The sequence below is a fragment of the Helianthus annuus genome, chromosome 17 (genome assembly GCF_002127325.2).
Source record: "Helianthus annuus cultivar XRQ/B chromosome 17, HanXRQr2.0-SUNRISE, whole genome shotgun sequence".
In the NCBI taxonomy this organism is placed as follows: domain Eukaryota; kingdom Viridiplantae; phylum Streptophyta; class Magnoliopsida; order Asterales; family Asteraceae; genus Helianthus; species Helianthus annuus.
Genome location: NC_035449.2, coordinates 17,145,707 through 17,216,360, shown reverse-complemented (window position 1 = coordinate 17,216,360; position 70,654 = coordinate 17,145,707). Strand labels below are relative to the sequence as shown.

At 34.8% G+C, this 70,654-nt stretch overlaps 10 protein-coding genes across 10 annotated transcripts; 5 read left to right on the top strand and 5 right to left on the bottom strand.

Annotated features, from left to right (window-relative positions):
- Window positions 1-5,126: 5,126 nt before the first annotated feature.
- Window positions 5,127-7,996, top strand: LOC110939561 (tRNA-uridine aminocarboxypropyltransferase 2). Its single transcript, XM_022181117.2, has 2 exons — window positions 5,127-5,445; window positions 7,463-7,996. Exons 1-2 carry the CDS (start codon window positions 5,154-5,156, stop codon window positions 7,912-7,914), a joined length of 744 nt encoding a protein of 247 aa, XP_022036809.1. The 5' UTR covers window positions 5,127-5,153; the 3' UTR covers window positions 7,915-7,996.
- A 5,077-nt stretch (window positions 7,997-13,073) lies between these two features.
- Window positions 13,074-17,029, top strand: LOC110939560. The gene is made up of 14 exons (XM_022181116.2): window positions 13,074-13,285; window positions 13,740-13,813; window positions 13,930-14,007; window positions 14,076-14,154; window positions 14,257-14,318; window positions 14,433-14,534; window positions 14,642-14,731; window positions 14,822-14,896; window positions 14,991-15,023; window positions 15,116-15,196; window positions 15,344-15,391; window positions 16,100-16,162; window positions 16,353-16,400; window positions 16,487-17,029. The coding sequence occupies exons 1-14, from the start codon at window positions 13,243-13,245 to the stop codon at window positions 16,646-16,648; spliced, it is 1,038 nt and encodes a 345-aa protein (XP_022036808.1). The 5' UTR covers window positions 13,074-13,242; the 3' UTR covers window positions 16,649-17,029.
- A 1,173-nt stretch (window positions 17,030-18,202) lies between these two features.
- LOC110939516 (serine proteinase stubble-like) lies at window positions 18,203-19,279 on the top strand. Its single transcript, XM_022181078.2, has 3 exons — window positions 18,203-18,701; window positions 18,806-18,940; window positions 19,022-19,279. Exons 1-3 carry the CDS (start codon window positions 18,258-18,260, stop codon window positions 19,151-19,153), a joined length of 711 nt encoding a protein of 236 aa, XP_022036770.1. The 5' UTR covers window positions 18,203-18,257; the 3' UTR covers window positions 19,154-19,279.
- A 479-nt stretch (window positions 19,280-19,758) lies between these two features.
- On the bottom strand, window positions 19,759-20,803 carry LOC110938385 (AP2/ERF and B3 domain-containing transcription factor At1g50680). Its single transcript, XM_022180752.1, has one exon. The coding sequence runs from the start codon at window positions 20,770-20,772 to the stop codon at window positions 19,879-19,881; it is 894 nt and encodes a 297-aa protein (XP_022036444.1). The 5' UTR covers window positions 20,773-20,803; the 3' UTR covers window positions 19,759-19,878.
- Window positions 20,804-27,425: 6,622 nt separating this feature from the next.
- On the bottom strand, window positions 27,426-28,211 carry LOC110939558 (pre-mRNA-splicing factor syf2). The gene has a single exon (XM_022181114.2). It carries the CDS (start codon window positions 28,117-28,119, stop codon window positions 27,550-27,552), a length of 570 nt encoding a protein of 189 aa, XP_022036806.1. The 5' UTR covers window positions 28,120-28,211; the 3' UTR covers window positions 27,426-27,549.
- Window positions 28,212-40,917: 12,706 nt separating this feature from the next.
- Window positions 40,918-41,981, bottom strand: LOC110938384. The gene is made up of 2 exons (XM_022180751.2): window positions 41,473-41,981; window positions 40,918-41,239 (listed from the first exon to the last, which is right to left on the bottom strand). Exons 1-2 carry the CDS (start codon window positions 41,641-41,643, stop codon window positions 41,069-41,071), a joined length of 342 nt encoding a protein of 113 aa, XP_022036443.1. The 5' UTR covers window positions 41,644-41,981; the 3' UTR covers window positions 40,918-41,068.
- An 8,572-nt stretch (window positions 41,982-50,553) lies between these two features.
- LOC110939557 lies at window positions 50,554-52,396 on the top strand. The gene is made up of 2 exons (XM_022181113.2): window positions 50,554-51,151; window positions 51,990-52,396. Exons 1-2 carry the CDS (start codon window positions 50,791-50,793, stop codon window positions 52,004-52,006), a joined length of 378 nt encoding a protein of 125 aa, XP_022036805.1. The 5' UTR covers window positions 50,554-50,790; the 3' UTR covers window positions 52,007-52,396.
- A 1,404-nt stretch (window positions 52,397-53,800) lies between these two features.
- Window positions 53,801-55,670, bottom strand: LOC110939556 (nuclear transport factor 2B). The gene is made up of 2 exons (XM_022181112.2): window positions 55,302-55,670; window positions 53,801-54,074 (listed from the first exon to the last, which is right to left on the bottom strand). Exons 1-2 carry the CDS (start codon window positions 55,596-55,598, stop codon window positions 54,000-54,002), a joined length of 372 nt encoding a protein of 123 aa, XP_022036804.2. The 5' UTR covers window positions 55,599-55,670; the 3' UTR covers window positions 53,801-53,999.
- Window positions 55,671-57,206: 1,536 nt separating this feature from the next.
- LOC110939555 (probable stress-associated endoplasmic reticulum protein) lies at window positions 57,207-58,442 on the top strand. The gene is made up of 3 exons (XM_022181111.2): window positions 57,207-57,338; window positions 58,004-58,163; window positions 58,274-58,442. The coding sequence occupies exons 1-3, from the start codon at window positions 57,336-57,338 to the stop codon at window positions 58,318-58,320; spliced, it is 210 nt and encodes a 69-aa protein (XP_022036803.1). The 5' UTR covers window positions 57,207-57,335; the 3' UTR covers window positions 58,321-58,442.
- Window positions 58,443-58,903: 461 nt separating this feature from the next.
- On the bottom strand, window positions 58,904-62,639 carry LOC110939554 (F-box only protein 6). Its single transcript, XM_022181110.2, has 2 exons — window positions 62,241-62,639; window positions 58,904-60,243 (listed from the first exon to the last, which is right to left on the bottom strand). The coding sequence occupies exons 1-2, from the start codon at window positions 62,378-62,380 to the stop codon at window positions 59,061-59,063; spliced, it is 1,323 nt and encodes a 440-aa protein (XP_022036802.1). The 5' UTR covers window positions 62,381-62,639; the 3' UTR covers window positions 58,904-59,060.
- Window positions 62,640-70,654: the final 8,015 nt, after the last annotated feature.

The following is a 70,654-nucleotide window of genomic DNA, read 5'->3' as shown; positions in this document are numbered from 1 at the left end:
TGGGCGTTATAATGCAATTTTTTTTAAAAAAAACGCCCCACTACGGGCAGTCTTATATATATTAGCCTGATCAGTTGTAGTGGCATCATATATGGTGGCATAAAATAAAATAAAATATAATTTGTAGCTTCATGCATCTTCAATTATGTGTTGTTTTTTGTTATTTTGTTTTGAATAAGAAAAATAAAAATGATGAGATATGTATGGGTTTGGCTAATTTACAATGCTTCGTTAGTTTTATGCGTTGCACGTGTGAGAAACTAATACTTTCTCTTATTACCAAATGCTTTATGCTTTATTATTTAATTTAGGATGTTTATAGTGATATCTATTGAATTTTGTTTCTCATGGGACAAACACTTCTATTATAGAAAATAATTACTATAATTTCATCAACATCATAATCACCATTAGGGTCTGAGAAAATTAAAATGTAGAAAGTTTTGTTTCTACCTCGTAGAAATAGAGAGATTACTTCCAGTGAGACCACTCAACTTGATAGTAGTTTTGCAGAACATAAGGCACATATAACACTCAACAATTGAGACAAATGCCAATTAGTGTATGTACCCTTTGTCTTTCCGCTATCAATATCACCACATGATGCATGATTAATCCTCATCTCTTTCAACGTTATTTTCAAGAAATTAGTAAAATGCCGTTAAAATTAATGCACTTTCACTTTTGCCCTTCGAACGCCCATACGCGCATACCGTAAACGGTGCGGTCAAAATAATTACTATAATACATGTTAACATTTAGTTTAATTCGATGTCTAAAAAATTAAAGTACTCGTCTAAATTGTGAACAAATTTTAGAACAATTTAACATCTAGATATGTTAAAATATTAGAGACGCGTGAAGTCAATGGACTCGACTTATCGAACAATTTATTTTTGAGTTTTGACCAAATGAATTTTCTGAAAACACAATTCTTCTTAAAAAATAACCATATGAGATCATTTGGTGCGTCTTTACCCAACCCCTTTTTGTCTCATTGATTACCGATATGAATCATTGCAAAATCTGTAAGTAGTAAATAGGAGTTTGATAACTATAAAGGACTAAACATTGACCATATATACAACTCAAGCCTCGTCATGTTTAGTTGTTGATGGTGATGGAAATGTGCATTTATGTTTATTTTTCCTTATCTTCTTCGTAATAAATTCAGAAGAAAATAGAATTAGCTTTAGTTTTCAAAATTGTTAATAGATCCTCCAGGAAATAACCTACAAACTAGTCGACTGAAGTATTCAAGTTCGATTTTACTTACTTTTTATCTTCAACATTGTTGAAATATTCTATCTAAGCTTCTCATATTACAAAAATATACGTGTGCACAAACAAGGATAACCAGGAGAATATTCAACTGGTAGAATTATAATGAGCAATTGACCAAAAATAAAATCTTATGATTTACGTTAAAACATGGACGATAACCCATAAACAATCAACTAAAATAACTTTATGACATAATCATTGGCGGACCTATCCACAATCGTGAGTGGGCGGCACCCTTTGAAAAAAAAAGTTTTTAGTGCTAGTTTTCATTGAAAATCCCAACCGCACGTCTTGGATTTTTTCAACCGCACCCTTTGAAAATTTTCAACCGGCCCCTTTAGAAAAAAATATTATGAATTTATAAAAAAAATTAAACACTAATTATTATTAATATATGAGTATATAACACAATTTATGTAATTATTCCTTAATCACTTATTCACTTTACTTTAACCCAATCTACAATCTAATTTTATTAACCTAACTATCCAAGCCCAAACCCAACCCAGAGATTTTGAACTAAATAAAATAACCCAAATCAACCTAGCCATGACCTATTCGAATTCCAAATCCCACGCCAAAAAAAAAAAGACGCCCAACGACTACAGTCTTCAGCAATTCACGACTGGACGAGTTTTTTGGCCGGAAAATTCAAAATTCTGGTTGTTTCGAACATTATTACACCGGAATTCCAATTTAGAACGGGTATCCTTTCTTTATAGATTGTCATCTGTTGTTTTTATGTGGTGATTAGGAGAAAAATACAGATGTATAAGAGTTTGATCTTTTTTTATGTTTTTTTAGTTGTTTTAGACTTTTAGTTAATGATTTAGTTGTTTTATTTTAAGCTTTATTTGTTTAAATGATTACTAATCAACATTTAAAACTAGAGTTTGAATGTTTGAAAATTAAAATTGAAAATTATGGACTATGGTATTGGTTAAACAAGATTGTTTAGTTTGTTTAAGTGTTTAGTGTTGTTTTATAAACTTATAGAGCGATTTATATGTAATAATAACCATGAGTGGGAAGTTATGGCCCAATTTCACAAGAGGAAAAGGGTTGAACCATTTTTTTTGTCGGATTCTTTTAATTAAAGACCAAGCTATGTTTTAGATAAGTTTTTTTGTTGTTTTATTTAATGATTAGGAGAAATAGAAGTAGGGAGAGTTGGAACTTTGATAGTTTTTTGTTGTTACTTTACTTATGAGATTTTTTATGTTAATGTGATAGGAAGTTAGGAAAAATAGGGTTTGATTGTTTGAAAATTGAAATTGACCCAACCCAACCCACCCCGATCTGATCCAACCCGCTCCATGTTAAAATCTCTTTAATTATTAATCATAAGGTGCTTAAATAAGCAAATCCCCAACATTCCTTTAGGATGTCCTATGTAGGGATGAGCTCGATATTGACCGGTATCGAACCGATACCAAAACCGAAAGTACCGGTATCGAAAATCTCTAAAAGTAGGTATTGGTACCAAATATACCCGGTACGGTACCGGTATTTGAGGGTAAAAACCAGTAAATACAGGTACCGTACTGGACCGGTACCGAAAATGTCAAAAGTCGGTACCGAAAATGTACCTGGTTCGATAAATTCAATACTGGTACCAGTTCGATACCGGGTACCATTTGCTCATCCCTAGTCTTATGCATAGAAATATAGTTTGGGTCCCTTTCATTTTGTCTAATCTTGGACAAATTAACACATTCCCAAATTGTCGACTTTGCAGTAGGATGAGCTCGGTACCAACAGGTACCGGTACTGGATATACTGGTACCATAAATTCTCAAAAGTGGGTACCGATACCGAATATGTCTGGTATACGGTTCAATGCCGGTATTTGAGAGTAAAAACCAGTAAATACCGGTAGAAAATGTCAAAAGTTGATACCGAAAATGTACCCGATTCGACAAATTCAGTACCCGGTACCATTTGCTCATTCCTACCTCGCAGCATCACGTGAGTTTCCTACTAGTAAATATTATATGAATAAAAAACTAAAAAACGAGTATCGCAATATGATATGTGGCTCTTGTCGCATCGTGCCGGTATCTATACTATATAATAAAAGAAACCTGGTTTTGGACACATGTCATTCAACGAGACATTCATAATTTATAGATAAATTTTAAATTTCAAATTAAAAAGATTTAAATATTATATTAGAATTTTATCTTGATTGTAAATCTAAAGTCTAAAATTCTAATCAAATAACTAACAATTCTTTTAATTGAAACAAATTATGTGTTGTACAACTCTTAAAAACCAACTCTTACGAGTTTAAGGTGCATTTCTTTTTTTTATATATCCAAATTGAATAATTGTAATTATTGAATTAAAATTTGATGGAACCGAAACTTTAGAACAAATTGTAATCGTTGATCAACTTAATTGACAATATATATGTCAAACAAAATAATTGGAATAATTGTAATTTTGTTAAAGATAATGGAATGTGGTTTGGCAAATTTGCCATCTAGCATTCACATCCATTCCATCAAAATATGTGAGTGAAGTTTTTATAACATAAAAAGTATATAAAAAGTGGTTGTTAGTGGAGGAGAGAGAAAATGTTACTGTTCATCTGTATATTTGAGGGGACACTGTTCACCCCCTATAATTTTTTAATATATTTTGAAAGTGGTTGTGAGTAGAGGAGAGAGAAAACGTAATGATAAAGGTATAAAAATATTATTTAATTGAAAATGAGAGAGAAAATATAGTGATTTTTGGTGTAATATAGGGTAAAAATATAGTGGAATGGATGTGAATGCTCTAAGAACTTGGAAATTCAAACATGTTACTTCTTAAAGTTCAATTCCAACTCTAAAGAATTGTTGCAATACATTCTAGCATTAAAAGCGCTTTATGTGTCGTACGAAACCGATATGGTAAAACTTGATAAGTTTACCATGTCAAATAAGTAATAATTTATTCCCCTTTAATCAAATGAGAATTTTTTAAATTATTTTAAAAAATTCTAGATATATGTGTTTTAAAACAAGGTAAACTCTTAACATACATATTTTTTCTTACTGTAACTAAGATGTAGAGGTGTGTGAAAGGTATCTTTACATTCGGAATGTCATAACCTTTTTTTTTTTTTTTAATTTTAGATGTCGTATAAAGTCTCATGTCTTTTTTTTTCACTTATATATATGTTTCATTGGTTCAATTGTACATGTAAAGTATTACACTATACATAGTATTTTCTCAACTATAGTTAATTGGTTTTATTGATTCAATTTTTGTCTATTCATTTACATTACTTTTATCTGTCTAGAAGTTCCTTTTCAGACTTTTCAAATGGTATAAGACATATTACATTATCAATAGTTTTTATTGGTTTCCTTACTAATTGTGATAAAAGTAATTATTTCGTACAATTCATATTGGTTTATAGCTTTGAATACGAGCATACCTTATATTAACGTTGGTGATAGCAAAAGTGAGAAAACTATATTTAGATGGTAAAAAATATAATATTATGCCAACATTAATCCTTCTGAATAATATATTATCAGATAAAATCAGACGCATTACCTTTAAATAAGAAAATGTCACAACAAATATTAATAGTGGTACAAAATTTTAAGTTCCTGTGACAAATCCTAAAACAAATAACATATCATATTATTATGAATGACTATACAAACTCTAATATTTATTTCGTATTTCATCTGCATATTACTTTATATTATATATACTTAGATCGTATTATAAACATATTTTTTATATAATATTATAGTTATGATAACACACGGGTTATAACCTAGTAAACTAAATATGTAACGGGTTATAATCTACCAAGTAATAATAATAAAAAGTATACTTGTTCCGTTTTCTGATTTTGAGTTGTGATGGAGGAGGCAGAGAGAGGGAGGAGAATTTGCTTGGGGTGTGAGCGGCCGGCGAGCGTGTGCCTATGCGACTTTATCCCGGGTGAATCACTCTCCACCAGCACGCAGATCGTAATCCTGCAGCACCCACACGAACAACGCCACCCGCTTGCTACAGTGCCCCTCCTCAATAAATGCCTCACAAACTGCCAAACCCTAATTGGCCGTCGCTTGCGTCACGGTCATTCGCCTCTTCTTGACTCTCTCCATGACAACCATCCCAACCCTACCCATGCGGCCTTTCTCTTTCCTGGTATGCATCATTCATTCTTATCCTTGTGCTCATTACAGCTTCATTTTATTTAGGTTTTCCTTTACAATAGTAGATCCAATTAAACTGCATATCACAACTGTTGCTGTTATTTTCCAAACTACCAAGTGATTCAGAATGTGTTTGCCAGTTAGTCTCAGGGCTGTTTGTTTACCTTTTAATGGGGCTTTTAATGGTTCTTACTTGTTCAGCACTTAATGGTTCAAACTGTTTGTTTCGCCAGCAGATGTTTGAATGGTTCAGACATTTGCCTCTAAATGGTTAAGACCTCTAATCTAAATTGGTTAGACATTTGTCTCTGAATGGTTAACCATTATACATACTGGCTCTTAATGGTTCTGACCTCTTACTGGTTCAGCACTTAATAGTTCAGACCTCAACACTTAACCATTCATAAGTTGCCAAACAACCCCTCATCATAGTTAAAACTTTAACACATGGTCAATATAATGTAATATAAAAAATGTTAAGCGTTGTTTTAAATGAATTTTGTTGTTATATATGTGATAGGAACCATGAGTAGGGATGTTATGGAACGATTTCTCAAGACGAAAGAGGCCTAAAATCTTTAAAAATGTTCTTTTGTTTTACACGACCAAACCCGATCCAACCCTAATATAATTTTATTTTTTCATATAGCTAGGGGCGGCCTAAAATCTTTAGAAATGTTCCGCACCCCCAGGAAAAGGAAAAAGATCATTGGTCCGCGGTCCGCCACTGATAACATTATTAGCAGCATTTTCTCTATTACAAAACGTTTTGTTATGGTGTGTGGTTTAGTGTATGATGCCAGAATGAGTTCATTTGTTAATGACAAATGATGTTCCATTCTCAGTTGTATAGGTTTGCCACCTTTATTTTTCATCAATTTACAGATGAAAAAAAGTTAAACTATATTATGTATTAGGAAAAGAATATTATACTCTATGTTGTCAAAGACGCAAGGCGCAGGCGAGGCGCATCGGCCTCGCCCGGAGCCTAGGCGCAAGGCGCAAAAAAAGCGTGAGCTTTTTTAAGAAAAGCGCACATAGAGAAAAAAAAATATAAAAAATATGTTCTGCTTTGAAAATAAATAAGATTCCACATATAAAATTAAAAAAAAAAAAACTATTATATATGCCATTTAAGATCATGTAGCTAATAGTTAGTAGCAAAAGTTGTTTATAAGGTAAAGCCTTTACTACTCCATTGTAAAGTCTCAAAAGGTGGTAAATACTTTGGTTGAACTCGTGCGTGCCCACACGAATGCAGCTCTGAAAACCCGGGCCCCGCGTGAGGCCGTTTTTGCACGTGCTCGGTTTCTTTTTTTGTGCGTTGCCTTTTGTTTTCTGCTTATGCTGCGCCTCAGCACACCATTTTTGCGCCTAGGCGCACGCTTTTTGGCGCCTCAGCAGCGTTTTTTCAAAAAAAGCCCATTTTTGCGCCTAGGCTACCACCAAGCGCTATAGGTGCGCCTCGCTGCGCCCGGGCGCCTAGGCGCGCGCTTTTTGCGCTTTTGACAACATAGATTATACTTCAAATAAAATAAACAAAATCTATTATATAAAACTATATATCATCTATTTATAGAACCAAAAGTTCTAAAAATATTAGTGTATTAGTGTAGAAAAGTAGTTTTCCTTGGATAAAAGTAGAAATCTGGCTAGAATCTTGTCGGAATTTGGAGAATTTGGCCGGAAACTCTCCGGAATCTAGGAATCTCGCCGGAATGTGCGCCTGAACCATCACCTAAAGAATTAAAGCGCAATTTCTTTGACTTAAAGTGCAACTACCTCGCCTCGCCCGAAAAATGGGCCTAGGCGCAAGAGGCGATGGCTTTTAACAACTATGAGTTAACCGACCTGGTGTATGAGGTTAGTCTCTAGATATTGTAGCGAGTTCAGTTTTAACACTATTACATGATTTTTTAAAAGCTGATTGTGTTCTTGAAAACCTCTTGTTTTGCCGGACTTGGTAAAAATCAGATGACGATTTCAGGTATAAACTGTTGACTTTATAGGTACAGAGCAGACTCCTTCAGTGGACATCAATGAGTGGAAGTCTTGGTTTGCGGAGGGTGATGTGAACAAATTTGTTCTAATCGTTTTTGACGGGACATGGAAGCATGCAAAGGAAATGGTAGCCGCTAGCCTTCCATTCGTGTCAAAGTTTGCCACTCGGGTAAGTTTGACCTATGACATTCATGTTGACGGTGAAACAAAATTCAGCTCGGATTTAACACTTAGGAAGGAACCTTTTGGTGGGTGTATGAGTACAATGGAGGCCGTTGCACGCTGTTTACGGGTTCTTGAACCCAATGGGGTAGAGATCGAGTCTCGGTTGGTTCAAGTTGTAAGAATGATGGTCAGAATGCAGGCTTCCTTCTTGAAACCGACAAACCGAAGACCCAAGTTGTTGAAAAGGAGTAAAGATGATGAGAAAAAGATTAATTCCAAGTCTTTTTGTACTTGATTTTTGGTTTTGACTGTATAAATGGATTCAATTCATCAAGTTGTCTGTTATATGGACTATGCATTGCATGATGGTGGCTGTTGTTCAAATTGCTTCTTTGAACCCAAAGTGAGTTTGCTCAAGTAGGTCATGTAAAGATTAACCGTAGGTTAGTAACCGGTTAGGGATATTTAGTATAGTAACCGGTTATTAACCAATATTTATTAATGGGTAGACTGGTTAAACGATAAAAAAACCGAAAAATTAAAATAAAAGACAAAAAAACCGGTTAAAGTAATAATTGGTTAAAGCATTAACTGGTTAAAGTCAAAAGGTCAAATTAACTGGTTAACCGAACCGGTTATTAAAATTAACCGGTTTGTGCACAAATATGGCTGGAAATCAGACTATCTTTTCCTTACAAGACCGAAGGCAGAGCCCACCATACAAGCCCAGCCCACATCATGTTTCATTTTAGAGTAAAGTACAATTTTCGTCCTTGTGGTTTACACCCAATCACAAATTCAGCCCTCATTTGAATAGTCCGGTCTCTATGGTTATCAATTGGAATCAATAACGTCCCTTGTATCATTTTCTGTTAGTCAACCGTTAGTTAACCGGGGCAAGAGAATGACACCATAATCCGACTACATTCCCTCATCGCAACCGAGCTTCCTGGCCGAACCGACGACGAAAGTCGATTTTCAAGAATCTGCTCCTACTTCCTCCTCGGTGTCATCTTTATCCAAGAACGAGAGTTTTGATCTTGAAGATGATGAGTTTGAGTTTTCATGGTCAGACTTGTCACTGTTTTTGGAAGTAGAAGGTACAAGCACAATTAACAACGGTCTCGCCTCTTTTAAAAAAATTAACAACGGTCAAGAATATCTAAATTTGCTCAATCATTCACTTAGAGCATCCACAATAAGGGGATATTTTGGTGTTTTTAGGGAGAGAGAAAGTGATGTGGAGGAGAGAGGGTGTGAGGTGGAGGAGAGAGGGTGTGAAGATGTTTGTGAGGAAAAATGAGAAAAAATGAATGGATGTGAATTATGTGAGTGTAGAGAGGAGAGAGAGAAAAAATGTGTTTGTGAGAGGGGCAAGTGAGAGAAATGCTCTCATTGGTTAGGCAGGTGCCACATTAGCACCAAAAAACATCACCTAAAAACATCTCTATTGGTGATGCTCTTATGGATGTGGATGAGGATAAGTGATTAAATAATTACTGAGTTTTAACTTTTAACTCATGTTTTGGTTACGAAATTCGATATATCTTTCACACTAATGTATCAAGTCTCCACAACTGGTATGGGTTGTATGTTAATTTCTCTAATTACTATCGTATTGTCTCAATTGAAGCCATAGTTCATACTTCTTATGTTATATAGCGAATAGTGATAAATAACGGGCACTATTTTATAAATAGCGATACACTAGAAAAAAAATCATAAAAATTTTATATGTATATTATATCAAAATACCCTGGTATATATGCTATTTTACATGTATATTTAATAAAAATCTAAAATCCAGCTAATTTATAGCTATGTTTAATTGCTATTTATATTTAAAAAAAACAAAAAAAGGAGTCGCAATTTTCGCTATTAATCGGTACAACCCTAACGGCGACACTATACCTATACGCTACGTAGCGCGCTATAGCGATCGCTATGATCGCTATTGACAACTATGATTGAAGGTCTACTTTCCACTTTCTTCACTTTAATTCATCAGGTAATTCATCTTTTGCAGAGTAATTTCAAAGTTTATTGTTGTAGTTGCAGAATTGATAAGTTTATTAGTTAAACGCCGATTCTTCATTATAAGAGAGGTGGGGGCGGTCCGTTATTCCAGCGTGATACACAAAAACAACGCGTGATAAACAAACAATTCCCACCGCCACTCAAGAAGTTTAACGCGTGATTTCTTCAACGCGTGATGAATTTTATGTTGGTTGGGGGGAAATTGTTGGGTGTGGTGGTGAGTGATGACCATTGCCACTAAAAAAGGTTGTGAGTGATGGAAAAATGGTTGATGACATGACGGAACTTGATTGGGTGCTTGTGAGTGATGGAATTCTATCACTAGTGACCACCCCCACTCCCCTAAGAGGATAATTGATGAAGTTTGTTGTTGTAGTTGTAGAATTGTTGTAGTTGCAGAATTGAGAAGTTCATTTTGCAGCCATGGATATGGATAAGGAGGAGATCTAGTGAAAAAAGGAGTTGAACTTGAACCAATGTAGTCAGGATCAAATCTTTGATGATTAGGTGGTGAAATATTATCTTTAAAAGTGAAATTAGGGCGAAAGAATGAAAAAAAAGAGTCTCACTGGTTGTTTAATCATGATGAAAGAAGATGAAGTTTGATCATCAAGAATCTGGTTGTGTGTTGCAAAGAGTTATAAAAAGATGGACTTTCGCACTTTTGGTCCCTGGACGGTATTATAATCATTTAACCAGTTCTTTAACATTGAAGTAACAGACGTTTGCCCTAGGGACCTAATGGCAAGCAATCGACAACCACAGGACCAGACTGTTGATTTTTTCAAATGAGGGTTGAACCTGTGATTGGGTGTAAACACAGAAGAGACTCAAAATTGTACTTTACTCTTCATTTTATAACCTATTGTGAATGTAAATGTAAATAGGGCATGGAATTCAGGTATCTATTTTCTACTGCAGTTAAAGTGGTAGTTGTTTTCATTTTAATTGACGTATAATATTCTAACTAGATATATATTTTAAAAAGAACTATTTTATGTAGTTTTTTTTTCATGAAAACAAGAACTTTTTCCATTAATTTTTATAGATACACCCTCTAAAATGGGGTAAATTAGTCTTTTAATCAACAATTGTATTTTAGTCCCTTATCTTATTACACTTAAATCCCTAAGTTTTAACAAAATTTTGGATAAGTAGTTACATTTTCCCCCTCCACAACAAATGTCATATCTTGTAAACTATAATGGTTTACAAAATCTAGAGGTACCATGACGACCTACTCATTTTTGTCGACGTTTAAATAGTTGTATTGATCAGTATTGACTTGTGAATTAAAATGTACAAGTAGACGATGCATTAGTGTACAAGTGATTAAAGCAATGTGTCCTATCATATTTCAACATGCCCGAGACTCTCTATGTTGTTATCATTATTATTATTATCAATTTAATAATATTGTTTTTGTATTATTATTTATACTATATTATAAGACATGAGAGATGTGCATTTTAAGATACCTAAAAGGTGAGTTAGGATCCTGTAAAAAAGGCCCAAAGTGTAAGAAAGGTAAGAAAGAATCTCAGCCATTAGATTTTTTGATCTAATGGTTGAGATTAATAGAGACCAAATTGCAAAATATTTTTGTTAATTTGGACTGAATTGAAATATATAGGGGCAATTGTGTCTTTTTATCTTCATTTTGTAAATCAAATCCCTGTAATTTCGTTCTCTCTCTCTCTCTCATACGATCACAATTTCTCTCTCTCTTTTTTCTTCCATATTCAATCAATCGGAAGATCAAATACGACAGCGGCAGCGGCGGTGGTGGTGGTGATGCGAGCGGCAGTGGTGGTGGTGGTGCGAGCGGCAGCGGCAGTGGTGGTGGTTCGAGCGGCAGCGGCGGTGGTGGTGCTGGATCGGTGGTGGTGGTGCCGGAAGTGGCAGTGGTGGTGGTCGTGCGATCTCTCTCTCTACATCGAACGGTGCCGAAAGCGGAGAAGATGATACAGAGGTGTTATATTCTTTTACTGAATGGTATTATTTTCTTTTCTTTTCTGAATGGTGTTTTTTTTCTTTTCTGAAAGGTGTTATTTTTTTTCATTAATGGTGTTTTTTTTTTCATTAATGGTGTTTTCTGAATGGTGTTATTTTCTTTTCTGAATGGTGTTTTTTTTCTTTTCTGAATGGTGTTATTTTCTTTTCTGAATGGTGGGTTTTTATTTTCTTTTCTGAATGGTGTTATTTTTCTTTTCTGAATGGTGTTATTTTCTTTACTGAATGGTGTTATATTCTTTACTGAATGGTGTTATATACTCACTGAATGGTGTTATATACTGCTGAATGGTGTTATATAATTATTGAATGGTGTTATATATGTGCTGAATGGTGGTTGCAATGTTATTCGTAGTGTTTTTTAGAGATCTTTAAAAAAAAACCCGTTCCTATAATTAAGGTGGCGGTTATGGTAAGTTTTTAATTAATTGAATTAGTTATAAAATTACTTGTTTACCCTTTTGAATTAATTTTGGTGGAGGACACATGTCATCTCCATAATATTTCTCACATTTCTCACACTTTTAACCTTTTTTACAATAACCTTACCCCCTAAAAAGTAACATTTTTTTCTGTCTTTAATGCATAATGTAAAACCTAAAATGAAGGTAAATTAGTCTTTCACACACTAATTATACTTTAATCTTCTTATCTTAATTACACTTTAATTACCTAATCTTTAACAAAATTATAGATAATTAGTTACTAGTAGGGTGCCTGCGTGATGCGGCGGAGGCCACACTTTGCATTGTGGCACTCGTTTCTGGTAGTTTTTTAATTCGTATAATATTTATGATAGCATTATTGTGGTGGATATATGTCATAAGTGTTACACATGTCTAGTAATTGTTAAATTTAGAATTTAAATTATCAATTCCCTCAAGAAATCATTAATGCAATAAAGTAACACACGAATAAAAGAAATAAGGCTTAAACGTAAATAAAAGTTATATAAAAGTAGCACACGATTGAAAGTTATAAAAGTTACACATATCTGGGGTTATAACATGCGAACTTGCCATAGCCTACGCTTCGTATGTTAAGTCATTTTGTATACTACACTTTTTCTCTCTCTCTAAATATATAATTTTTATGTAATATTTTTTTGTCGACTAATAAATGCGAAAAAAAGCGAACTGGTTTGGAACGGAAACTGAAACCGAACCGAAATTGGGCAAAAAAACCGACTCTCAAACTGGTGTCGAACCGAAACCAACCCTCAAACTGGTTCAACCCCAAAATAACACGCAAAACCGGTTTGGAATCGGCTTGAAACCGAAAAGAAAGAAAACCCAATTCGGCTATGGTTAGAGAAAAATAGGTTTGGGCCTATGACGAGGTCCGAGTGGGCTTGTGTACAGGGTTGATGATTGATATACGCAATTCACTATTTTTCACCAAACAAAACGTGTAATAAAAAAATAATATATTTCGTCACTGTTGTTGGGGGATCAATCACGACACGAGCTAGGGTTTGTTTATGCTTCTTCTTTATTCTCCAAATCTACAGTCTCCAATAATATGATCACAGTTTTCGCATAACAATCCCATTCGCGTGATCGATTTGTACACCATGGCTCTTCCTCTTGGGAAGCTCACAATAATTATCGGAGCAGGTATCTTCATGTTAACTTTTTCATCATTAATTAGATTCATTGAATGTAATTGTGTCAGCGGAAGTTACAAAATTTGCGTTTTTTGCATTTTGTTTATTGCAGCTAGGGTTTGATTTGAATTAGGCTTTTTTACATTATGTGAAATTATGTCTTTAATGTGTTAATTTAATTAATTATGTGTTGTGTGAATTAAATGGGCTCAATGCAATGTTATAAGTGATATTGGCCTATTAATCTGCTAGTAGATACTTCACAGGCTGTAAATTGTTTGATTTGAATTAGTTGCCAACTGTGTGCGACTAATTTCTATAGAACCGCGGGGTCGAAAACGTATATACCCAAAAATTTCTATACGACAACTACATATATAACACTACTGAGCGAAAAGTCCCCCCCCCCCTTTCAAAGCTGCGCCATTGGTGTGCGTTATCTTAATGTTATATTTGCATTGCAGGCCTTGTTGGGTCGGTTCTTGCTAAAGAAGGTCGCATGCCCGGTGTTTCTGATTTGTTTTCTGGTGCTTCTAAAGTAAGCATTCTCTTTTCCAGTTAACTATTTGTTTAGTTGTTCTCTATGTTATGTCATATAATAAATTTATATGTATACAGCTTATTATAAGTCTTTTCTATTTTCTTTCTGTGTAGGTACTTAAACTAATTAGTCATGATGAGAAACCTGCGTCATCAAAAACAAAACCACTCAACGACTCGTTGTTAGCACAGGTTTGAATGCTCGTTTTACACGTATATGCTTAAATTACGGGATTGTTGTCTTATATTTCTTTAAACAGGTCAATAGCCTAAGGCAGGAGCTGCAACTTCTGGCGTCAAATAGACCTGTTACTATTGTCACCTCTAGTGGTTCAGGAGGTTTGTTTTTGCACTACACATTAGTTTTATCAACATTACAGTTTTTTGCTTTTGTATTACGGCTGCTCCTCCTTAATACTTGGTATATTTTTATTCTTGCAGGAAACAAATACGGTGTCGTTATCATTATTGCTGTTGTAGGATATGGTTATGTTTGGTGGAAGGTAATATTAAGAAGCTGATGTCAACTTTGAAATTTGCTTGTTAATTTCTATTTTTATATTTGAAGAGTGTGCTGAATTATATTTAAATACTATTTTGTCTTTTTTTGATATCAGGGCTGGAAACTTCCTGATATGATGTTTGCTACAAAGCGTAGTTTATCTGATGCAACAAATGCTGTGGCTAAACAACTAGAGACTGTCTACTCTTCACTAGCGGTATTCCGTTAATTTGTTTATTATTAGTTATTCAGCGAATACATAAACTGGATTTTATAAAACCTTTCGTGTTTGATCTAGTTAAGGTTCCTGTTTATGTTGTTTAGGCTACCAAGCGACATCTTTCTTCAAGAATCGACCGTGTTGATTGTAGTTTAGATGAGGTTGCAGAAATTACTGCTTCTACAAAAGACGAGGTAGTTAGAAAGAAAGGTTACATTAATTATTAAGATACTCAACATTACATTGATTTTTGGAATATTTCGTTGAAAAAAAAAAAATTGTAGGTTTCTGCAATACGTGGAAAAACAAAAGTGTTTTCCGAGGATGTTCAATCTATACATAACAAAGTTTACACTCTGGTATGTGGTTTTTATCCCTTATTTTTTGTGTCTCTTTAAAATTGCTTATTTATGTTTTTTTTTGTCATGTTTTAATAATTTACTGTTGTTACAGGAGAGTAAGCTGAGTATGTTTGAATTGAAGCAGGTAATTTTTTTTTGTAGCGTAAAATTTATATAGAAAGTGATGGCAAAGTTATTATATGCTTTGCTCAAACAGTTAAATTGACATGTGTGCAGGATGAAACAAACTTAGGAGTGAAGAGGTTGATACACACTGCCATATCAATGGAAAATCAGGCACCGAGTAATAGTCTTATGGTAAAATACTTATTCTTAATTACATGGCAAAGATCCATTTTTCTCTAACACTCTGATTACATTATTCTTAATTTCTTTTGTTTGTTCCAACTTAGTGAGAAATTTATTTGTACTTTCTTTTAATCCCTGTTTTTTCTTCTCTTGTAGGGAAGCCAATCCAGTTCATCGAAGCCAGCTCTTGAATTGCCACATAGGGTAAACTTCTATCTCGTTTATTTTTTTTATTTCTTTTACTCTTGCCTTATTTCAATGCAATCTGCATATAGAGGTGGCAGTGTCAGACGGTTTCCATTAGGGTTGAAAATGGTTGATTTCTAGTACGGGTCGTAAAAGACTGGGTTTGGGTTGGAGATTCTTATGCTCTGACAGATAGAGAGAGAGAGACTGTTGTTTTTATGAAACCTTATGTATGTAAGAAATAATTAATGTGTTAACTATGACCCCACAAAAAGATAGTATGATAATAATGTGACTTTTGGATAAAACCATTTACAAGGTTGTATGCTCTGCCTTGTTCTTGGTTTTGCTAAATTTGTTTGATCAGGGGCGGTTCTTAGAAGAGCTGTGGCAGGGCCACGGCCCGGGCAAGTTTTTCGGCCGTAGTGCTAATTTTCCGCATTTCGATCGAAATTTTTTATATATACTATGTTTGGCCCGGGCTTGACCAGGTTTTTTTTAGTGCCCGTGTCTTTCGGCCCTGGCATGTTCAACGGGCAAGATCCGCCACTATGTTTGATATGACCTGATTTAAAATTAATACAGTGCAAATCGAAGCATTCATTTGTCGAATAATCACATCTAACCGCGTATATTGGGTTGGGGTTATATATACGATGAACAAAAAACAATGATTAACTACAGTTATTGATGCCGGTTATCTTACTCATCTATTTCTCGTTGCAGGCTATGTCTCTGCCACCAGTTCAAATTGAGGAACTACAAGCATCACCCCCTTTGTCTCCCAAGGTACCTCTTTCTTTCTACTCTTGTATAATGGTAGACTTTAATATTTGCTCATTACTAGACGCGTTTTTAGTTCTAGCTAAAAGAAGAATCCTTATTCCTTAACACATAATGTTACGGTACTAGTATTTTTTTCGTAACCTTAGTTTAACACATTTTCTATAAAAAGGGACTAATGAGTTCCATCTTTCAGGCTAAGCGACCTTTGGAAACTGCTGTCTCTGCCGCCTCTGGCTTAAAGGTTATTCTTGGGCTTGTGAAATTTGGAGAATACATATTTCTTTTTTCTTTTTTATAATTTGGTATTACGGAAATTATGTGTTGCAGGTTCTTCACGACGTGCCTGAAGAAGCTAAAACCACTCCCCGAGCATCAAACAAGCTGAACATTACAGAAGAAGGAAGCTCGAACTCTAGTAGTGTGTTAGGTCGGACATTTTCTGGTATCAGTTCTGTTTTCTCACTTGGCCGTCCTCCAAATAGACAGTAACGAAGCTCGTCCATTTTTTTTACCGATCTGAACCGGAACTTGAACATATATTTTTGTAATTAATAGAAAGAAGGAAAAAGCCTTTGGTTAAGTGGGAGGGTAGTTCGGGCTTTGTTTAGTAAGGGGTTTGGCGGATGGGAAACTGGTTACATAATCTTAAACTAGAAATTCTGTGTAGTTTTGAGATTATGATGGAATCCAGTTTTTTTGGGGATTTTGTTGTTTCGAGTTTGAATTATCCAGTCGCATCTTCTGAAGGATGTCTATGGTTGGTTGGTCGGTCGGTCATTCATTAGTGTTACCCAACCATTGAAACATAAGGAACTGGTTTGATCACAAAACTTTAAGGTGTATAATTAATAAATGTTTCTTTTATCTTTACGGTTATTGATGTTTAATCTTATAGAACAAAGTGTGTGGTTGATTGTTAAAGATTGGACTGAACATTCTAGTTGGGATTATTTAGCAGTATAAGTTGGATTGTGGGATGTTTTTTTGTGAAATTGAATGTAGTAACTAAAATCGACCCTAATAAACAATAAATTTTATATTTGGTTATACTTTTTCTTTTTCTTTTGTATTTTTATATACAGTTTCCCATAATCAAACTGTAATTTAAAGAGTGTTGTTTACTAGTTTTCATGTTTTTAAGACATTTCTAGTATCTACCAATGTGGCTAGCTTCATTCAAACAAATTCTATATGATCACACTTTGATTGTTTTGGTCAGTTATGATTTACTTTTCTGTTGTCAAGATTGTTAACTATGGTTTTAGAAAACTAAACGGATAATTGGTTAAGTTGATCGGACTAGCCAAATGGTTTGTCGTTTGGAGCACTATTTACGGAATTAAGTTTTTTAACGGAGGTGCAAAAAAAAAAAAAATAAAAAAAAAAAAAAAAAAATAATAATAATAATAATAATAATAATAATAATAATAATATTTTAAAGGTGGGTCGTAGTATTCAAAAGTGGGTTTGATATTAGTCAACCACCTCTAAGTGGGATTATTAAAATCTAATTCACTTTTTTGAATATGTAATTATATTTAGGAATATTTTGCCGTTAGTTGTCAGCAGTCCCAACTTCAAAAATAACCACGGACAGTCTCAACTATTTACATATTGGCCTCCAATAGACCTTGACTAACAGAACCCTAACTCATGTATCTGTTTATACGGTGCAGTCTTCGGTTTTGAATTTAGTTCAATTTCGGTATCGGTACTATGCACTACTGGACTTTTATAGTACCGTACCATACATGTACTGACCGAACATATACAATACAATATTTGCTTTTAGTTTAAGCTAAAGTTCAGTATCGATACTGTGTAGTTCAGTACCAGTTTAATACGACAGAAGTATTGATCTCATCCCTAATTATAACTAGTTAATATGAAATGCCCGATTAACGCTTGTTCACATTTTTTCTTCCCCATTTAATTCTTTTACCTAATAAAAAATTATACATCACCCTATTTATAATGGACTGGATTTGTTAAATTCTATAAAGTCAAGGGCATGTATGTAATTCACTATCAAGTATAAGTATGCATTGAAACAAGAGTTTGTTAGACGCGCATAAACAAACACAAACCGTAATTCAAAATGAGCAACGATCACCAATACCCTCATCCACCCACCACCACCGGCGAACTCCACCGTCAGCCACCACCATCCACCGATGGAACCACCACAAAATCACTTCCCCACACCCACACCCACACCCCATCTCCATCCACCCCTGGATCACTGCTTGCCGCCGCTTTCGGGCGTGCAATCTTTAACATCCCACAAACTTCTTTCCAAGAAGCTGCAGCCACCACCACCACCACCACCACCACACCTCCCAATATCCCGACAAACAACCCGCTTCGCCGGACCCTTTCTGACCCCATTACTATAGATTATAAAGCAACCCAAGAACCCAAGAAGATCACACCACTTCGCAGATCACTTTCTGACACAAGTGAGTTTCAACTACCCAAGAAAGCCCCAAGAGTTTCCTCATCGCCGCAGTCATCATCCCGAAAACATAGTCCCCAATCCGAGGTTCGTATAGTTTTTAATATCTAAGGAAAATTACATCGAAACAGAAGGCCAACTGGCAAAAAGCAACTAACCATTTGTTGTTTAAATGTTTTATTTGTGAATAGAGATTGAGAAAGATTGGAGATATGGTTAAAGAGATTGAGCATAGGTGTTGGGAGATTATGAGGGAAGAAGAAGGTGTTGAAGAGGAGGATGCTAAGACCAATGTTAGATCTAATCCTACTGAGCCTCAGCCACAGGTATGGATTCTTGTTTCTTATAATAAGATGAAAAGAAAAGAAGAAGATGGAGTGATGAATGTTAATGTTGTTTGTTTGTAGGGTCAGGAGGAATGTGTAGCGGTTGAGCGGTTGAAGAATGGGGATTTGAAGTTTGAGTTGGGTTGCTCATGTGGTAAGAAGTTTGAAATGTTGATTGAGCACAATGGGTATTGTTTCTACAGATTGACTTAGTTTGATTGCAGTTGGTTTTGATGATACATAGATACAAGAATTGTAATTGTTGACTCTCTGTTTATGTTTGAAATGGATTGCAAGTCCTTTTAAGTCATGCTTTGAACCTAAGGTCAATGAGATATATTGTTTGGTTGGTTCTTACAAGGCTAATCACAGTTTGGCAACCGAACCGCTAGGGGATTGTTCGGGTTCCTGTTCAGTGCGGTTTGATCGGTTGGGTTGTAATCTGGCTTGATAGATAACAAATTCAAGCATTTTCAAATGCAACCTGTTGATACACAAAAAACTCGGAATCTAAAATATTTAGAATTATTTACATAAAAAATGTTAGCCTATAATGGCCCGTCTGTATATACGACCGTGGTCTTTATGCTCATGTATGTTTTGGACGCTTTTGAACATAATGTTGGCGGTCGGTACACAGTCGCACCATACCGCCCGTTCAGCTGCTAATGCCTTGGATCTTTTGAGACAATATATGCAAACTTCTGTCCATATGGTTTTGAATATAACTTATTTAATAACTTTTTTTTTTGAACGGTAAGATTCTATGATTAATAACTTATTTAATAACTAAGTATAACTTTATGTTGTAGATTGAATATTATCATAACCGCCAAAAAAGGCCCTAACATAGATTGATACACCAAAACATAGATATATAAATGCTGCTAAACAAACTCATATGTCCTCAAAATCAAAACAAGCATTAAAACATCTTGTCATTGAATTATCTGGACACCAAAAAGCTTCAATCCATGAACCTTTACATTGCTTGTTTCCATTATTTGATCATCCATCTTGCATTCATCCTTAAAACTCTCTTCTTCTTCTTCTTCTTCCGCACCAAGTTTCAAACTCGCTCCCTTATGGCTCGTAGACGTACACGTGTCAATCACCCAGAACCCCATATTAGGCATTTCAAGATTCTCTTGATAATAAAAAGTGATCTTGTCTTTTGGCATAAGTTTCTTATCTTTCACAAACTGATTCCACCCCCTTGTGAACACAAAACTTTGACTACTTTTCCAATAACAATACCTAAACTTCCACAACCTCTTTTTAGTATCATAAAAAGAAAGAGTCACCTCATCATTAGCAAACCCTTGTGCCACGTCATCCGGAACCGGCGGAAAATATCTGACAGCGTATTTCTTAGGTATCACCAACCTATTAAGCTTACCAACATCACTTGGTGTCAACTCCTTTTGAAAAAGAACCCTACAAGAAAACCCTAAATTCCCCTTTTCAACTATACTATCATTCTCTCTATCTTTTTTCAGCCTTTGGTAATCATCAAACTTTGCTTGATATGACCCATCTTTGATCATAGCTAGAATTGTTTCCATGCTATAATGACTTTGGAAACTTGCTTCTAGAAGAGTTGACTTGGTCAACGGGAAGTTTCTTGGAGCATCAGCACTTCTAAGCTTCATTGATGCCCTATCATATGCTATAGCAGCATCTATTTCAGACTTGAATGTTCCTAACCATATACGTTGGTTATTTGTGTATATTTGAGCACCCCAGTTTCCATTCTGTTGTGGAACCACCCCTTTGTATTTTTGTAAATAACCGACGTAATTCGCGTAACGCGATTCCATATACTTCTCCATTATATCACAAGTATTCAAACTCCTTCTCTTAATTTTTTTCCCTGTAAAGAATAATGGCATACTCATAAAACTAGTTAATTAGTGAAGCATAAAACATAATAAATGCATGTACATACATGCATGTAAATTCTAAATCAAAAGTTTATCTTTTAATCATGATTAAAATTCATGTTTTCTAGTATTTAACATCGTAAAACTCTTATTATCGATCGATAATCGATTATACTTCTATTAAATAGTTAATCATGATACAAGATTAGTTTTATATAGAGATAAGTAATTAGAATGTTTTAAAGCAAACAGAAGGAATACAACACATATAATGAAATCAATAATATTGTAACACAACATATAAGAAAAAAATAGATTATACTTTTATAAAAAAAATAAGAAACACTTAAACTCTTGAAGAACATAAATCTGTAAAATCTGGATTATTTGCAACTAACCTCTGCTGGTATCTGAATAAGCTGGGAAGAAGATGATATTGACTTTAGGGTGAAGAAATATATATATAAGGAGGGGAAAATTAAAGAATTCAAGAAAAGAAATTGGAGTAATTTATGGAATTAATCTGTAAAAAAGATTGCCAAAATTAGTTTCTAAAAACAATCGGACGCCATTTTTATAATAGATCTTTCAATCAAGAAATATGATTACACATAAATATTTTCCTGTGAATTTATGATGATTGGTATGGATTTTGTTTGTAAATTTTACATGAAATCTATTATTTTCTTGAAAAGATTTTTGTATTTATAACGGCTAGTTATGACTTACGAGTCTATTTTTGTACATAGATTCACTAATGATCCGACAGTTAAAAAAATTTTAATCAGTTACATATACGTATACATGTAAGTATCGTTGTATTAGCTTGTGAAAGAAGTATGAACCCCTGAAATTTTGTGTATTTGCCTTATTTGATTTATGTATTTATTTATTTAACAATCTCATTATTTTCAACAACTTTCTCTTAATAAACCTATTTGACTAACATGATTCTGCACCTTGATTTACGGAATTTTAAGAAATTTACCGTGTTCATAGATTAAATATTTTCGGGCCCAATCGAGTTTAGTCCCTGAATTGGTATAGCCATTAATGCGATCTAATTAATTGAGTATAGCCATTAATGCTATGTAATGTATTTAGGCTTTCAATTGACAAAACCCCTTTACTTTTGTTTGGGTATGCCATGGATTGCATTCTTTAGCACATTGAGTACCTGGCAAGGATGAAAACAGTGTATTTTACATTTATGTTTAATAAGTAATTTTTTTTGGTGGGTAATTGTTTTATAATTGTTGTACGTATTGTTTGTTTTTAAAAGTTATAAAGTTGTTGATATTAGTTGTAATTAAAAAATATAGAGTGTCTTTTGTAAACAAAAGTTGTATTAAAAATAAAGTATTTTTTTAATGTAAACTATGGAAAAACATTTTTTATCGAGTACCGGTACAATACCACCAATACCTTGTTGATACGGTACCGAACCAATACCGACAGAACAAAATTGGTACTATTATTGATATTTATTTTTATGGTTTTCGGTTTTGGTATTGCAGCTTGCATTTTTGTTGGTAACTAGTCAAATTACAACTTGAATTTGCGTTTACTTGGTAACGTGTCAGATTGAAGATTGTACGGTAACAAGCCAGATTGCAAATTGTGTTTCTTCCCGTGGGCAAACCTCCTAGCTAGAAATGTCACGTCTCTACTAATTTATTTGGGTGTAATAAATTAATATTAGGAATCTTCTCGGTGATGATCCTCGCCCTGTAAACCGCATGGAGCTTGAGTCGCTAGAAAGGCACCTAGATACACCTCCTAAGCTGAGTATCTTAACATTTTCGTCTATCTATTATCGATCAAGTTAAGTGAGCATGTTTACTGCAAATGCTGATAAATGTTACATATATACAAATGCTAAAGATTCTATTCATGTTGGATTTCATATCTCAAAAGATGTTATGAGGACATTTTTTTTAACGGCAAATGTTATTTTCCTACTTCACACCAATAAATTTAAGTTACTCCCTTGCTCAGGTTTGTGTTGGAAATCAGACCCTTGATCAAACACACAAACACGGTATTAACGAACTGTTCGACTCTTTTTAGTATTTATCAATGAGAGCACACTAATACAATAACCTTAACCCCTATTTATACTAAAGTTGTTCTAGTCCTAACCCGACTTAAACTCTATTTAATTAAATAAACTAATTAACATACTAGATAAACATATCTAATTCAAACCAATAATTAACTCTAAAACAATTCATCAAGAATTATATATAACCCTTTTTATCTTTATCTCCTAATTCAAGATTAAGTCTTCATTCTCCCCCTTATTCTTGAATTGGACTCGTTTCTTAACATCCGCATCATTATAGACAACTTCAATCCCTTGACCAAGTTTGATATCCCTCTTCCCGGGTCACAAGAACCTCGCTGTTCTTAACCACCGATCTAAGAAAAAAACAAGCCTCCTCGCCTCTACCGGTTTTATTCTTTCCTTGCTAGACGCGACAATATAGAAAGCCTCCTTGCTTTGATGAATCTTCTTCCGTCCGTCTGTCCGCAAATTCCGGTCGGATACTTCAACTAAAAAGAACAACCTACACCAGTTTTTCTGTTCTTATCGTTGGCAGGAAGAAAAGGGTCTTGATCTAATTTAGATTGAAAAATTGTTAATGCTATAAAGTTTTTCTGTTGATTGAATATTCTTTGTGATTTTGTTGTTTCATAAGCTTTTGTGCCACTTTCTACATCACTGCATGAAGCTATCACAAAAAGAATAATACCAATAGAAGAAATGGCAGGCATGGATGTTCTTTGTAGTGACAAAACTGGGACTTTGACACTGAACAAGCTTTCTGTTGACAAAGATCTTATAAAGGTTACTTGATCGGCATGATATGTATGTAAATATTAATCATGTTGATAAAACATACCACACAATGTGGTTTCTTTTTACATTTGTATAAACTTAATACAATTCTTTATCGGTATCCATATAAGATTTTAGGCGAACTATAATATCCTTAAAAAAAATCCTCTTACCCATCGTCCAGATGACACATGGCAATCATCTACACGTTTACAAAAGGGCCAACTACAACACCCTCATTTTTATGATTAACATGTACCATTAGAAGGGTAGATAGGATGATTTTTCGGAGAAAATATCATTTCTTATGCTTTGAGTTGAGATATCCCCTGTCATTTTATATTCCCCTTCAACAGATCAGATGGATAAGGTTAAAAGATTTAGATAGAATGAAAATGGGTCAAAAGTTGGCTCAAGTGTAAAATGCATGAACATGTTGATTCTTTGATTATAAAAAAAGATTTACACTGTAGTAGTATTCTTTAGAATACCATTTTAACACATTAGTTATAATTATGTAAATGGCTGAAATAGAAAGGACAAATGGTGCTACTGGTGGCCCAATCCAACCAATTCTATTAGACCGCCCGGTATGGGCCTCGTCTCCCCCCGTCGCCTCCATCCCAGGTCGTTGCGCACCGTCCCCGGTTGCTCCGTCGCGTCGCTGCCGGCCTCTCCAAGACGTTGGAGACGAGCCAATGTGGTGGGGCCCCACTGACTTCTCTCTCTCTCCCCCTTTATTATATATTATATTATATTGATTTTTATTGTGGGGTTGGGTAGTCTTCCACACCCTTGGGTAGTCCCCAAGGGGATGGTCCTCCACCCTTTGTGAGGTGGCGCCTATATGACGGGTGATCTCTTTGGGAACTAACCTTGCAAAAAGTTTACTTATAAGTTAGTTATAAGTTTAAAGCATTTATTTTATCTTTGTTCTTTTTTGTCCCAGTACAATGAGATGAGTTAGGGGCATTTACATACACAATTTACATTTTAATCGATGCCGCCCTTGAGGTAACCCACAGGAACGCTAAGGCTTTGATATCCCCCATTAGTTTAAAGACCTGATACACCTTGTTTTTGAAAATTGTATCATTTCGAGCCAACCATAGAGACCAACATACAGCGGCCACCACCGAATAAATTGCCTTCTTCTTGTTTTCTGTTATCCGGAGACTTCCAACGAATTCCAAAAGCTCCACCACGCTTAAAAGGAACCTCGGAAGAGGAATTTTTAGCCAAAGAGAAACCGCAGTCCACACTTGCTGAGCGAATTCACAAGTAATCAAAAGATGATCTGCGGATTCGAGGGCTCCACTGCACATGACACATCGATCAGAAGGTAGTTGCACCCTCCTCTTGATTAAGGCCTCCCTAGTAGGTATTCGGTCCAACACCACTCTCCATAAAAAACAATTTATTTTTTTTTGGGATCCAACTGATCCACTTCAGGTGTTTTGTTTCCTGAATTTTTTGGATGCTATCGAGTTCCCGCCTTAAGTCGCACACCTGAAACTCCACACTTAGTCCACCTGAATCCCATAACCAAGCGTCTGGTCTGTCTTCAATCTTTTGATTTTCCAACAGTTGGACGAGTGCAACCATTTCAGCGGTAGCAATTGAGTCGTTTGACGCCTCCACGCTGCCCAAATTCCATGAGATGCAGCCCATGACAATTGAGTATTTCTGTCGTACTGTGCAGTATTTGGCTCGCTCGAGGGTAAAGAGGCGCGGAAATAGTTCCCGTAATGGAATATTGCTAGCCCAATTATCCAACCAGAAGTATGTTTTCTCACCATTTCCTAGACAAATCTTCAGTCTATTTTTTATATTAATCAAGTTGTTCTCCGACTTTCGACCCATGTTTACAATACTTTTCCAAACCCCACCAATCGAGCTTTTTAGAGGGATAAAGGAAGGAAGTTTTGCACCTTGATGTATAGCTGATATGACTCGCGCCCAAAGTTGTGACGGCTCGTTTTTGAATCTAACATTCCACTTCACCATAAGTGCTTTGTTTGTAGAAGCGAAACTTCCAATGCCCAACCCCCCTTGTTCTATCGGCGCAACCACTTTGAACCAAGGCGCCCAACAAATTTTGTTGTTGTCAAGGCACCCGCCCCATAGAAATTTACGTCTAATTTTTTCCAGCCTTTTAAGTATTTCTACCGGGGCATTGAAAAGCGAGAAATAGTATGTGGGAAGATTACCTAGCACGGCTTTTATCAATGTCACCCTCCCGCCAAAAGATAGCGTTCTTCAGGGGCGGATTTAGAGGGGTTTACCGGGTTCCTAGGAACCCAGTCGATTTGGAAAAAAACGTTTTTTTGGTAGTGTAAACGTTGTATGATTTGGAAAAAAAACGTTTTTTTTTGTAGTGTAAACCTTGTATGATTTGGAAAAAGGAACCCAGTGAAAAAACTGGCTGGATCCGCCATTGGCGTTCTTGCTTTCCAAAGGGAGAGTTTGTTTTCGAAACGCTCCACAACGGGCCTCCAATTTTTTACTAGCCCCATGTTGGCTCCCACCGGGAGGCCAAGGTAGATAAACGGAAGAGTTCCCGCTTTGCACTCAAGAGTGGATGCCATGCGAGAAATTTCCACATTTTCAATACCTACACCGTACACCAAACTTTTCGAGAAGTTGACTTTTAAACCTGATGCTAAATGAAAGCATCTAAGTATCCGTGTGTGATTTTAGGTTGTAGTTGTGTTTCTTGTTATATTTTCCTCTTTTATCTTCTGTGTACTCTTTTTCATGTTTGAGCATCTTGCTTAAGCATGTTTTCCTTGTTTTATAAAATTGCCGCCTTTCAAAAAAAAACATACACAATTTACATGACTTAGGGGCATTTACATACTTTTAATTTTCCTCATTATAATCACTTGATCTAAAATACATCGAATGTTGATGAGATTTTTTTATCTTTATATTATTTATGGATGAATTATAATTACTTGACCTAGATAAGTAGATATATAAAGCCATCACCATTTTGGTGGGGTGGTATCTCTTCGGGAGAGAATAAGGTTCAATTCCTGGCATGGCGTATATTTGGTGTAATTTAAAAGTGGGGATTATGTAACCTTTGTCGTTCAAAAAAAAGTAGTTATATCGAATGTCGATGAGATTTATTTTAACTTTATATTACGGATGGATGATTGTGTATTTATGTTTTTATGTTTATTTTTTCATTTTTACTTAACCAAAATGATTTTTGTTACCAATATATTTTGAATATTGAAGTTCAAAATTTGAAAAAAAAATATGTTTGGGCTCCCCTAGGTTAGTAGGTGCACTTTGCTCCACTATCAAAACCGTGAATTTTGTCAAATCGAGACTACTCATATAAGTTTGTCTAATCTAATATATTTTTTTTATAGGTTCATTCATGTTGTTATGTTGTTAATTATAATAAATCAACGTAACCCTCCCACAGTATTAAACTAGTTGAAGTCAGTTGAGAGCTTCTGGTTTCAGCTTTTAAGCCAGCTGGTTCATTTTTAGCAGCCAATTTCTTGGCCTCAGCAATAAACTTGAAGCAAGATTCAGAACATTCATGGTACGGACGGATTCGACGAATTTCTGCAATCCGGATGTACTCCGGTTTTACCAGTCATCTTTTTCGGCTGTATATTCCTTGGAATATCGGAAGAAGAGTGCCGGAAACCCTCGCGATTAGATCCGTTTGTGTATTAGCTTCTGACCCAATAAGAAATTAACTAAATATACAAATTTTTTTAATACCAAAATACACAAGTTGCTATCATTGCTTAAAACTTATAATATCTGCTTACAATCCACTAACGAAAGGGCACACGACGAGCATTCAACTATTGTTACACATGAAAAGTATGAAAGAAACGCAAACAACTTGGAATCAATCAAGCAAAGCAGTTCCTCTCGAGATTGTTCTTGATCTCGAGCGTGTATTTACCAAACGCGCGTTCAATCTTCCTATTGAAATGCTCGTTACGGTCATTAATAGAGTCGATGTCCTTCTCTTCATGAAATCTTCTTCTCCTACTAAACGCTTTCCTCTTCTCATCTTTGTCCCTGAGCTCCTTCACCATCCTTTCAATCTTATCCTCTGAAACTTTAGGCGCCTTTCCATATTCCAGACTTGAAGCTTCTCTGTAAAATTCAGGAACTGCTTCCTTCATTCTGTTGTATTCATCAAGATCAACTTCAATCTTCTTTGTCCTTTTCTTGTGCGCATCATACAAGGTTTTCTGATTAAACACTTCCCAACCAGCTGGAGCAGGTTCCTTCTTCCGTTTTTTGTACTTTGTTTCTGCCATCTGCTGCGTATCTAACATATATGCTTCTTTCATATCCAACCTGTTTGCATCTAGAAGTTTCTTGATCTTCTTCTTCCTCTCATCCAACCACTTTTGTTTTGAAATTCCCCTCGACTCTTGTGGACCTTCCATTCTTTTCTTTTCTGCCACCATGGCACTTTGATTGGCTTTCCTTGCCTACGGCTCGGATGTCGGCTGGTTATTCTCCCCAGTCGATCTTGAGTCAACGAATTAACGGCTGGTTGACGCTCAATGAGACACAGTAATACAATAACCCTAACTCTCTATTTATACTAAACTTGTTCTAGTCCTAATCCAACTCAAACTCTATTTAATTAAATAAACTAATTAACCAACTAGATAGATAAACCTATTTAATTCAAACAAATAATTATCCCTGAAACAATTCATCAAGAATTATCTATAACCCTTTTTATCTTTATCTCTTAATTCAATATATTCAAAAATTGATATGACAAACCAACAACAAAATCAGCTCAACCCAGGCCCACTTTACATACCAGGTAAGCCCGATAAGATCCAAATGAAAGGAATACTTTGATGAAATTAATAATGCTTTTCTTTTTTATGAATCAGAAGACAATAAAACAGAATTGATATTGGATAAAAGAAAACCGTTATCATATGGCTAGATGGACAGAACGAGTTGGGAAACAGGTCTAGAATTTATGCGTTAACTAGGTTAGAGCCCACGTGTACACGTGGTTTAACAAATAAAAATACTTTGAATTTGTTTGGTTTTAATTAAAATAATAAAAATAATTTTAATATAAATAAAATAAACTTAAAAACCCATATGATAGGTAAAAAAAATACAACGAATAATTCAGGTTTCACTAAAAAAATTTAGTACACCACATTGGTTGTCTTATTTGTAATATTCTCATTGTTATCTAATTTGAATGTTTAATGGTCTTGATTGAAACTAAAATTAAACGTGCATAAAAGAAAGTTGCATATACATACATAAGTCTAATGACAAAGTGGAAGTATCTCAGCTCGTTTGTCGCTCGGTTGTCGCATCCCCTTACCATATGGAAGTATACGATATCGCCTATAAAAGCAACCAATTAAAAATGATTAATTTGTAAAAATAACTAACAATAAAAAAATTCTAAACAAAATAATCTCATATGGATTACGCCTACCAACTTTAGTCCTTATATATTTATTTTATTATTACTTATATTTTATTGATATTTTTACATTAAAAGTCTAAAACGTTAGTAAAGCCATTAGTTATTTACATGTTTATTTTATTATAACTGAATTTTATTAATCTCTACTATAAAGCAAAGACATGATAAATATAAATAGAAAACAAAATGGTAAAAGATAAAGCTTATGGATTAAAATAATATATTTTTTATTTGAGATATAATCTATATCTATTTATTTAGGGTAAAGGATAAAAAGATAAAATTCATGTATTAAAATAATATTTCTTTTATTTAAATCTTATTAAAAAAATATTAACTATATCTTTAGGAGGGAAAAAATAATTGAGATCAACTCATAAAATGCCATGTGTCCTCATGTGATTTACTTTATTATATGTATAGATATTGGACAATTTGTCATGTTTTATTGGTTTGACCCGCTATTACTTTTTTTAATCCAAGTTTTAAAATGTTTTGTTCATAATTATAATTAGTGTGCTAATTATGATTACAAAATTTATGAAAAAAAAATAATGGTGTTATATTTTTTGAATAAAACGATATAAGATTTATGCATTAACAATAACTAGCTTATAACCCCGTGTATTACACGGGTTAAATGACGAAAACATATAAATTATAAACTTGTATATAATCCTTATTAATAAATGACTTATTTAGATAAAATAGTAAAACAAAAGAACCAGAGGCGGACTTATAGTATTATTAGGGATAGCACGGGCTACCCCTCAAACTCGTCTCCGTAGTGTAAAAATACCCCTTAACTCCATTTCTGTAGTGTAAAAATACTCCTCAACTCCGTTTTCGTTATATAAAGGATACCCCTGATCCTAAAAAAATTTAGGATACCCCTAGCTTTTTGGGCTAGTTCCGCTTATATTTTCGCTATTCAAAATAATTTTCTAAGTTTTCACTTCTCTTTTAAGATACTACAATCCATTTTATTATGTCTTCAAAAGAAGTAACGCTAAAAAATAAAAAATAATGATCATAAAATTGTAAGTATTTTTAAAAATAATTATAAGTTATGAGGTTAAATGAATTGTAATTAAATTCTACTATGTATATTAATGATATAATAAATACTTTGATATAAATACTACTTTTAGATATATGGATCATGAGACAAAATACGAATATCATCATAATGAGCGGTTAGAGACTCATGACGTTAAACTTTTTGATTTTGGATTCAAATGGTTAAAACCACTAAAACATAGGGACTCAAAAAGTAATTTACTATTAATTAAATTTGAAACTATACGTTTGATCTCTAAATATATTAAATAATATTATACTTATTATATTATTTGATACATTTATATTTGTTATAGATAATTATTAATTAAATTTGAATTTATACGTTTATCTCTAACTATATTAATTAATATTATATTATATTTGTATATAAAAATTAATATGTAACACTATTATTAAAAGGGAGGAGGCACCAGAGAGTGACACGTGTACAAAACGATTTTTGTTTATTAGTATAGGAAGATTAAGGTATAGAATTTGAGTTCGGAAAAAATAAAGCATGAACAAAACACAGAATGCTTGGTTTTAATCAAAACCTTTGATCGTTTTTTATTAATAAACATAAAGCACACCATTACAATGATTATGGTATAGAATTTGAGTTTAGAAAAAAATGTGATTGATCGGAAGTGTAGTGATAGTGTGATGAGTGTCTCATCCACGCTAGATTACCAAGGGCCTCCTGGTTTAATGGCATGGGTGTGATAGTTAATGCTTGAGATCTCAAGAGGTCTCAAGTTTGAGACCTGACTCAATAGAATTTTTCTACAACGGTTGATATTCCGTCTTAGGAAGTCCAATATGTTGTTGAAAAAAAGTTAACCACTTGATTATTAGCCCAACAATAATCTTAGGCAAGTTTAGCATCTATGACCCACTTCGGATATGTTTGACAAAAGTAGGTGGTGGCTGGTAATTGGAAGCTGGTGGCTGAAAGATAGTTGCTGTAGCTTTTTAGATATATTTAGGTGTTTGGCAGAGTAGCTGGAGCTTTTAATAAGAGTTAACTGTCATTTTCGTCCCTGTGGTTTGGTCACTTTGGCCATTTCAGTCCATTTTTCAAAAATGCATCATTTTCCTCCCCGACGTTCTAGAAAGGTGCCATTTCAGTCCAAAAATCATAACCCAGTTAAGTCGGTTTGTAAATAAGGACTGATTGTGTAAATTTGTAACATAAAGGACCATTTAAGTAAAATGTATAAATATTAATATAATTATATAATATATAATATAAAAACACCACCACCACTAGCCCTGCCACCACCACCACTCCGCTGCCACCACCACCACCACCGCCACCACAGCCGTTGCTACCACCACCACCACCACCACCGTCACCACCATCGCCGCCACCGCCACCACCGCCACCACAGCCACTGCCACCACTCTCTCTCTACTCCCCCTCTATCTATGCTCTGCAATCACCACCACCATCACCTTTACCTCTCTACTCCGGTGACCAGAGTAAATCCGGTCATCTGACACCCCACACCCCCACGAACCAAACTAACCACACACCCCTCCACATCTCACAGATCAGACGAGAGAGGGAGAAAGTCGGAGAGAGAGAGAGAGATAACGACGAGAGAGAGAGAGAAGGAGGCGGGAGAGAGAACCGGCGACGGTGGGGGTGCCGTTTTTCCGGTGAGTTGCAGGCGGCGGCAGTGGTGATGAAGGTCTAATGATGATGATGAAGATCGCGATGATGATGATGATGATGATGATGAAGGTCGATGATGATCGATGATGATGATAACAGATGATGACGATGATGACGTTGATGGTGGTGGCAGTGGCTGTGGTGGCGGTGGTGGCAGTGGCTGTGATGGCGGTGGTGGCTGTGGTGGCGGTGGTGGTGGTGGCGGTGGTGGTGGTGGCAGCGGCTGTGGTGGCGGTGGTGGTGGCGGTGGCAGCGGCAGCGGAGTGGTGGTGGTGGCAGGGCTAGTGGTGGTGGTGTTTTTATATTATATATTTTATAATTATATTAATATTTATACATTTTACTTAAATGGTCCTTTATGTTACAAATTTACACAATCAGTCCTTATTTACAAACCGACTTAACTGGGTTATGATTTTTGGACTGAAATGGCACCTTTCTAGAACGTCGGGGAGGAAAATGACGCATTTTTGAAAAATGGACTGAAATGGCCAAAGTGACCAAACCACAGGGATGAAAATGGCAGTTAACTCTTTTAATAAAATGACCAAATTGGACATAACTAAAAAACATAATACGAAACGTAATTACACACACACATATATATAAGTTCTTTCTCAAATAAATAAAACATGGTCGTTTTCAATTAAATAAAAACATAGTCATTGATAAATAGTTGAGGCTATCTTTGTTTAAAAGATAAATAAGAAATTGATTTTTCGTTATCTTTAGAAAAAAATTTAAAAAGTTGGTGTATTAAAAAAAGTTCATGATTTTTAAAGGTTAAAGTAGTCATTTTTCTCTAATAGGTTGTAGCTCCTTCTAAACGCTATTAGTGTAAGCGTTCAATCAAAAGCTTCAAGCTTTTAACCTAAAAATTTTAAGCTATTTCAACCAAACAAGTCTTTTTATTAACTATAAATTTTTTTTAAAGCTTAAACATGAAAGTTAATAAAAGCTCCTAAAAGCTCTATGCAAAATACTCCTCATCATAGATGATTGTTGTCTTTCTAGATAATCTTTTATTATTAAACGTTTTCAACTCCTTTAAGATAAAAACCCCAATCCAAATCAACTCCTTTTTTTTACTAGAAAACATGTCATTAATTACAGGTGCCCAACAGATCCATCAACAACCACAAAAGCATGAATGCAAGTATGCAACTATGCAAGGAAGGATGATCATATCGACTTTGTGGGCGTATACCATTACTTTAATCAAGAGAAACCTTCCCGTTATTTTCCAAACTTTTTCTAAGGTTGTATACCATGTTTTATATGATGGAAAAACAATTTAAACATTTTGAATATATTAAAACACAAGATTATATTATTTTCAAATTATCAGTTAGTGTTAAAATAAGTAGCACATGTTAATTCATGTTGCAACATATTTTGTTACTTGTTATAAAGTTGTTATAATGTTCTAACTGATATTGTGAGATGTATGCAGCACTTTATATTCTTGAAGGGCTAAGTTGTAATATTCTGAGGGGTTAAGTGTACAACTGAAGACTTGAAGGTTGATACTTAAAATGAAGATATTTTTGATATAAAAGGGGCTTCAACAGTGAACTCGTGTTACAATCTGGAAGTTTCTTTCTCTTTCATCTCTCCGGCGATTAGGGTTTGGTTGATTCAGATCATTTTGAAGATCTGTGATGTTTGTGGTTGTTTGATCTCTTGTGAGATCTATTCTGTATTGTTGGTTTGTATAGATCAACTGATATACATCAGTTGATCATCTTCTTTGTTGTATTGTTTCAGATCTCATCATTTGTGAGATCTAGGGTTTCTGGGGGGGGGGTGTTTTCTGGTTTGGGAAATAATAAAAGTTTTGGTCACCTTTTGTCGCTATTTCTTTGTTGTTCTTGGTTTATTGTGATCATCATACCATTTTACATGGTATCAGAGCTTAAAGAAGCTCTTGATCTTGTTTGTTTTTCGGCTGTTTTTTTATTATCTCTGATTATTGATTGATCTTGGGTTATTTTTGAAGGTTTCTTATCTCAGAAACTGTTATCTTGTGAGTCATCATAGATCTGAAGATTTGGAAACCCTAAACTAGGGTTGTGGTGTTTGGTTGGAGATACCTGCTGTTATTGAAGATTCGTGTTGGTCTCTGTAACCCTAGAAGGATACAGAGCAAACTGACCGGGTATATTTGGTTTCTTGTCTTCTGATCTGTAACTATAGCCCTAAGTGAAGGTTGTAGTTCTGATCCGCTTGGAGTTTATTGCACCCTCTGTAAGATTGTTTCATTCTGTCTTTAATTTTTTTGTTGTTGGTTGAATAGTTGAAGTCGGGGTAGTGAGGACCGGCACCATTGATTGATTGTTGTTATTGATTATCTGTATTTGTTTTTTTTTTACTGATAGTCAGTGGCTTCTGAGTTATGACATGTCCAGGCACCTGTGAGTGATGAACCTGGAATCTTGACACTGACTCAGTTTCGCCTGTGTGTGAGTGTATTATTGTCTGTTATTGTTTGTGACTGTTATCTGTTGGTATTTGTTCTGTATTCTGTGTGTATTTGCTGATTCATTGTGATTGTGTTCTTGATTGTTATCTGTTGATAACTGTTCTGTATTCTGTTTGTGTGTATTGATTGATTGACTGAAAATGACTGGTGGTATTGATACTGGTAGTACTTCTCAGACTTTAATTGGAAAATTAGATATAGGTGATCCATTATATCTGCATCCAAGTGATTCAAGTGCATTGACAATTGTTAATATCAAACTAAAAGGAACAGAAAATTATTATGTATGGTCTAGTGCTATGAAACTGGCTTTAGAAGCAAAAAACAAATATGGTTTTATTGATGGAAAATGTGTTAGGTCTGAGAGTGACTCTGTGTTAGCTAGTCAGTGGGACAGGTGTAATTCAGTGGTACTTACTTGGTTATAAAACTCTATATCTGAGGAACTTTTCTTAGGACAAGTGTTTTCTAAGCTAGCTTCAGAGGTCTGGACTGATCTTAAAGAGTCATTTTATAGGGTTGACGGTTCTATTGTATATGATTTGTATAAAAGAATTAATAGTGTTTCACAAAATGGTACTTCAGTTGCTGAATATTATAATAAGCTTACAACTATGTGGAAACAATTTGATACTATGTTGCATCTTCCTACATGCTTTTGTCAAGCTGCAAAAGATTTTAACGATTTTTCAACTTTAATAAAATTAATGCAGTTTTTAATGGGACTGGATGATGTTTATCAGTCAGTCAGAATAAATCTATTAACAAGAGAACCATTACCCTCTATTAAAGTGGCTTTCTCTGTTGTTTCAAGAGAAGAGTCACATAGAATGTCTAGTACTGGGTCAAAGACTCAGAATGTGGCATTTGTGTCTAGAACAAATCAATCTTTTGATCAAAAGAAAAGATTTAATAAAGGCTCTAATTCAAATCTAAAATGCACACATTGTAATATGTTGGGACATACTGTGGATAGATGTTTTGAGATTATAGGTTATCCATCTGGGTTTAAAAAAAGAAGTAATAATAACAATCAGTCTAGTAAATCTAATGTGGCTAGTGGTAATAAAAGTAATGTTGTTAATAATGTTTCTTCATCTGTGGGTAGTTCTGGATTTCCTTTCACCTCTGAACAGATTGCAAAACTATTAAGTTTAGTTGGAGAAAAAAGTGTGTCAGATTTCTCAGAATCCGAATGTAGAAGGTGAGTGTGTTAATATTTCAAACTTTGTTAGTTGTTCTAGCTCTGTTGGTTTTAATATGAATGGATGGATTGTTGATTCAGGGGCTAGTCAACATATGGTTAAAACAGACAAAGATTTAATAAATAGTGTTGATGTTTCAGAGTTTAACATAACTGTTAGTCATCCTAATGGCACTAATGTTAAGGTCTTAAAAATTGGAGATTTAAAATTAACAAATGAGTTAATATTAAAAGATGTCTTCTATGTTCCAGGGTATAGTGTAAATCTGTTATATGTGCATAGGTTATCAAAAGATAATAATGTCACTGTTATGTTTAATGAAACAAATTGTTTGTTACAGGATTCCAGTTCAAAGAAAATCCTGATGAGTGGTAGTCAAAATTGTGGCCTGTATTTTGTAGGCAATTCTGGTAATCTGCTTAATGCTTGTTTTAATAGTTCTGTTCAGTCTTTTACTTGGCATAGTAGGTTAGGACATCCTTCTGATCAGGTGTTAGCAGTATTAAAACAAAGTCTTAAAATTCATTCAAGTGAACATGGTCCATGTGATATTTGTCATAGGGCTAAACAAGTTAGGTTCCTTTTCCTTTAAGTGAACACAAGTCAAGGGCTGTAGGAGATCTTATACACTTAGATGTATGGGGTCCTTATAGAGTAACAAGCTATGATGGCTATAAGTATTTTTTTAACTATTGTTGATGATTTTTCTAGAGCAGTTTGGTGTTATTTTTTAACTAATAAAACTGAAGTTTTTGAAAACTTAAAGGTGTTTTATGAACTTGTGTTAACTCAGTTTAAAAAGAAAGTTAAAATCATTCGAAGTGATAATGGAACAGAGTTTGTAAACAGTCAAATGAATAGTTTCTTTAAAACCAAAGGTATTTTGCATCAAACAACATGTTCCTATACACCACAACAGAATGGAGTGGTGGAAAGGAAACATAGACATTTGTTAAATACTGCTAGAGCCTTGATGTTTTAGGGTGGACTACCTTTAAGGTTTTGGTCTGATTGTGTTTTAACTGCTGTATATCTTATTAACAGGTTGCCATCATCTGTGTTAAATGGTAGAAGTCCTTTTGAAATGATGTTTAGTTTTAAACCCTCATTATCTCATCTTAGAAACTTTGGATGCTTGTGTTTTAGTACTATATTGCATGATTCAGACAAATTTTCTTTTAATGCTGAAAAATGTGTTTTTCTTGGTTATTCAAGTTTTAAAAAAGGATATAAATTGTGGAGTTTGGATAATAAGAAAATATTTTTTTCAAGAGATGTTAAGTTCTATGAAAATGTCTATCCTTTTAAAATTAACAACCTATATAATCAAGAACTTACTGTAGATAATCAGCTGAATCATGTTAATTTTTTTGACAATGTTGTATCTGAAGTTTCTAACATACCCGATGATGAAGAGGGTACAAATGGTGCTCAAGATCCTATTAGTGATGATCAGCAACCATTGTCTCCCTCTACATCAGCCCCTGTATCAGGTGCTGAGATGACTCTGCAAACTGAACAGGAGGGCAGTAGTGGACAGGATACAAATGAGAGGGCAGAGGACACTATAGGGTCAAATGTTGAGACCAACCAATCTGAGGGTAATACTAGTGTTAGAAAATCTTCTAGAAGTACTGTTTTACCTAGAAAATTTGGTGATTTTGTTGTTGAGGGTAAAGTTAAATATGGAGTTGAAAAAGTTGTTAATTATGCAAACTTGTCTTATGAAAATATGTGTTTTGTTGCTTCGTTGAATAAAGTAGTTGAACCTACCTGTTATAATGAAGCTGCTAAAAACGATAAGTGGGTTGATGCTATGAATAGTGAAATGGAAGCCTTATATAGAAATAATACTTGGGTATTAGTTGATCTTCCTAAAGATAGAAAACCAATAGGCTGTAAATGGGTCTATAAGGTAAAATATAAGGCTAATGGGGAAGTTGAAATATATAAAGCTAGATTGGTTGCCAAAGGGTTTAACCAAAGAGTGGGGCTTGATTTTGGTGAAACTTTTTCACCGGTTGTCAAAATGACTACTGTTAGAATTGTGTTAAAGTTGGCTGTTAATAACAACTGGCCATTGTATCAAATGGATGTTAATAATGCTTTTTTATATGGTACATTGTCTGAAGATGTTTTTATGACACAGCCACAAGGCTATTGTTCAAAAGATGATAAAAAAGTGTGTAAACTAGTAAAATCATTGTATGGGCTTAAGCAAGCCCCAAGACAATGGAATGAAAAGTTAACTTCTGTGTTAACTGCTATGGGGTTTGTACAAAGCATTTGTGATTATTCGTTGTTTGTGCTGTCAAAACAAAATGTGTTTGTTATTTTGCTTGTATATGTTGATGACATTGTCATCACTGGAAATAACAAGTCTGAAATAGAAAATGTTAAACAAAGATTAAGAGAAAGTTTTCATATTAAAGATCTTGGTTTGCTTAGGTATTTTCTAGGAATTAAAGTGTTATATACTGATGGTTGTATTTGTTTGTCTCAACGAAAGTACTGTCTTGAATTGCTAGATGAGTTTGGTTATTTGGGTTGCAAACCTGTTGCAACACCAATTGAGCAAAGTTTTTTGGTTACAAGTAAATGTAAAAGCGATCAGAAAACTTTACAAAATGTTAATGGTTTTCAAAGATTAGTAGGAAAACTGATATACTTGTCTTTAACTAGGCCTGATATCAGTTATGCTGTTCAGTTTTTAAGTCAATACATGCATAGTCCTACTCAAGTCAATCTTGATATAGCCTTAAGATTATTGAGATATTTAAAATTATCTCCTGGAAAAGGAGTTAATTTTAAAAAATCTCAAAATATGGTTATAACTGGATTTGTGGACTCAGATTGGGCTAAATGCCTTAAGACCAGAAGGTCAGTTACTGGGTATGGCATTTTTTTGGGAGAAACACTTGTTTCTTGGAAAAGCAAGAAACAAAATGTTGTCTCTAGGTCTACTGTGGAAGCTGAGTACCGAGCAATGTGCTCAGCTACCTGTGAAATTATGTGGATTATCAATGTTTTAACTGAGTTAAAGATTTCATGTAAGTTGCCTTTTAAATTGTACTGTGATAGCAAATCTGCTATTTCAATCTCTCAAAATCCTGTATTTCATGAGAGAACTAAGCATTTTGAATTGGATCTACATTTTTTAAGAGAAAAAATTGTTGCAGGTATTGTTGAGCCTGAAAAAGTCAGTAAAGAAGTGCAGGTGGCTGATATATTCACAAAGGGTTTGAATGCAAACCAACATCAAACTCTTTGTGAAAACTTAGGTCTTTATGACATGTTTGCCACATGAATTATGGGGGCATGTTAAAATAAGTAGCACATGTTAATTCATGTTGCAACATATTTTGTTACTTGTTATAAAGTTGTTATAATGTTCTAACTGATATTGTGAGATGTATGCAGCACTTTATATTCTTGAAGGGCTAAGTTGTAATATTCTAAGGGGTTAAGTGTACAACTGAAGACTTGAAGGTTGATACTTAAAATGAAGATATTTTTGATATAAAAGGGGCTTCAACAGTGAACTCGTGTTACAATCTGGAAGTTTCTTTCTCTTTCATCTCTCCGGCGATTAGGGTTTGGTTGATTCAGATCATTTTGAAGATCTGTGATGTTTGTGGTTGTTTGATCTCTTGTGAGATCTATTCTGTATTGTTGGTTTGTATAGATCAACTGATATACATCAGTTGATCATCTTCTTTGTTGTATTGTTTCAGATCTCATCATTTGTGAGATCTAGGGTTTCTGGGGGGGTGTTTTCTGGTTTGGGAAATAATAAAAGTTTTGGTCACCTTTTGTCGCTATTTCTTTGCTGTTCTTGGTTTATTGTGATCATCATACCATTTTACAGTTAGGTATGAAACGTGTCGTTATCATCCATACATTATACAGCGTGGGACAGTTGTAGACTTTTAATTCAAACATGATTTCTTTGAATATACAATATGATTGATAATGCACCAACTAAATGTTAATCATGAGTAACAAAAGATAACTCTTTTCTTTTTTTACCAAAATTAACCTGTGAAACCGACCGATCCATACTCTTTTGAGCTTCCTCAATTTCTTCTCATGACCCGGCATGTAGACAATAATTCCATTTTTTTTAAACGTATACTTCATTAGACAGACACCGAACCCAAACACCGGGACGGGCACTGATCAACTATAAAAATTACATGAAAACAAATTTACACTAATCCGAACAAAGGATCGATTTATACTTTGATAGTTGGATCTAGTCTTAAACCAAAGGTATCCCAATGATCTAACTTCACTAAAAATGTCTTCAACCTTGACTTGTTTGCCCGAAAATCTCGGCTCGTTCCTAGCCTTCCACAAACACCAACACGAGACAATGACAACGCCTTGCAAAGCAACTTTCTCAGCAGCCTCCTTCCCACAAAAATTGTGCATCTCTAGCAGGTATCTAAATGAAAAGGCGTAGAAATTTGGCTCACGACACCACAAACTAACCTTATGCCATAACACGGTAGCCAAAGCGCACGACGTGAACAAATGCTCGACGAACTAACCTGATGCCCACTACTACATAAATAGGCATTTGCTACGGCCAAATCCGTAGCAAATCCGTAGCAAACACCCTTTTTGCTACGAATTTGCTACGGATTTGGTCCGTAGCTACAAGTCCCGTCGCGAATTTATTTGCTACGAACTTTAGCTACGGAAATTACGTTTGCGACGAATTTAACTACAAAAAATTACGTCGCTAGTTTAGCCACGAATTTGCTATGAAGAAGGTTGCTACGAAATTTCGCTATGGGTTTTTAGCTACGGATGTTTTTAGCTACGGATATTTTTAGCTACGGTTGTTTTTAGCTACAGAATTGTTAGCTACGTATACTTTTAGCTACGAATATTTTTAGCTATGGAGTAGTTTTGCTATGAATAATGGCTATGATAATTTGCAATGTTTTTGCTATCATTTTTGCTACAAAATTTAACTACGAACTTGCTATGGTTTGGCTACGAGAATTTGCTACCTTTTGCATTTTTTTGCTGTGAAACTTGCTACATTTTTTGCTATCGGGTTCGCTAAAAACTTTAGCTACAAATTCACTATGATTTGGCTACAAAATTTGTAGGCTCTTGTTACGATCTGCAACGGAATTTTGTTACGAATTTCGCTTGAATTTGTTTTGGAAATTGCTATGGATATGAGAAGGTATTTGCAACAAATTTAGCTATGCTCTTTGTTTGGAAATTTTCAAATAAATTTCTTTCTTATATTGTTTTCTATTTTTCCTTTATAAATATTATATTCAAATCTTATAAATATAAAAAACTAAAACTAAAAATAAATACTCAAACCATATAACATAATAGTAAACATAACAATAAATATTAAAAACTCATATTAAAAGATCCAAATCATCCAAACATAACTGAATGCAACACGATAAAAATCCAATAATTCAAACATAACCAAACCTAACACGATAAAGATCCAAATTATCTAAAAGCAATATAATAAAATTCAACGCATTTTAAGTTGGTGGCAGGTTTTGTGGCGGTTTTTTGAAAACATTTGAATTTTCGCATTCATTTCGACATACAACCTCGCAACTTCTTCAATTATCTCCATCATAACATGTTTCTTTATCTTATCTTGTTCCAACTCCGCTATTTTTTCCATCAACCGTTCCACCTATAACATCAAAAGCAAAAATAACCCGTTAATATCCATTATGACACCTAATAAGTTTTGACACATCATTACATATTATAACCAAATATAACCTAATAAAAGCTATTACACCCATAGTTATAGAACATTACAAACAAACTAACTCCGTATAAACTAATTCATTTAAAGTACCCATTAATAATCTTTATCACATGAAAATAGACTTTTTTTCTACTAAAAGAGTTAATACATACCTCATCGTTGTCACTTCTCTCTTGTGCACCCATCATCACGACACGCGAGGCAACCATAGTGCTGATCCCATACATTCTACCCTTTTTTTTTGCCTCCAACAGTTTGCGACAACAATTCCATGTCAATATCCGGATGCAAGCTGGTATCCTCTCCATATTTGTCGACAACATATAATAAGTGTACAACTACATTTGTTATGGCACGTTATAACAAGTTATAACCAAAGTACAACTTTATAAAAGGCATTTTATCTAAATATGAGATGTTATAACACATAATATACAATTCTAACTCAATATAAGTAAATTCAATTAAATAACTCATTAATACTCGTCATAATAAAAAATATAGACTTTTATTTACGAAAATGAAATACAAACCACATCAATTCTTCATGGTGGATACGAACTACGAGTATTTGGCATTGACGGTGCATCAGTCATCACGATATAGGAGTCCTGGTGTTAAGTCTTCTCTATAATTCTCAATTAACATATTTATTATATGTTACATGCTGAAAAAATAATGCATTAATAAGTTTCTTTCTTTAAAGCAAAGTGCAAGAAAATATTATGCAAAGCAATATATTTCGAGGATAAAGGAAGATGTGAGCACAATATGTAAATTAAAAAAAGTCTAAAAAATGCCCTCGAGATCAATAAATTCATTTCTTTAAAAAATAAAAAACTAATCTTGTGTAGGCATACTATTATGAAACAAGGTTGTTCCTCTCTAATTCAGCCATTTATCTGTCATTCAAATCCATAATTCAACTTCAAAAATACAGAAAATTGATATAAGATCAAAATCAACTACAAAAAACAAAGGAAACTAATATATTAAATGAAAATAATATAAGATTAAATCGATTGCTTTTAGTGTCATAGTATTTCATATTTAATATTAAATTTTTAGATGGGACTCAAGTTTGTTGAAGCTAGGCATAATTTAAACATTAGCGAGCCATTCCAAGTAGCACAAGAGACATGGCTTGTTTACACCCCCTACTTATAAAACAGACCTATGAAAAATCTAACCCCTTCAAAACTGGTTAGCAACTCACATTGTTAAAGAAGCAATAAGATCAACATTTGAGAAGCCCTGGCCAACATGAAACGAAAAAGAATTAGATGAGTCAATAAAAACATCCAGATGGTGTGCAGCTTCCGTGTTCAACCCAACAGTAACATCAACGAATCTTATTAATGTACCGTACATGGAAATAAACATCAATTCTTAACTATGAAAATTCAAATCAGAAAAAAATTAATTTCCTTATACCTTGGGGTTATTTGCTTCAGAAGAGTTGATGATCACTACTAAAAACTATCATTTACTCTTTTCAATTTCCTTATTTCCTATGACATGCACGGTCGTTTCGATCCCGATGGCGGAGGTACAATAGCTCTGTACCAAATGAACCGATCAAAGGAGCTAATTCGGTTGCAAAGATGCAATGGTGGTCACAAGAGAGTCACATGCTACCCATGCCGAAACAACGATCAAGACTATTGTCAACATGTAGTTAACCTCCATAACGAGTCTCCTCTCTATCCCATCATCTTTGACGCATCCTGCATCTTGCAGTAGTTTTAGCGGGGGAAATGAGAGAATAAAGAAAAACAATGATTTAAGTGGGAAGACTAAAATTTTGAAAGATAAAACAGGGAATTTGGGGAATATTAAGGAGGGAACGGTTGAAATTAGGGGGAAATTAGATCGAATTAGAGGGAAATTAGAAATTTCGCGGAGGGGATATGAAAATCAACTTTCTTTTTAATTTATAATTAAAAAATTGTTAGGTGTACCAGTCAAATTATAATTTATATAATATTTTTATTAAAGTATAAAAAATACGTATACAAAGTTACAAAACATACATGTTTATTAAATAAAAATATATATATATACACACACATACATGTGTGTGTGGAATGTTTAAAACGAGAACTCACTTGAGTTGGGAAAACCGTAAGAACTGTTTGATTTTTTTTAAATTCACAAAATGTTTTAAAAATTATATAACTTTTTCAAAATATATATATATATATATATATATATCGTATACGAAAATCTACATCAATGTAAACAATTAACATAAGATTAGCCCGCGCAGAATGTTTTTTTTTCTATGTTTTTAAATTTTATTTTCACTAGCGTAAGCGATCAAAAACCTGACGTAAATGAACGCTATGCAATTTATTATTTATTTACTTTGTTTATAGATTTCTTAGTTATATATTCATTTACGTTTGTGGAAGAAAATGGGTAAAAATCGCACGAAAAGTAGGATTTTCGTCGGAGTTCTCAAGTTCTCTCAACTCGAGGGAGTTCTCATCTAAACTGAACCTGATCATATATCTATATTATACATAAATTGTGATAGTATATGTGATCATGCCATTTCCCGAACACATACAACAAACGACCATGAGTGGCACACAAAACGGCGCACGGAAGCCAAACTTGAATTTGACACTAAGACATTACCTATTGCCATAGGTTGAGGCTATTGGCCCAATCTCGGATGAATATTTCCATGCGAGCATGGTATATAGAGATTACCAATCTGAACACTGTTTTCGGTATTTATGATATTACGATTGGATTAGCGATACGATTATATTGTGCTTACATACTTGAGCTATGTTATCAGGTGAGTTTCATTGTCCCCTTTTCTAAATTGCTTTACTTGGGGTGAATTACATGTTACATTGTGAATGCACTAATGTCTATCGCCTCCGTCAATCCAGTTCGTAGCAGAGAATAGAAGAAAACGTGATTTTATTGTGAAATATGTAGTGGAAAAGGCAAGGTGGCAAACTTGTAAATAAGGGAAATCCCTTATGCCTTGGCCTATAAATAGAAGCCTTATGTTTTGCAATAGAAACTTTTGCCATTTGCATACTTTGGAGAGCTTGGATCCTAGAGAGAGAAAAGGCAAAAGGTGATTCAAGGTTCTTATACGATTTCATATATTCAGTAGAATCACGTTTGTATTATGTTCTTGTGTTCGGTCCACACATGTGCACGGATTCCGCACGTCGTACGTGTCGGTTCGCAATCGTTCGTCAATCCAGTTCGTAGCAGAGAATAGAAGAAAACGTGATTTTATTGTGAAATATGTAGTGGAAAAGGCAAGGTGGCAAACATGTAAATAAGGGGAAATCCCTTATGCCTTGGCCTATAAATAGAAGCCTTATGTTAGGCATTAGGAACTTTTGGCCATTTGAGAGATTTGGAGCTTGGTGCTTAGAGAGAGAAACTAGTGCTCAAGGTGATTCGTGGTGCTTGTACTTGTCGTATACTCAAAAGAATCACGTTTGTATTACGATCTTGTGTTCGGTCCACACACGTGCACGGATTCCGCACGTCACACGTGTCGGTTCGCAATCGTTCGGGAGTCAAAACCGGTCCTACATACATATGTACATACGTACATACTTGCACGTGAAAATGGGATTTGATGTGAATTATCTGAGTTAGCAGTAACACACAGAAAGTCCCGACAAACACAAGTGATTATCTGTAGGCCGGTCAATGTGAAAATAGTACTATTGATTTGACAAACTCAATTGTGATGGCACGAATGCCATAGGTTCTACTGCAATTGCACATGTTCATGCACATACGTTGAACACGCTATGGGGTGTTAGCCATAGCTACTTGGGGCAGTGACGTGGTGGATGGACACCAATGGATTGTGAACGAACAATCAAGGATTCACATGTGGGCTTAGTATAATTACATCACATGTGCTAAATCCGATGTACGTACAATCTGATTGATACGAACAAAACTTTTGAAACTCACCAATTTTTGTAGTTGACCTTGCAAAATCGTAACTTGCTTTTTAGGTAAGGAGAAAGAGGAATAAGAGATGAATGTGCTAGTTGATCCATTTTTGCTTTTTAGATACTTTCGTAGATAGACGCATGCCTGCTAAGGATTATCTGCTTTTGGAGATGAACTTGTACAATATACATTAGCGTGTAAACGCTAATGTAAAATAATGCAACGTTTAGCGTGTAATACAATATCTTCATGAACAATTTGTTTGTGCCATGTGTCTGTTGCACCCCTGTATGCTTCGCTATCAGTCAGGATGTGACAGATTTCAATTAGCGTGTGAATATATTTGGTATGTTTGACAAGGTGTTAAAGTTGAATAAAAAACGGTTGATCATGATTTATTAGGCAATTTCCGGAATCACTGGAAATTTGGGTTGGGTTCGTCGATGAACTGGGTAGCAGGGCGGGATAGATTTGGGTTTTTAAATGATTTTGAAAATGGTAAATTAACAGTGGTTCATCGGCTGGTGTAGGTGATGGTTGAGGGGTCCGACTTTGTGTGATTGAAGAAATTGGTGGGGGTGGTTATAGAGATGGGTGTGGTGAGATTGATGGTGGTGGTATGGTAGTTATATGATGGAGGCAAGGTGGATCGGGGTGGTTGCGATAGAGACTGGTTGCGTTCAAGATAAAGAGGAAGAAAGGGTAGGGGTGGGGTGGGTCCCACATGTATTTTTTAAAACTTTTAATGTTTTATTTTTGCTATTGATTTTTCTATTGTATATGTTATTAATTTTTTTAATATTTCTTTTGTCCATTTTTGCTTATAGATTTTCTTACATGTTTTTTTTTCTATTTTTTTAATATTTATTTTGTTAGTTTTGCTATCACTATTATTAAATATTTTTTTTTTTGTTTTTGCAAAGTATTTTGTTATAGATGTTGCAATGGATATTAGTAAGTTATTTTTTGAATACTTTTTTTCTTATTTTTGCAATGAATTTTTCTATTGATTTACTACAGATTTTGCAACGCTAGTTTTTAAGAATTTTTCTAGATTTTGCTATCAGTTTTTCTTTGAAGTTTATTTACTTACCGGTTTTGCTACCGTTTTTTTTTTTTTTTTTTTTTTTTGCTATGAATTTTGCTACCACTATTATTAATTAATTTTTTTTCAACGTATTTTGCTATGGATGTTGCTATGGATATTAGTAAATTATTTTTTATATACTTTTTTTTTCTTATTTTTGCAATGATTTTTTCTATGGTTTGATACAGATTTTGCTACGTTAGTTTTTTTAAGAATTTTTCTAGATTTTGCTACCAATTTCTCTATGAACTTTATTTACTTACCGATTTTGCTACCGTTTTTCTCTAAACCTCAGTTAGTTAGCTTTTAAATATTTATTTTTATGATTTAGCTATGGACTTTGCTACCAATTTTACTAAGTTTTTTTATTATAATTATTTTCACAATTTTGCTATCGATTTTGCTACATATTTTATTTTACTTTTTTTAGTTTATTTCTAAATACTTATTTTCAGCATTTTGCTACGGATTTTGCTACCGGTTTTGCTACATTATATGTTCTATATGCATTTCCACAATTTTGCTACGGATTTGCTATGAGTTTTGCTACGAAATTCATTTGCGACGGAAGTTCATAGCTAATCCGTAGCTAATTTGTAGCAAAATGTGTTCGTAGCTAATCCGTAGCTAACTCGTAGCAAAAGTTGCCACCATTTTTTCACGTAGCAAAATTTCATAGCAAATGCCTCTTTTTGTAGTAGTGGCCATAAGGTTTGACAGTGGCGTAGCTTTTAAGGGACGGGGGGTTGAATCCCCTCCCCCCCGAATGTTTCGGTTAGAAGTGTAATATTTTCGATTTTTCGCTCGAAAGTTTTAAAATTATATAGGTCCGCCCCCGCCAATTATTTTGCTTAAAAGTCCCCTACCCCTACCAAGTTTATTGTCAGAAATATTTATACATATTTTCGTATTGAGTTTTAAAAAAATATGAAGAACGGGCTATTAATAAGTTTTATAATTGTTTATAAACTTTAAGTAAAGTTTGTTATTACTTTATGCGCAAGACATTCCAGGCCCAAGCCACTAATCATGTTGAACCCCCCAACACCCACCTATCGCCGCCTTTTTCCCCCAACGGATTTCACCACCGTCCCGACGACATAACCACTCAACGCCACCACGTGGAGGCCACCGCTGCAGTTCGCCGGAGGAGGGCAGCCGCCACCTTTCTCTCTCCATCGGTTCGTTCGATCTCTCTCTCTTTCTCTCGTATGTGCAGATGTGTATGCAGATTCTTGTGTGTTGGATAAAGATAAAAGATGGGTGCTAAGGTTTGTGTAAAAGATGATAAAATGAGGAGATGAAGATGATAAGGTGTTTAAATACCTAGGGTTTGGGTAGGTTAGGTTAGGTGGGTTGGTGGCCCGTATCACGTATACGAGCCCGTCTACATCATTGTTTCTCGCGTTAAGTAAATCCGCTATCAGATAAATATACTATTTAAGATATATTTACTAATTTAAATAAAAGCAAATGTGTATAACTTATATATATACACATGTATAAGAAATATGGGTATAGAATTTGTGGCAAGGCGTCGCATCATTATAAATATTTGATCTTTATTTTTGTTAAACGATATTTAGCGTTTTTTATGTGTAAGAACTTCTCATTTGAATGAATTGAATGAATGAAGATTATGTAGTTTTATTCTCATTTGAATGAATGGAGATTATGTAGTTTTATTTAGAGTTATTATTGTTTGACCCAAGCCGATTCGAATATCCGACCTAAAAATATAACCCGAAACATAGCGATAGGAAAAAAATTTGGTCCCATGACTTTCCATCCCCCGGAACTTTTTGGTCAAGCTCCGCCACTGAGGTTCGAGCCTATATTATTATCGAGTAAAATGTCAAAATAGTCCCTGAGTTTAGGTCATTTTTGCCACTTCAGTCCAAAAATGAAACTTTTGTAGTTGGGTCCCTGATGTTTCATTTTTGTTATCATTTTCATCCAATTGGCAAACTGGGTTAAAATTTTCTGTCAACTTCTGCATTTTTGTCGTTTAACTCATTTAATTAAAATATATTATGCCATAAAATGACGATTACATCATTTATTTAAATGAGGAAAATGACATAAAAGAAGTTATCAAAAAATTCTAACTAAATTTACCAATTGAATAAAAAAAATGAAATGAAATTTGAAGGATTCATATATTAATTAACTGAATAATAATTGTAAAAATGAACTAAATTCATGTACCATTTTGGCTTTTTACTCTATTTATTTCAACATCTCAAAAATCATTTTCATTTTGACTTCATTCATATGACACGACGAAAAAAAAAACATAAAAGAGAACTTGTTGGGCCACATGGTCTAACGGGTGGCCTTCTCCCCAAATCCACGCGCTACCGCAGCGTGACGATCGTAAACGTGAGGCCTTGCTGACTCAACTTAGATAAGGTTCCACGTCATCCACCAGCGCCGACAATGCTCCAACTTGACTGGCGCGTTTACCCACGCTCTCTTTCTTATCCAATCCGTTTCTCTCGTAAAAGAACAAGTTTAGTCCCCCGACTATCAATCAGTTTGCACTTTTCTCTATTTTAACATTTTCCTTTTTCCTTTAATTCATAATTGATGTTCATACTTCATTCAAAGAGCTTACCAACACCAATAGTTTTCAATTTCATGAGACGTGATAAACATTTATTATATTTAGAGCTTATACTTATTGTTTGATAAAATAATATAAATTGGCACTTTTCTCTATTTTAACATTTTCCTTTTTCCTTTAATTCATAATTGATGTTCATACTTCATTCAAAGAGCTTACCAACACCAATAGTTTTCAATTTCATGAGACGTGATAAACATTTATTATATTTAGAGCTTATACTTATTGTTTGATAAAATAATATAAATTGGTGGACAACCAAGGGACACGAAGATGGAGTGCAAGAAATCATTAATGCAATAATTCCTATTTCTCTACACAACAATAAAGGTGTGTTTTTTGAAATATTATATATGAATAATATTTTGAATAAAATATAACTATAGAATAAATGTACTATCATCCAATATTGGTGACTAGTAACAACTTGATAACAAAATTTACTTTGATGAGATTGTGGCCTAAACCACGCTTTCAACTTATGAACTTGCTTTGTTGAGATCTTAAGCCAACGCGTTGTCAAAACTTCAAGCATCAAGTAGTAATACATAGGTTGCTTGACATAATCAAAAGTACACTTGTTGTTTCTATTTTCATCACTAGTTTTCAATAGAATCTAACAAATTTAATGATATATAAATACATGTCTAAACGATAAGATGTGTCAAAACTTCATGCATCAAGTAGTAATACCTAGTCCTGAGAATTTGGTTAAGTGGCAAGAGACTCGCCCTCCCCTAGTGGAGACACTTGGTTAAGTGGTAGGAGACTTGCCCTCCCCTAGTGGAGATACAACTTCGATTCCCATTGGGTCATTTTCGATGGACATCTGGGTGAAGGCATGAATTTAGGCTTTAATCCTGGGTTCGAACCTGACGGGGACGAGGATTTACAGATTTCATCCGGTTCCCGCACATCAGGGGGTTAGGGTCTCATGGCGTCGAGGAGTCAGCCTTGGACATAGCCCCAAGAAAGGTGGGTTTACACGTGAGTTTCTTTACCGCTCAAAAAAAAAGAGGTAATACCTAGCTTTGGCATTTAGTAATTGGGCTCCTTTCAATTATATTATTGTTAACTTGGGCTTACTGCCTTACTTTTATAATTTAGGCTTAATATATTCTGCAACTTTTGGGTCGTAAATGGTTCAGCCTTATGAAAAAATGGGATTTTAATAATATCAATTACCCTTTTTTTTGTCAGGGTATCCTCGTATTTATTTAGGCGTATCCTTTGTAAAAAAACCGAAAAAAATACACTACGAATACCGGGTTGAGCCGTAGTCCGTGTTACCCCTATTACTACATTGGCTCCGCCCCGCTACTGATCAAAAGTGATTCAACCCAAAAATATTGTCTCCTACCAAATTAAAAGTACCGATCTCAAAAAGCACAAAAAGTATGCACTGAATTGATACCAAAAATTGTTCGGTACGGTGTGATACCAAATGCTGATCCAAGTGAATAATATAACCAAATGCTGCTGATCCAAGTTGAAGTAAGGTGAATAATATAGGGACTGAACTTGTACCCTACCCCTTTATCTTTTTTCATACGTTATCTTATTTAACATCACTCCTTTAAACGTTGAAGATAACACCCACCCCACCCGTCTTCTGCATATTTCATCCACATCATAACTTCAACTGTTTGTTATATCTTCTTCTTCTGATCAAACCACACAGATCTTGACTTCATATTATCAAACCCCAAAAACAAACAGAGTTTATCCAATCACCTCGATTCTTGCAACCAATTCAACTCTCATATTCGGATAACGACTATTCTCGTATTATAGATCTATCTAAACACCATGATGACGAGGCAACCTCAGAACGAACAATCTAGGGTTTTCTACGAGCTATCTGCGTTGATATTAAACCTAATTCGGTACCCTCCGACGTCGTTTCAGGTCTCCGATGAGGTACGGAGGCAGCCGCGGCGGCCGGTGCCGCCGTCCCAGATAACGCCGGCGGGATTTGCGTCGATGTTATTGGGGGTTTCGTTGGCGTTGATGTTATGTGGGTCGATCACGTTTTTCATAGGGTTTTTGTTGATGCCGTGGGTTATTGTGTTGGTTATGTTGTTGTATGTTGTTGGGATTGTTTCGAGTTTGTCGATGATTGGTCGGGCCATTTTCTGTCATCCAGTTTCACCTAGAAAGAATGTTGCTGGTATGATTTTATAACTTTAAATTGTTTTATCTGTTATCATGTTGTTAATGATTGAAGATCATGTACATTTGATTGTTGAGATGAATAGAATCTATGATTGTTTGTTTTGTTGATAATCAGTACATGGTGTGTTTTGGAATTTGGTCTTGTTTTTTAAGTTTAGTTTTTTGTTTTGACAAAATGATTTATTCGCCGGGTGGGACCCAAAGCGGATAATAAATATGGGGCCTTTTTTGTAAAAAAAAAATGTTGTGACCCTATAATTTATGTATCAACTCTGTGTATAGATATAGACGTTTTGGGCTAAAACGTTTGCTTTATTTGACTCCCCCTTGAGCCATCCCTAATTCCTAGTATGCGGTAACATGCCAATTTTAGTCTCTGTGCGCGTGTTTGTAATAGAGAGCGGGTTAATCTAGCTTTTTCTTTTTTGATGTTTGGGTTTGGATTGGAAAGATGTGGTTTTTAGATCAAGTTGAAACTAAAGTTGTATACCTTTTTGAAAGGGAAAAAGGTAAAAACTTATGGATTTGTCTGGGGTCGTGTTGAAACGGTCTGCGCTTGTTGTCGTGTAGAAAGCGATATGGCGAAGACTAGAAAGACCAAAAGCAATAAAGTTAAATTGATTGAATTAAGTACATTAAACATGTGTATCAATTTCAGATTTGGAAGTATTATGATGTGAACCTTTACAATCAGTAGGACCCAAGATGTATCATGATATCAGATTTTCTTTTTCATCAAATGTGTTTCTAACATCTTTCATTAATGTCTATATAATGCACAATCTGTTGTTATGTATGAGATGTTAATGATCCTTGATGCTTATATTATGCAGCCTGGAAACTGTTGTGAGCCGAGAGGGAGATTGTTGAAGTGCGAAGACAGCGGTTAATAGAGAAGATGAACGTTTGTTTATGAGCAGAAGGTAAATGGAAAGAAACCTGGGCTTCTTCAAGTATTTATTAGGGCAAGAAGGAGCTTTGGATGTTATTATTTATGAAGACACATACAATACATAGGCTTTATGTTTTTTTTTTTTTTTAATTTAAGAAAGTTGGTGGTTGTGCATTCTTTACTTGAGGAAGCATATGCATATGGGGGTGGTGAAGTGTGTGTGGTGGTTTTGATGGATTATTATGTGTGTTTAAGAAATATTTAATTAAACATGCCACTGCTGGTATTTGGACTTGGTTCCTCTTGTTTCTTACTTATTTATTAATCTTAATTTGCAATTGATTTGGTGCATTTCGCATAATATTATTATTGTTCTAATTTATTATGAATCTGATCAGCTATGATTTTATAGTTGTATATGTTTCCGATTTTATAGTATCCAATACGTTGATTTTGCAAGTTACAAAGCAGGGTATATGGCTTTTGGCTAATGTGAGTGGGTGGTTGTTTTGGAGCTGGAGGTTGTATGGTTTGCTTAAATCCGACCCTCTTCGGACTGTACCAGTTGCTTTGCTGTTGATGGGATTTTACCGGGCATAGTTGTGGACTTGTTGGTTGGGTGGATTTGCTAGTCGTGTTTTAGTTTTGGGGGTCGTCTCCATCTTGGTATGGTTTGCCTAAATCCGACCCACTTCGGACTGTACCAGTTGCTTTACTGTTGATGGGATTTTACCGGGCATGGTTGTGGACTTGTTGGTTGGGTGGATTTGGTAGTCGTGTTTTAGTTTTGGGGGTTGTATAGGTTAAATTTTAATAACAAAATGTTTGTTTGTGGAGGAAATACAAAAAAGACAATTTCAGGGCGAACATTATCTGCTTCCGCTTATAATGATTATGTTCGACAGAGAGTAGAGCCACTAGTGTAAGTGAAGAGCGGACTTCTACAAATGACTCACGTCTATGATTGACATCTGCGTGTCTTCTTCGTCGATATTAGAATAGAATGCATGTCTTTGTCAATGTTAGAATCTTGTTTGAATGCATCTGTGTGTCTTCGTCGATATTAGAATGCATGTCTTCGTCAATATTAGAATGAGTTTACAAACCAAGTCATCCATGCTTCTTTAAACAGATACTTTTCCATGCTTCTTTAAACAGATACTTTTAAATGAAGTTGGAGTACAAAGGCTTTAAACAGCTAGACATCCAACCACCCAAACCTACATAAATAAATACTTAATAATGGGGTGCAGCTAAAGAAACACGTAACCAAGTTGGATGTCCAGCATGACTAATCCAGTAGAGGCAGATCTGTTTATTTTTTTATAATTCAAAAAAGAGCGTGTTTTAAGTAATAAGCAACCTCCTGTGTGCCAAAAACGCAAAAGCAAAATGGGTCGGTGGGGTATGGAGTCAAAATGGGTCATTTTATGTGGGTCGAAACAGGTAGGTCGGCTCGGATTGATACTGAGTTACAATTCAACCATGTTTTATGCAATTTTGAGGCTATTTGGGAAGTATAGCAATCCAACCTTGTTCAACATGTTTACTGATCTGCATATAAGTTTGGTTTTGACAGATTGTCTGGATTTTCAAACGTTGTTGCTTAATTGTTTCCAAAAATAAGAGAATTGTAGAAAATATAATAACCACATAGATCAAACAACCTTGACTTTATATGAAAGGTGGATAACATGTGCAAATGAATCTCAGCTTGCAATCAAATCAAAATGATACCAGAGCACAAACACATGCACAAAACAAAACATGAAGATGCGTATTTCAAAATTTGATCTCTTTAAACATACCATAAAGCAAGGACAAAAATGCATAATTTCATGTATCCCCCAATTGAAGTTCGTAGTTTTGATGAAAATACCAAAAGGGAAAAATTAAACAATCAAAACCAAATTTCTGCTCCAATAAGGTTACAGATGTAACCTGTTCAGGCTCAAGCATAATTCAACCGGAAAATGTCATTGAGAACATAAAAGCTTGACTGTGGTGTCGGCATTAGATGGAACATCTGAAACCAACAAACGAACGAAATTAGCTGGAAAATCATATCACAAAACGAGCGAAACAATGACAAAAGGAAATGTATTATATTATGTATGCTTTTTTAAAGTTTTAGTTAAGTGAAGATAAACCAAGTAAAAATGCAAAGAACATTCTATAATGCAGCTGCAATTACTAAACAGTTGTAAGAGAAAAATAACCCTATAATTTGGTATTACCCAGTAAAAGTATTTAAACACAATGTTTGGTTGGTAGCTTAGCTCAATGAGCAGAAGATGGCATAAATATGATGGTTCATCATAAAACCAGAGAAATTAAAACTGCCAAATAACAGTAACAAAAAAGGTTAATGATGGGCGATGATTCCCATTGATGAATTGAATTTGTAAGAGATGTTTACCATAGAAAGCGGAAAAAACATACACAAAAAATTCCACATGTAACATAAGATGATTAAATTGAATAATATTAATGAACATTTTCCACATAAGAATTCACAATAACGTGACCTCCGACCCAATAACCAGGCATATACCAAACTGCTTAGACTAAAGGGTATGGAGAGCCTCATCCCCAAGGGGATGGGCCGCCACGTCGGCGCCACGTAGGAGTGGTTTGGAGGGGAAGAACCTAGGGGGGTGGGGGATGAACCCCTTTATGTATATATATGTATGTATGTATAGGTATATGTGAGAGAAGGAAGGAGAAGGGAGGACCGGCACATCCGGCTGTGGGGAGCCGATGTTGCCGAGCCGACCCTATGGGGGGCGGTGTGGGGGACCGGCGCCGGTCCTAGCCGGGCCTCAGCCGGCCCCCATACCCTTCAGTCTTACAATCAGCGCATTACTTTTCAAAACAAGCAACTTCAAACTGCTCATTCAAAGTAATCAATCACATAAGCAAGCAGTTTCGGTTGGGCAATCCCAAACACCTTACAAATGTATCAAAACAACAATAAGCATACAAGCAATGCATCCCAAACACCCCATCTTTTACAAAAAAATATAAAAATAAAAACCCTAGACGGTAACAAACAAATATCAACTCCTGTCAGATTCCTTCAATACTCGCTAGCTAATCAAACAGTTCATTAGATAAACAAACAACTACAATCTATAAAACACACACACGGTTTATATTTATACAATTAGGTATAACAAAGCGATAGAAAAAACACAATATCTCACACAAGTAATGAAATAAAAGCTACTAAATAAACAAATGAATAATGTACCTGACTGAACTTGAGAGCATGTTGTTCGCCGGCGAGTTGGAGGTTACCGGAAACGAAAACAAGCATGCCGCCGGAAGGGCCAGAGGGCTGACAGTCAACGGTGGTGATGCTGTGCTTGCACTGTTGGAAGGGGAGTGACGTCAGCTTGGCAACGATGTTGGAAGATCCCTGAATCTTCTGACCTTCGAACGTTAACATGGAGGAATCCTGGTAGAGGTTAGCGAGAGTGGCCCGATTTGTGTCGAATGTTGAGTAGTAGTGCTCCACGAACGACTTCGCTACCGTATCAGGATCCATCGCCGCAGTCCAGGTAGAAAGAAAAGGGTTTTTTGTGGGTTTATAGTTGAGGTGATGGATGATAGGCAGAGAAAAAGTGAGGGGTTTGTGTATTTGAAAACACATATTTGAATATGGGCCGCTAGTAAACGTAAAAATTACAAAAATTGTTTTACATGATTTTATCTGATTGCAATCTATTCAATAATTATAGTAAATCTATTTTGTGTTTGCAAACCCTTGCACGATGTGTCCTTTACCCTGAACCCAATTTATTTTCATGATTAAATCTGACCAAGTGAACCCTATTTGAGGGCAAATTAGACATTTTACCAATTATATAAAAACAATTTTATAAATAGCTTAAAAAACATATAAAAATTTGTAATACTTCTCTCTCTGTCGTATCTCCGACCACCAACATCGCCTACCTCCGACGAGCAGAAAACACCACTCAACAGTTAACATTCACCTCCGAAATGAAATCTTCCAACATACATCTGGTTGTTTTCAAGATGTTGATTTCCATTTGCACATTCAGATCCAATTTCCATTTGCACATTGACATCCAATTTCCAGATCTGAAATATTCGCATCATCCACGGTCAATCGCAACCCAACATAATTAATGTCCACAATCGCAAACCCAAACTGGTTTATCTTCACAATCGCAAACCTAACAACCTCGCATAGCCGACCAGAGATGGGTTTTGGACACTATAGACACACTCACATAATCTTATAAGTTTTCTTTTTTTTCCCCGCTTTTATAGGTTTATTTTCTCATGAGCTAAGAGTTTCTTTGTATTTTTTATAATCATTACATGACAGACAATACATTACAATTTACGTGGTACTAAAACTTATAGATCAATCAAACTCAAAACAAACGTTGTATGTTTTGAAGGCACTTATAATAAACCTTAACCGTGAAAGCAAAGGATATAAATAAAAAAATATAAAGCTGAAGCTTTATCAGATAAAAATATTATATTAATACCACCATAAATAAAAATATATATATTTTTTAGGTAACGCGTTTTAGGACTAGGATCAAATACAAACCACTTTTTGCATACAAACTGTAAGAACCATTTAAGAAGTGTCACGTGGCCTCCAAACAATCATAGAGAAATGATACAATAATATCATAAATAATATCAATTATATTGAATTCCTTATAAATATGCTAACAAGCAATTAATTCTTTATTTGAATCTTCCTTTTGTTTTCAATGTGCTGATTAAAAAAAGTGCTGATATCATTCAAATATGTGCTAAAATTAATTATCTTGATTAATTTTTATGTGCTAATATAATTCACATGTGCTACTTTTATGTATGTATTATTTTGGTATGTGCTAATTTAACTTTTTTTAAGTGCTAGGATCTGTTCTTACGGTTTGTAGGATAAATATGGTTTGTACCGGAACCAACCCCACGCGTTTTATCATCTGTTGAACTAGAACGCAATAACGTACAATTACAGCTGGACAAAAAATCCACCGGACTTCTAATATGACTCGTACGCACGTCACTTTAAACCAATAACTATCTGCCACATCACAAATACACGTGTTTCAACCAATCAGCACGCTACACCTGGACTATAACTTTTGAAAGTCAACAACAAATCTCAATCTCTCAAAGCCATATATACACAACAAAACCTGCATCGTTTTGGCCATCTTTCATCTTTCATCTTTCATCAACAAATCCTTCGAACAGAACCCACTTTCTTCGATTTCTGTGCACAATCATGGTAATATTATTATTCTATTCGTAATGCAGTATTATTATTTATTCTATAGACAACAGATGATTTATGATTAATCGATTATCCTCCGTTTGAATTTCGTCTCTAATCGCATTGTTCTACCGTAAATTATTCAGATCCGATTTGATTTCTTCTGGTTTTCAAGGTTTAAGTTGATGAAATTGTATAACCTATGAATATTTATGTCAATTGCTTGAAATTAATCTATAATTGTTGTATAGCATATTCCTGAAATTACATCATAGTGGTGAGGATCATGACATTCATACATCATTATGTAAGATGTGGTTGTGCATAACTTGTAATCGAGTTCGATTTAAAGAGAATTGAGTGATTTCATTATTAAATCTATATGAGACTATACAGAAAAGTTCAAATCCTGCAAAAGTACAGGAGTATTTAGCGTTCGATTCATGGAATGTAATGGAAGTGGAATTGGAATTTGCATAGGAATTGAAATTTTATTTGGAATTTTAGGTGTGTTTCATATAATGGAATGGAATCTGGATGGAATTGGAATGTAGAGTTTGTTTCTTATGTTATATGTTCAATTCCAGTTATTCCAATTCCATTTAGATTCTATTCCATTCTATGAAACAAACTGGATTCGAAAAAAAGATAACTAATTTGTTGTGTGTTTATTAATGTAGACAACATCAAGGCGTCTTGCGGATAAGAAGGTTGGGAAATTTGATAAGAACATCACGAGGCGTGGATCTGTGGGTCAATCATCATCCACAAAGAAGGGGAACAACTATCCTGTTGGGCCTATTATGCTTGGCTTCTTTGTGTTTGTTGTTATTGGATCATGTAAGATTAATCTATTCACCCTCCTTAACTTGATTTATGCATTGATTGACTTCTTTAATTGTGATTAAAACATTGATTCTGATTTGTGGCTTCTTTTGATCTTCCTCCAGCTCTGGTTCAGATCATCAGGACGGCTACAAGTGGTGGAATGGCTTGAAGATCTATCTAATACATTGTCATTGATGGCTGTATCATTTACTTTGTTGCTTTTACAGTTTACCCTTAGAGAACCATTGTTACTTGCCAACACAACTAATCAAAATATTATTAATACTCAAATATTTCTTTTATTTATATGATAAATTTTAATATATATGTGTGTGTGTGTGTGTGTGTCTGTGTGTATAATAATTAAACTTTTAACAAATCGTAAGCGAGTAGCTTGAAAAACTATTAACAAGCTAAACTAAAAAAGAGCTACGCTCGAGCACCTAGCGCAGGCTTGTCTTGTCTCATTAACACCTGTAGAAACAACTCAATAAATAAACGTATGAGTCATGCACACCGTATCAATGCTGCTCAGGCTGCGATGCGCTGGACACTGTGTCTATGTATAGATGGTGTGATGCGCCTTAAGAGTAATAACTTCGGATACTGTGATGCGCCTTAAGAGTAATAACTTCGGATACCTAGCTTTTGAAAGTAGTGTCATTGTAGCGAAACTCTGCCAAAATTACTTTAGATAATACAAAACGTTTATTTAGCTTTCTCGTGTCAATTTCACACACAATTACGACGTCTAATCAACATGAACAAGATCATTCTGGGGATATCAAGTAACTGGACTTACAAACAAGTTTTTATTTCTCAACAGAGTAATACACTTAACATACACAAAACGAAAATACAAAAACAAATGGGGAAAACAAGATTACAACGAGGAACTTTCAACCATTATTAAGCTATTGCAGTTAACGATGGATGAAATGCAGTACCGATAGCAATCCCCATTGCACAATCAGGAACCTTCAACCATTCCTTCTTTAAAATATCATAAGTGATCAACCGGTTCATCGTTCCAGATACAAGGGATAACATAACCAATCCGCTGTTACCCAAACAGCACAGACTAACATGTTTCCCATAAAACTCTAAACTCATTACATTTGGCATTCTGTCAACCTCCTTCCATAAGAGAGTCATCTTCTGAAGCTCCCATACAGAAACACTACTGGCGGCGCTCTTTGTCACCAGCCCGACCAGCATAATCCTCCCGCCACATTCCACCAACGCAAGGTCCCTCGACAATGGTGGTGGCGGGACCAGATACTGCTTCCAAACCTTAGACTCCATGTCAAACGACACAATCCCGTAAGGGTCTGACCGTAAAAAGTATATCAACCCGTTTGCCGCCACGGTATTGAAGCGAAGCTTCGATGAAAGCGGCAGTTTGATACAATCAGGCAGGCTTTCTACGAGTGTCCACTTGTTTATAACAGAATCATAAACTTCATACTCACCGTTAGATGCTACCAACATGATTTGATAACCTCCGGTATTTGACTTTTTGTTCAAAATCATTTCAACAGCTACGATTGACCAAATACTAGACAATCTGTCGGGTAACTTTTTGAACGTGTTGGTAAGAGGATTACATACAAAGAAGCTTCTACCTCCATTACCATGAAAACAAAGCAGACCACCAGCCGAAGCCACAGGAGAAATTATACGTTCTGTGGGCATTTTAGGAATAAAAAGGTAGTACCATTTTGTGGAAACGGGATCATACATGGCTCCTGCGTTGGCTTTCTCATGGGTCATGATGTAAAACCATGGTTGTGGTGGTATAAAGCGAGCACATTGACGTGTGAAAGTGTTGGAAGTCAGCAACGAGTTCCAGTTTTGGCAAACGGATCTGAAACGGAAGATTGTGGCTATTGGAAGTCTTGCAATTACGTTCTCATATAACTCTTCTGGGAAGTGTCTCCAGATTTCTTCGTTTAAAGACTCGTTTGAACCAGAGTTTTCGGTTTGTTTTTGCTTTTGCTTCTTTTTAGTTTTCTTTGATTTCGTGACCTTCATTATAACATTCTCACAATTGTTTTCAAAAACGCTGTTTTCAAGATTCCCAAAACACCATCTGCAAACAAAAGCGCTAATTAGCTGAGATACGACAATGAACACACACTATTGTTACAGATAGGTATTCAAGCTTTGAATCCATTCTTATGTTCAGAACAAAGGCTAATGAGGAAAGTTCTAGAACAATACCTAATTCATTTCTTCTCATAAGTCAATTAAACGAGAATATGCCAGAAATTATCAATAAAGATGAACAAATTCGAACTTAAGGTACATCGGATTCGCCTCAATTGGCTAAGCAATGAAATTCAAAATATAACTGTATACCTAATTGATTAGTTCTAGAACAATACCTAATTCATTAGTTCTCAGAATTCAATTAAAAGTGAACATAACAGAAATGTTCAACAACGATAAACAAATTTGAACTCATAGTACATCAAATCCGCATCAATTTGCCAGCACCGAAAATCAAATTCAAAATATAACCAAATACAACAACAATTGTACCCAGTATAATCCCACCTATAGCCAAGCTATTGATAGGGTCTGGGGAGGGTGAGATGTAGGCAAGCGTTACCTCTATCCCAGGGGATTGAGAGGCCGCTTCCAGTGAGACCCCCAGCTCCTAAACCAAATCCAAATATGAGTCAAATAAACATACAAAAAGTATATAACACAAATGCAAGCGATAACACACATAGGCTATCAATATAAAGAAGAAAAATCAAGCCCCTAAGTCGAGCATCTAATACCAAATCCTACGTCTCCAAGAACTCCTATCCTCGACATGTCCTCAGAAAGGCGCAAGTCTATCAAATCCTGTCTAATCCTCTCATCCCAAGTCAGTTTTGGTCTACCTCTACTCCTCCTTCCCTCCACACTAATGGTTTCCACGGTTCTAACTTCTAAGTTCTAACTGTGGCCACTGTCGGACTCCTCCTAATATGGCCAAACCATCTCAACCTCCCTTCCCTTATCTTGTCTAATATACTAACCCTAATCTTACCCTAAAAACCTCATTTCTTATCTTGTCCAACCTAGTGTGTCCACACATCCACCGCAACATCCTCATCTCTGCTACCTCCAGCTTACGCGCCTGCGTCTTCTTGATAGCCCAACACTCTGTTCCATATACCATAGTCAGTCTCACTTTCACCCTATAAAATTTCCCCTTTAATTTAGTTGGAAACCTCTTGTCACACAGTATGCCCGTTGCGGCTCTCCACCTGCACCATCCAACCTGGATGCGGTGGGTTACGTCACTATCTAGCTCCCCATCACTCTGCACAAATGCTCCTAAATACTTGAACTTGGTTGTTTGCGGTACCACTTGGTCCTCAATGGTAATCTGAGTTTCCTCGTTGTTGTCTGTCCCACTGAAATTACAATACAGGTACTTAGTCTTAGAGCGAGCAATCCTTAAACCCTTTCCTTCTAAGGCTATTCTCCACTCCTCTAACCTCACATTTAAGCTCGGTTTACTCTCAGCAATTAATACAATATCATCCGCAAAAAAAAGCAAACACCATGGGACTGTCTCTTGAATCAGCTTTGACAACTCATCTAGGACCACCGCGAAGAGAAACAGACTCAACGCCGACTCTTGGTGCAGTCCTACCTCCACAAGAAAGAAATCCGCATCCCCTACGGCGCTCGAACACTAGTTTCAGTCTTAAGATACATATCCCTAATTATGTCTATATACCTCCTAGGAACCCCTCTACTCTCTAGGCTATCCCAAAACAACACCTAATTCATAACCAAATGCCTAACTGATTAGCTCTAAAACAATACCTAATTCATTACTTCTCAGAAGCAAATACACATAAATCATGAACAAACCAATTCAAACTCAAGGCACATCAAATTAGCATCAATTCACTGTAAATCAAATCACAACTAAACACAATATCACTCGATCGATATTAAGCACCGACACAAATACAACAATAACTCCATGCGGTTTACATTTCAAAACCCTAACTGTAAACCTAAACGGATCCATATACTTAGGTTTTCACTAGTAAAAAAAACAAAAAGAAGAAGAAGAACCTGTAGTCATGAAGGTACAGCGGCGGTGCTAGCACCGTCGTCGTCGGCGACGGCGGAACGGTGGGAATAGGCGGAGGAGGAGGAGGAAAGCCATGGAGATCTACAAGGTGTTGAACTTGATCAATAAGGTGCCTGAACATGGGCCGCAGCAATAGTCAACTTAAAACAACCATTTACAGTTGTTGTTGTTGTTCATCAGTTCTCTGTGTGTTATTCACAAAGCATTACTGATAGTATAAAGATTATTATTATATTTTAAAGGTAGTGGATTACCACATAATCAAGGAATATTTATTGGTTTGCTGTTTACATGATCCATAAAGTAAATTACGATAGTGATATCTCTATGATATGGAATTTTTCGAAGTTTTAACCGATTTATTTCCATCTGGTTTTTGATTCTAGATCCAATATATTTATTTATTGGTTCGTTTTAAATACTGGTTTGGAGGACTCCAAATACAACCGGTATAGCTCAATGAAACTCCACCATGCTATTCGATGACAAGAAGAGGGCTACATGAAAACGGCGATTTGGAGACTTTATATATAATAATATAAAAAGAATTTCTTTATCATACAAATTGATAAAAAGAAAAAAAAAAGTCTTGATACCAAAATATCGAAAATCAAAAATACCCGTACCAGACCAGTACCAAAACGCTAAATGCCGGTACCAAAAATCGAGTGGGATTGGTAAATTCGGTATTGGTTATGAAGCGGTACTCGGTACTATTTGCTCACCCCTGAGACGGTGGGGTGTGAAAGCGGGAAGGTGGTCGGGATGGTGAGGTGGCACCCCTTCCCATTGAGGAACGCCACCCCCTCCTCCTGTCGGTGCAATCAGGGCTTCATCCCCGTCCTCCCGGTTGAACCTCTCTCTCTCTCTCTCTTAATATTATTGGAAGAAATGGATGGAGAAGCCATGTCTTCTTAACGGGGGAAGAAGAAGGTGATGAGGTGGAGGTGATGTGGAGGGAGGAAAATGGACCATACCCTCTAATGAAAAGAGCTTCCAGCAAGATGCCAGAGCAAAATTTTACATGATAAACTAAAACTTATACGAAAAAACATTACACCAAGAATGGAGTACGCTTTTGTTAGCACTGTTTTTAATCAATATGAAAGGGTTCACCTTGATTTCTTCCAAAATCACTGAACTGCTTTTGGCTTATCGTTGAAAATCCGGTCATCGTTTACAAATTGATTAATATTAGACAAGATTATGTGTATACGTATTAACAACATTGTTTACCTTCGATCCTTATTTTGCATCGTCTTTATTGTACATCTACACTTGGATGGATAAGTTCAACGACAACATGTATTTGTATAAACGTTGTTACATGTATACCAATACTTCACACTTTACACCTTCTGTATATACAAGTTTTAGATACTTGTCTTTTAATCATGAGGTTGGTCACGATATACAATCTTCGTCATGTGCTAGAGACTGGTTTGAGGTTAGGTTTAGCAAAATCAAGATTGTGTGTGTGAGTGAAGGAATAATGATCTCTCTAAATAAATATATACCATACTTAAGCATATGACTTGGGTGGTGAAATAGACTTTTCCTTTCATGTATGATGGTTAAAAGAAAATAATTTGTGCCACCTAGATGAAATATTGAATTAGACTGGATTCGGTTTTTTCTAAATTTAATTTTATTAAAAAACATGTGCTTATATTTTTTAGGGAAATTGGCCTGTAATAATCCCACCTAAACCTTATTGGCCATTAATAATCCCACCTCAGAATATTCCCCCCACCAGTCCCACCTTTCACCTATTTTTCCTACAATGGTCCCTCGTTAAAAAAATTTAACGGAGTTAAGCTTTTTTCAAAATTACAAACAGATTTTTTAGGGCTTTTGATTAGAACGACGATACGAGTCCATTGATGTAAAACTTGCCTCGAAACGGTGCTCCAAACGATGAAAACGACGCTTCAATTCGGGTGTTTAAATTTCCAATTAACCAAAATCAAGTCACATGGAGCACCATTTCGAAGTAAGTTTTACATCAATGGACTCGTATCGTCGTTCTGATCAAAAGCCCTAAAAAATCTGTTTGTAATTTGGAAAAAAGCTTAACTCCGTTTAGTTTTTTTAACGGGGGACCACTGTAGGAAAAATAGGTGAAAGGTGGGACTGGTGGGGGGAATATTCTGAGGTGGGATTATTAATGGCCAATAAGGTCTAGGTGGGATTATTACAGGCCAATTCCCCTATTTTTTAGAGTGAATTTCAAGGATTGTCCTTTATCTTTATAGCCATTTTCAGGCGCTGTCCTTTATGTTTAAAATTGACGAGTTTTGTCCTTTATGTTTTCATATCATACACGTTTTGTCCTTTAGGCCTAACCCAGTTAGTTTTTTCAGTTAAATTTGGTCATGTGCTTTGCACATGAGGACATTTTTGTCAATTCAAAGGTTGCAGAAGCTTTGAGCTGTAAATCTGCTATTGAACTTACCTTTAAATTGACAAAAATGCCCTCATGTGCAAAGCATATGATCAAATTTAACTGAAAAAACTAACTGGGTTAGGCCTAAAGGACAAAACGTGTATGATATGAAAACATAAAGGACAAAACTCGTTAATTTTAAACATAAAGGAGAGCGCCTGAAAATGACTATAAAGATAAAGGACAATCCTTAAAATTTATTATAGTTATACAAATGATAATAATAATTGTTAATAATAATTAATGGGCATATTTTAATTTATAAATGATTATAAACTAACCATTTGAATACCTAGATGACTCATGTATGCATTTGAATCTCTAAAGTCTTAACTACCTTAAAATAAAAGCATTGTCTATTTATATTGCCTATCGTAATAAATAATATCTTTTTTCCTGTAATGATATTGGCGGAAAAACTATCTATTAAAATATTGTTGGAAAAGTATTACTATTTACCAAAGTAATGTTTATAAAGATTTTTTTTTCTCACTTCCAACCTATTGGACAAGTCCAATTTATTAAATAACTATTGATCTAATCATGTTTTTTAAGAATCTTAACAAAATTATTTTTTTTATAAAACCAACTTTGAAAAAATAAAAACCTATTTTAAAAGCCTAAAAAATTGTATTTGATTAGAAAAAACTGATTCTAATAACTTTAGTTATATGAGGGTTAGGGTGGGAGTTGGCTACAAAGTCCATTTTTCCTACAAAGTGTACAAAGTCATAAAACACCACAATTTCAGCTATAAAACACACTCAAAACCCACAAATAATAAAGTGAAACTTACTAAAACGTCATATTTATGGGTTTTGTGTTGTGTTTTGGATGATAAGGCTTTAATTTTCGAATGACTAACATTAGTGTGTTTTATGTTGATTATCATGTTGTGTTTTATATTCATAGTTCCATGATTGTGTGTTTGAAGTTTTTAGGGACTGTTAGGATTTGAATATTGTGTTTTAGTGATCTTCACTTTGTTATTTGTGGGTTTTGAGTGTGTTTTATGGCTGAAATGGTGGTGTTTTATGACTTTATACACTTTGTAGGAAAAATGGACTTTGTAGCCGAATCCCACCCATGAGGGTTATACCCTCGTATTTATGTTTATGTTATTTAATAAAAAAGTGAAAAATTACTCAAATCTGTCATTGATATATTTCCGTTGATTTGTGTTTTTTATATAAATAACAAACTATAGTAAAATTTTAAAACAATAAAGATATTTTTAATACTTTGAGCATGGACCTTATAATTATTCTATATATTTCTATATTAGAACCCCGTGTATTACACGGGTTGAATAAATGTAATTGTATTGTATATATATACTAAATAATAAAATAATATATATCTTTAAAAACCTCATTTAACACGAGTTGAATAAATGTAATTTTATATATTAAATAATAAAAAAGAAATTTTATATTTAAGAACCTCGTGTATTGTATATAAATTATTACCAAATTATTAGAGTAAACTTCCGTTTTGCTCCCTGTTGTTTAGTCACTTTAATGGTTTTGACTCAATCCTTTAAAAATAGCCATTTTACTCCCTAATCTATGAAGCTCTTCATGATTTTACTCCCCGCCCTAAACGTCATCCATTTTAAACGTTAAAGTCTGTCACGTGCAAAATACCTGATGGGCAATTATGTCTTTTTCCAACCCACATTAATGAATTACCTTTTAAAACCCTACTGTTTAAAATGGATGAGGTTTAGGGGCGGGGAGTAAAATCATGAAGGGTTAAACTATTTAAGTTCAACTTTTTTATGAACCGTCAATGAATCCTCTAAATGGGTTATCGGCGAAATTTCTCACATTGTGATACACTCACCTCCGAATCGGGGAAAACCCACACCTAGGAGCGAAGACCGTGAACACTCGCCCGAAGGCACGACAGTGTGGTGAGATAAAACCCGCTCTTTTCAAGGATCGAACTAGCGATCGTCGCATACCTGCCTAGTCTCTAATCATCATCAAGTGGCGATGAAACTAAATGTTGGGGGCAAAAAAGCTTTTCTTTATATTTTTCTAATATATTACTTAATAATTTAGATTTATCCAATGTGGTTAGTTGCAAGAAACAAATAGATTTAAAAAAAACATTATTTTAATAAATATTTTTCTAACAACACAATTTTGATAAGGGTAAATTACATTTTTCGTCCTTTATGTTTGTATCAGATTGCAATGGATGTCCTTTAACTTCAATAATTACAGTCACAGTCATTTCTTTGTTAAAAGCCTTGCAAGTCACGTCCTTTTCACTAACGTAGTTAGATTTTTTCAGTTATATCTGGACATGTATAGGACACATAAGGGTATTTTAGTAATTTATTATTTTATTTAAAACTATATCTATACTATATAATAAACGAAACCACTTTAGGGACACTTGTCATCATAATAGGCCATCTCTTACAGATAATTATTCTTTTAATTTAATATTTTCTAATTAATTATAGATAACTCTCCTACTAAATATTATTTAATTTAATATCTTATATTATAGATAACCCCCCTACTAAATATTATTAGTCTAATATCTTATGGATAATTATTATTTAGTTTAATCTCCTTTTCATTTATAATATCATTTATTTGAATTAATTATATTTGAATGTTTTTTTTAGTTTGGTATCAAATAAATTTTACGAAACTTAAAATAAAGTTAACTAATATTATTTATCATTTTTACATTTACGGAGTTTTAAATAAAGGGTTAAATTTATTGAGAATTCGTTAACAAATTTTGCAACAACAGAATAATCTATTTTTATCACGAAAACCAAACTTTGTATTAATATATTAAATACTAGGTTATAACCCCGAATAATAAAACAATATATCTTTAAAAACCTCATTTATTGCACGGGTTGAATAACTATAATTTTATATACTAAATAATAAAAAGTTATATCTATAAGAACCATATTGTACCGTTGAATAAATATATTTTTTATACCAAATAAAAAAACAAATAATAAAATAATACATCTTTAAAAAACCTCATTTATTACACAGGTTGAATAAATGTAATTTTATATACCAAATAATAAAAAAGTTACATCTTAAAAAAATATTTGTATTACACGGGTTGAATAAATGTAATTTTTTATACTAAATAATTAAAAATATATATCCTTAAAAAAACCTCATGTATTATACGAATTGAATAAATCTAATTTCTGTATCAAATAATTAAAAGTTATATCTTAAAAGACTTCATGTATTACACCGGCCAATAAATATAATTTTGTATGGTAAATAATAAAAAAAGGTATATCTTTAAAAAACCACGTGTATCACACGGGTTTAATAAATCTAATTTTATATACCAATAATAAAAAAGTCATATCTTTCAATATACTAATGGATAATACTCGATACGCGATGGTATGGTGATTGTGAAGATGGTTCTTGAAAAGAAGATATGTTATTCAAGAAGCAAATCAACATCTATTTGAGTGATAAAATTTTGGTACCAATTCCGACAAATTGATTTATAAATTATGTAATAAAATTGATACAATTTAAATTTTAGAATAATATTTTATTAGAAAAATAGAAGAATGGTGTTCAAAATTTAAAGTAGGATGAAATTTAGTATTAGCTCATTATTCATTTATTTATTTAATTAATATAAGATAAGTTTGGAAATGAGGCGAGAAAATCATAAAATAAATGGTTACAATGAATGATAGGTGTCACACATTAATGTTTTATTATATAGTATAGTATAGATATATATATTTGGATTGATATAGATATATTATTCTATTGTAGTAAAATTTGTTAACAGAATCTCAATAAATTAAACCCTTTATTTAAAACTTGTAAATGTAACGAAGTCTTAAGAAATTTAACCCTTTATTTAAAACTTGTAAATGTAGAAATAATAAATAATATTAGTTAAAAAAGACGTTGAGAGCTCAGATGTTAAAAATTTCTTTTTGGGCTAAAAGGGTAAAAGTGATATAACCACAGGGGCCAAAATGAAAAGAAGATATGTTATTCAAGAAGCAAATCAACATCTATTTGAATGATAAAATTTTGGTACCAATTTCGACAAATTGATTTATAAATTATGTAATAAAACTGATATAATTTAAATTTTAGAATAATATTTTATTAGGAAAATAGAAGAATGGTGTTCGAAATTTAAAGTAGGATAAAATTTAGTATTAGCTCATTATTTATTTATTTATTTAATTAATATAAGATAGATTTGGAAATGAGGCGAGAAAATCATAAAATAAATGCTTACAGTGAATGATAGGTGTCACACATTAATGTTTTATTATATAGTATAGATAGTATAGATATATATATATTTAGATTGATATAAATAAATTATTCTATTGTAGTAAAATTTGTTAACGAAATCTCAATAAATTTGGCCCTTTATTTAAAACTTGTAAATGTAGAAATAATAAATAATATTAGTTAAAAAAGACGTTGATAGTTCAGATGTTAAAAAAATTCCTTTTTGGGCTAAAAGGGTGAAGGGGTATGGTCCCAGATCTCGCGTCAGCATCGACCGCGAGTGACCATTACCCTTATCAAAACCCCCACTAGCTAACAACCTGCTTATGTCCGTGCGAGAACGCATCGACACAGTGGTTGAATCCAGTCTGTCCAATGATGGAGAAGGACTTACCTGGAATATGAGAACGGTATAGCGACGCGGCTGGCACCGCATCTGGTGTATGAAAACGGAAGTGTTCACAGCGATGCGGCCTGGCACCACATCCAGTGAACACTTCTATCAATACAGAGAAGCTGGATAACAGCAACAGTCACCACAGACGACGATGCGGCCTGGCACCGCATCTCGCGTATTTCTTGATCAAAGAGTAAGACGCGGGAACGTCTACAGTTACCGCAGACAGCGATGCGGCTTGCACCGCACCCTGTCTACTCATCAAGTGGGACTGACACAGCAGAGCAAGTAGCACCAATGGCAGCCGCCTGTCAGAACTACGTAAGCAGCAGACTGACGTGGTGTCGCCTCCCCGGCCGACATGTCTGACACACCTGCAAAGGTGCAGCATGCCGTCAGTCTGTCCATCCAGATCCTCCTTCACTCCTCGGCTATAAATACCAACCCCAAACCAGGTTTGAGGTATCTCTTCACAACTCTCTCACTACTACTACTATCATACTTTGCTTCCCAAGCAGACTACTGATTCTCACGCCGGAGAGTGGTAACAAGGAGCACCCCCCACCCCATCCTCCTTGTTACGAGTCACGGTTTGTTTCCTTGTGCAGGAGATCAACCCACCGGTGATCCAGCCAGCGATCCTCGAGAGGAAGGGATTAACCCTTCTTGGCGAGACCAGTGAGTTAACCCTGCCCGGTTAACCATTTCATCATTGGCGCCCACCACTACTCTTAGCACTTTTTCAACCATCCTTCTCCCCCTCAAAAGATCATGACTGATCACCAAAATAACACTACCGGGGACAATCTACTCCCCACCAACCCAGGAAATGCGGGGAAAACCCCCCCGGACCTTAATCCGGGCCACATTGGCACATCAACGCAAAGGGGTCCATCCCTAACGTTCGAACACGATCTATCACAGTACGCATCTGTGATCCCTCCGGACATGGACCCTCACACCTGGTATGACCAGCAGGCCGCCCTGCTGGCCGCAACATATAACCGAGCTTGCGCTGAAGCACAAATACAAGCCGGGCCTACCCCGGCACCGCACACACCTGCGGGTCGTATTTTACAATACGACGGCAGGGCACCCTCACGTCCAGCCTCCAGAAGCAGGCGTGAGGACCGCGGATCCTCTTACTGTGAGGTCCGCACAATAAATGAGGACGATTCCTCATATGGGTCACGCACCAGGGGCCCAATACAAAGCCGCCTGGGCCCCCAAGGCGATAACAGGCGGCAATCCACAGTCCACCGCAGTTCCGGCATC

What these genes read in the sequence shown, in the direction of transcription:
- LOC110939560 (XM_022181116.2), top strand. Translation starts at nt 13,243, where the DNA reads ATGGCTCTTCCTCTTGGGAAGCTCACAATAATTATCGGAGCAG. An exon ending in CACAATAATTATCGGAGCAG is followed by an intron (nt 13,286 to 13,739) that starts GTATCTTCATGT and finishes TTTGCATTGCAG; the next exon opens with GCCTTGTTGGGTCGGTTCTT. An exon ending in ATAACAAAGTTTACACTCTG is followed by an intron (nt 14,897 to 14,990) that starts GTATGTGGTTTT and finishes CTGTTGTTACAG; the next exon opens with GAGAGTAAGCTGAGTATGTT.
- LOC110938385 (XM_022180752.1), bottom strand. Translation starts at nt 20,772, where the DNA reads ATGGAGAAGTATATGGAATCGCGTTACGCGAATTACGTCGGTTATTTA.
- LOC110939557 (XM_022181113.2), top strand. Translation starts at nt 50,791, where the DNA reads ATGATGACGAGGCAACCTCAGAACGAACAATCTAGGGTTTTCTACGAG.
- LOC110939561 (XM_022181117.2), top strand. Translation starts at nt 5,154, where the DNA reads ATGGAGGAGGCAGAGAGAGGGAGGAGAATTTGCTTGGGGTGTGAGCGG. An exon ending in TGCGGCCTTTCTCTTTCCTG is followed by an intron (nt 5,446 to 7,462) that starts GTATGCATCATT and finishes TTGACTTTATAG; the next exon opens with GTACAGAGCAGACTCCTTCA.
- LOC110939555 (XM_022181111.2), top strand. An exon ending in GTTTGTTGTTATTGGATCAT is followed by an intron (nt 58,164 to 58,273) that starts GTAAGATTAATC and finishes ATCTTCCTCCAG; the next exon opens with CTCTGGTTCAGATCATCAGG.
- LOC110939516 (XM_022181078.2), top strand. Translation starts at nt 18,258, where the DNA reads ATGAGCAACGATCACCAATACCCTCATCCACCCACCACCACCGGCGAA. An exon ending in AACATAGTCCCCAATCCGAG is followed by an intron (nt 18,702 to 18,805) that starts GTTCGTATAGTT and finishes ATTTGTGAATAG; the next exon opens with AGATTGAGAAAGATTGGAGA. An exon ending in CTACTGAGCCTCAGCCACAG is followed by an intron (nt 18,941 to 19,021) that starts GTATGGATTCTT and finishes GTTTGTTTGTAG; the next exon opens with GGTCAGGAGGAATGTGTAGC.
- LOC110939558 (XM_022181114.2), bottom strand. Translation starts at nt 28,119, where the DNA reads ATGGTGGCAGAAAAGAAAAGAATGGAAGGTCCACAAGAGTCGAGGGGA.
- LOC110938384 (XM_022180751.2), bottom strand. Translation starts at nt 41,643, where the DNA reads ATGTTGTCGACAAATATGGAGAGGATACCAGCTTGCATCCGGATATTG. An exon ending in AGAGAAGTGACAACGATGAG is followed by an intron (nt 41,240 to 41,472) that starts GTATGTATTAAC and finishes TTGATGTTATAG; the next exon opens with GTGGAACGGTTGATGGAAAA.
- LOC110939554 (XM_022181110.2), bottom strand. Translation starts at nt 62,380, where the DNA reads ATGTTCAGGCACCTTATTGATCAAGTTCAACACCTTGTAGATCTCCAT. An exon ending in CTGTACCTTCATGACTACAG is followed by an intron (nt 60,244 to 62,240) that starts GTTCTTCTTCTT and finishes TTTTGTTTGCAG; the next exon opens with ATGGTGTTTTGGGAATCTTG.
- LOC110939556 (XM_022181112.2), bottom strand. Translation starts at nt 55,598, where the DNA reads ATGGATCCTGATACGGTAGCGAAGTCGTTCGTGGAGCACTACTACTCA. An exon ending in ATGCTCTCAAGTTCAGTCAG is followed by an intron (nt 54,075 to 55,301) that starts GTACATTATTCA and finishes TGTTGGTTTCAG; the next exon opens with ATGTTCCATCTAATGCCGAC.